Here is a 60038-nt window from a genome sequence, read left to right on the forward strand (position 1 = left end):
AAATATTTGGAAAGAGCTACAAAATTAAGAGGCAGCTGATGCCGTCTCAAATTTGACCAATCTGGTATCATAACACTCCGATGTATATATACTGCCAACTTTTCTTTTGACCTCAAGAACACATACTTTAACTCGCTACCAGGTGTTGAGATAACTTCTTGCTGCTGCTATTTTTTTTTCACATTAGAAAACAATTAAAATTGATCGAACTCTTTAAATGCGACGCAGATTCGGAGTTTGAAAGCTTAATTCTCACCTGGCAATCGGAAGGGCGCGTAAAGTGATGATAGCTCAGTTTTATTGTTGTCGTTGTTGGTACTTTTTTTTATGTAAAGTAGCGGTCGAGGGTGGAGGGACAAAGGCAAACGAAAGTTGAGATTCTAAAGCCCTGCCGCAAGGAGAGAATATATCAGAATTGGAAGTCACAAAAAGATACTAAAGCAAACGGCACATCCTAATGAAAAGCAGATCATGATCAAGCAGCTGGATCTACTTATATTTATTTGATTAGGTCATTGAATTCTCCCAACGTCATGATTGAGGTTAGATTCTCCCAAAACCAGTACCTCGTAATTCGTCCCTTTTACTGGAGAGATCTGTATAGCGATTGGGCTTACACTCTCCTGATAACGACACTTTTTTGCAGATAAGTTTCATGTTATAATCATTCCACTGGTTGTTGGAAAACTGAAAACTTAAAATAGCGAAGCGCTTCATAACTTGGTCGCACATGGCTAGCCGTTTGGCCAAAAAGCTTTGTTAGTTCTACAGTAATTGCACATGCATGGAGTTCAATTTTTTCGCAAGACGGTAGTTGAGAGGTACGGCAAAATATTTAAGCCGTATTATGAGAATGAATTGACGTGACCATCTCCTTTCTCTTTAGCCTCTCCTTCCCTATTTCATTTTATTTTTTTCTTTTTGACCAGCACCCTATTTCATTTTATATAAAACTAACTAATAACCAATATTCCCTCCATGATCGTTATTGCGTTCATGTACGTGTCAGATGTAACCCAGATTTATATAAAGATGTCCATGGCGGATGTGTTGGGGTGTGAAAAATGGTCGAGTCTTCCTCTTAATAAAAATATTGACGTTCTCTTCTCATATCTTCCTCAGAGTTTTGGGGTCTGTTGATATTGTCATTTGTTCACTGATAAAAACACGGTATTGGTGTCCAATGCATTTTGAATAATTTAGAACTCCATGCCTTTAACAGTTAACCTTGCGTTCGCTTTTTCAGATCTTATTTCGAGATTCCCCTGTATTGATCTTTCTTTCTTTCTTTTTCCAATCCTTGCAATCTTGTATTGATTTTTCACATATCTAAGTTCAGGTATAAACAAAACAAAAGTAATTACTAGTGACTCAAACGACACCTTGTATGAACGAATAATCTGAATGCAGCGTGGCAGCCCACTCAAAGACTTTATAGAATCACTTATAAACAGGTTTTATATATACTAAAACAAAATTATTTTTACATACTTATTTTATATCCAATAAATAATAATTAAAATTTTATTTATAAACTATTTAATGCTCCTGTGCCTCTAATATGTACACATCAGTCCAGCCTACTGTCGACAGCAACAGCTTTGCTGGACATAGGACTGGTGGGTTAACAAAATTTAACTGTCTCGTTGCAAGGTATAGACAACCAGCAAATGTTGGCCCCCAAAAGATAAAGGGAAAAAAAAAAGCAATTAACGACAATTTTTAAAATAGAGCAGGAACATTCTCTGACCTTTTTAATGAACGGGGAACTACGGCTACAAATATTCATAAGCGAGGATTACAGATGAATCGTAATTACGGTGTGAAAATTTATGCTGTTTTTTTTTTCACTTTTTTTTATTAAAAGCATGATAAATTCATATTCATATTTTTAGTGATAATAAGATCGGTATAACCGTGTAAGCCTTTCAGTTCATATATCTAATTATTAATTTTATTATATATTTAATGTATTATTTCCTTTTAAAAAAATATTTCCAAGTAAAAACATAGATTCCGTGTCTGAGTATTGCCAACCATCCAAGTCAGAAGCCGTGACAGCTGGAAGCAGCAGCGCAAGAAACTACGCGCAAGCCCCTCTTCTGGGACAAAGCGGAAACAATTTAATTGCAATTTTTTAATATATTTAAATTAATTAATTAACTATATTAAGAGTGGAAGGCAGTGATATTTTTCTTTTTGCCTGGAAAAGAGAATATATCAAGGAAGGCCTAATTCCATTGCTGCTCAGGCCAAAAAAAAAAAGGGGGAAAATTCCATTGCTGGCAAAGTCTTTTCACGAAACTACCCTTTAAAATGACGTTGTGGCGGTGCTGCTAATGGTTTGACAGATGGAACCCTGTTACTGTTCTGTTTCCATGGCCTGCATCACGACAACTAACGGGCTCCGTCTTTTCTTCGATAATGGTGAGATTGAGCCCTGACTGACTCCACCGGCTCTGCCGGTCACCTCTCCCCTTTCCGATCACTTCAGTTCTGCACTCGCCACTGTAGTGCGTGCTTCTCAGTCAGAGCCCCCGTTTATAGTTTTTTTAACAGTTACGACGCACTGACTTTTTCGGACCGCCTTGCCCTTTCCCTCTCATTTTTCTACAACCGGAAAAAGTCTTGTTCATTTTGTTTTTCTCATTCCGTGATCCTTCTTCTCTTCTCCGTGTCTAACTCTGCGGAATCACTCTGCGGAGGAAGAACACAGGGAAGGAAATAAAGAGACTCGCAATGGATTTCGGAGCTGTCACCGCTAAAAAGTTCTCTAACGGCTACGGCGTGCCGGGAAAATCTGCATATGACGGTGTTTTTGCCTCGCCTGTGAAGTTTAGAGCTCCTAGTTTGGCCTCCTCTTTTGAAGATTACTGTGAAATTTTTGGTGGTTCGGAAGCTACTATAGGATCATCGATTCCGGTTCTTGAAGTTCCTGAGCTCAATGAAACAAAAAATTTGCTCGACGTTCAGCGCTCCAAGCTCGATTATTCGAAGGTCTTCGGAGGGTTTGGGAATCCGGATACTGCTGTACCTTATGAGGAGCTGTTTGCCGAGCCTAAGAAGAAAGACAGTTTCCACAAGCGAGCACCGTAAGTTAGCTTGCATCTTTCTCATTAGGCTTTAGTTGGAAGGAACTTCATTCGCACGCCCGCCCTTGGTATTTACTTGAAATCAAGAATTTTTGGTCATTGCCAGAGCAATTTTCTATTACTTGTTTTGCGATTTCGTCATTTTTGTCGCTCATGCGGTTCTTTCACTGGAAAACTGCATCTTCTTCTGCTCTGGATTATTTGTTTTTTTCTTCCAGTTTGTTTAAGTGCGTGGGCAGTAGAACTCCTTAACTGCGTAGATTAGTAATTACATATATTATTTTACGAGAAAAATCCATTGCCCAGGGAGACAGTTCCGTGGAATTTCCTTATCCCGTCCTCCATTCCTTCTATTCTACGTCACTATTTAAGGAAGTCTTGTCTGTGAAGGTTTTAGCAGGATTGATGTCATTAGGCCTTCACTCTCTTCTTTCTTATTCTCTTCTAAGAAAGTTCCTTCTTCTTCTGTCATTCTATTTGTGGTGGCTTTGATCATTGTCAAATTTTGTTTTTATTTCTTCACTGGATGGTGTTTTGTGCTACATTAGTATTCAGTATTTCCTTCGCCAAGTGGAGTGCGAACAAACGCTGCATGTTTCTTGAAAATAATGCAGATGTGAACCTTAATGGTTTTCTTGACATTTGTTATTTTGTAGTAGCCAAGATAAAGGAGGAAACCTATCTAGCCAAGGAGATTCTTCTATTTGTTCAAACCAGGTCCCACGGGTGTCACAAGAAACATCATATGGTGCCAAAAAAATCAATATGTCATACCACAAAATTAACCAAGGAAGTGAGAACATAAACAATGGCACAACGCACATAGCTCAGCTCCATGCTGTCCCTGCTTATACTTGTTTAGTTGAAGAAGTCAATCCATTGAAGATAAACAAAGATGAGCAGTCTATACCTGAATTGCAGCATGCTTATCCTGGTAGTGATTACGCAGAGGGAATTAAAGAAAGGGAATATTGCACAAAATCAGTTAATGATCCCTCACCTGACAGTTCTACAAATGAGTTTTCCAAAGTTGGAGTCAGATTTCAAGATGGATCTGATTCGATTAATATGTTTTTCAATGCATCTGAGGTTAGCCGTGGAAGTGATAGTTCTAAGAAACTATCTTCCAACGGAGGGGTTAAAGTTCAAGAGAGCTCTGATTCAATTAGTATGTTTTTAAATGCATGTGAGGGTAATCATGGAAATGATGGAACGGATTACATTGAAGTGCCTAAATTTCAGACTGTAGGAGGTAACTTGGATGACCATGGCCATGCTGTGAGATCAGTGGCAGCCCAATGTCGACTATCAGCATCTGAAGCTGCTGCTAGTGCTGATTCACCAGGACACTTAGATGACATGATAGATTCAAGTTCAGAGGCAGCTGCCTCTGTGGCTGCTTTAAGGAAGGCAATAGAAGAAGCTCAACAAAGATTAAAAGTTGCCAAAGATTTGATGCAAAAAAAGAAAGAAGGTTTTCCTAATCACGTAAAACGAAGACTCAATAATGACTTGAAAGCTGAAGGAAAAAAGGAAGACGAATTCGTGAATAAAGCAATGAGACACGAAGGGACTAGTTTGGGTCAAACATGTGGAGAAATGGATGTTTTACAACGAAAGTCTTCTGTGACTGGAAAGCCAATGATGAGAAAAGAGCAAATAACCTTAGATCTCAGGGCTGAAGAAATGTTTGTGGCTAAAGACTTCGTGAGAGGACCAGAGAAACTTGAATCAACTCTAGCTGAACATATTAAAGGGGAAGAAGGTGGACATAAAGAGGCTGCTCACGAGGAAACACATTTTGATTCTAAAGATGCAGAAAATAACAAGGAAGTGTTATACACTGTAGATGACTATCACTTGTGTGAGAAGAATGCCGGTAAGAATGCCTTTGGGAAGCAAGAAGAACCTCATCAGCCAACAGAAGTGGTTGAGGGACCTTGTGAACCAGAGGCTAATGAAGAAAAAATCAATGTAGATGATGAAGCAGGCGATGATGAAGAACTTGTGGATAAAAAGATGTTTATGCATGAAGAACTTGTAGATGACACTAAGTTAGCTCAAGAAACACCTTCTGGAGCAAAAGACAAGAACTTGGAGTTAGAAGATGAGCCAGTAACTGATGATAAGGTTGCACCTTTCCTTGAACAGGAGGACTCTGAAAGAACGATAGGTGAGGAGGGGAAGTCAATGGTGGATGAGAAAAAAATCAAATGTAAATCAGAAGATGAGGAAAAGGTCGAAGGACCCTGTGAGCAGGAAGAATGTTCAAGAAAATTGAGGGATCATCAGGAATTCATTGAGCTCAAGAAGAATGATACTCAGGAGGAGATAGAAAGTGAGGAGAAGGTTGAATCTTTCAGTCGTCTAAAGGAATTTGAGTTGAGGGAGGATATGAAGTCCATCGAAAGTAGTAAACCATCCAATATTCATGACTCGTGTTTGATAATTATGGAAAGACAGATGGAGAATTGGAGCTTTGTAGAAGAACAAAAGAAAATGAAGAAAGCTGTTCTTTTGGCTCTAAATCATGAGACAGAACATCATTATCAGAGAGAAGGCAATGAGAATAGGTTTGGCAATATCCATATGCAGGAAATTCTGGAGGATATTCTGGGCCATACTGATGATGAGGAAGAATTTCATGAAGTAATGCTAAAAGATAGTGACTTTGATAGAGGTGACCAAGTTGAAGATGCCAAAGAGGATGAGATGGAAATCAAAGGAGCTACTTATCTGACTGAAGAAACTGAGAAACATAGCAGTGAGCCAGCAAAAATCTGTGAGGAGAAAAAAACTGAGGAAGCTGATAGAACCAGAGAAATCAGTCCTAACAATGAGCTCGATGGTGATAACTCAAGCAAAATTGAAGTAGCTGCTGATACAACAGTTGAATGTGGTAAAATTCCAGAAGTAACTCCAGAAGAGTATTCTCTTAGCGAGCAAGATGAAATACTGGTAGCAAGTAATGCTTCACCCCAGCATGAAGAGAAATGCAATGGACCAGAATCTCTTGAAGTGATTAACAATCTTAGGGAACTGGAGCTTACATCCACATTGGCTCAAGGTGCCCTTCAACACAATGAAGCAATGAACCAGATGCAGCATGCCAATGAAACAGTTTCCTTTGACAGCGCTGCCACAGATATTGGTGATCCTCATGAAAATGCGGAGCAAAATCCTAATGATTGCTGGGAAGAAGCTGAAGATAACTGTAATTTGGCAATGCCTGTTGAAGAACCATCTCCCGAATTGCGAGACGTCTTTAAATACATGGAGGAGGATGAAGATGGCTTGAAGGCCAAGATAGATGAAAATCGATGCAACTCCTCTTATGAGGAAATCTTGGTTGACAATGAAAGTAGCATGGAAGCATCCCAACCACCTCTTATGCCTGAATGGAAATCCAGCACCTTTGGTTGTCAAGAGATTGAACAAGCTCACAGCAATCTAAAGAAGAATTATGAAGCAGCCCTAACTATGGAAGAGAAGAAAGCAGATGAGACATCACAAAAGCTGAAGCCAGATGTGGACCACCTCAAGAAAAATGAAGGAGCAAAAGAAAAGCAAAGAGAAAGAGAAAGAGACAAAGAGAAAATAGCCGTAGAAAGAGCAATCCGAGAAGCACGTGAAAGGGCATTTGCAGAGGCCCGAGAAAGGGCTGCTCTGGAGAAAGCTGCTGCTGAAGCTCGTAGAAAAAATGTTTCTGATGGACGGGAAAGGCTAGTAAAGACCACAGGTCAGGCAAATGAAAAGACATCAACTGAGAGGGCGGCTATGGAAGCAAAACTCAAAGCTGAGCGTGCTGCTGTAGAGAGAGCAACTGCAGAGGCACGGGCCCGGGCCCTAGAAAGGGCACTGTCTGAGAAGGCTGCTTCTGAATGGAGAAACAAATCTGACAAGTTTTCCACAGAGAAGTCTTTTGGTGCTTCAAGAGATAATGGAATGAAGACAAACTTCCACTCCAAATCTTTCAGCTATGGCGGTACGTGATTTTGAACAGTTCTGCTGCAGCTGACCTATCTCACATCTTTTTACATTTCTTCATTTGCTGTTTTAGATTTTTATAGATCTTGTACAATTTTCATATTCTTGATGAACTTACTAAATCTTCAGATACATTTGATGGAGCTAATGGAGACTCTGCTCAGAGATGCAAAGCTAGGTCTGAGAGGCATCAAAGAATAGGAGAACGTGTGGTATGATTCCTGGTTCTGCAGAGATTCTCGTCTACAATGTCATTATCATCTCTTACGGTTTCTTTATTCATTCTTCTTGAATCCAGGCAAAAGCTCTGGCTGAAAAGAATGCCCGTGATCGTCTTGTGCAGAAGGAGCAAGAGGAGAGAAACGTAATCTATCGGTTTTGCATTCATGCCCCTGATTGACTTTTTGCCTTGTCTGTCTATAATCTTCTATTTTTATCTTCTGGCAGAGGGTCGCAGAAGCTCTCGATGGTGATGTTAAAAGATGGTCAGGTGGCAAGGAAGGAAACTTGCGGGCATTACTTTCGACATTACAATATGTATGTGTAACCATTTTAAAATTATATCAAATTTAATGTTCGCATATGCTGCTTGACATCATATCTTCCAGGATGGCATACTCAATGCATCGTAACTGCTATGTCATGTTACTAATATAATGATTTTAGTGCCTTTCTGTTAGTCTGGCCTTTCTCATTAGATTTATTTTGTTATGCCTCTTGATGTCTAATTCGCAGATACTTGGGCCCGATAGTGGTTGGCAGCCGACTCACTTGACAGATATAGTAAGCACCACAGCTGTAAAGAAAGCTTACCGTAAAGCCACTCTTTTTGTGCATCCAGACAAGTTGCAGCAGCGGGGAGCAAGCATTCAGCAAAAGTACATTTGTGAGAAGGTCTTTGATCTTCTAAAGGTGCGCCTTTCATCCCTCATTCAACAGTATGAAATATGATTACTCAATTATTGCTTAGCTTTATTGTCCTTGCGGCCAAAAGAGGGGGGAAAATGAGCATTCTTCCCCGAAACCAATTAATAATGATGCTTACTAACTTAATGATTATAATTCCACAATTTGTCTCTTACCTTTGGTGGATCTTCTTAAAAATCTTCAACTGACTGTAAGGTTGACTACATTTCCCCGTCATATATCTTTATAATAATCTCGATTATATAAGAATTTGTTCAAGTCGTATTTTTTGACGTTTTCATTTGACTAGTTTTCAATTTCCCATTGTAATTAACACAAGTTTAGTGCGAAGTAAGGAGGCGAACAAATCAATCATAATCATTGTTTGAAATGTAGTAAAGTGGATATTAACTTGTATTTATTTTTGAATAATCTCTCGATAAATATCTGAACTAAAACTATTTTTTTATTATTAAATCATGATAAAAATTGGGAAGTTGTTTTCCCGTGTTAATTAACTCCTAACTCATGATAGGACAATGTTTTTTTTTTCCTTTTTTTTTTTGAGACACCGATTTTCCCTCTGATGAATAATAATATAATAGAAGGTAGACTAGAACATCTTATACGTTAGGGGGTTATCATTATCACTTTATTATTTATCAACTATGGATTTAAAATCTTAAATCGGAAGCATACCGGTGATTCCGTTTCTAAAAATTTAAAATTAAAAATGCTTTAAATCATCAGTCGGAAGCTGCTTGGCATTTCATTTATTTATTCTATCGTTTATATCTCTGGTGAATAAAAGATGAAAACTTGTACATTTGTGGTGAAAACTTGGTTACTTGAAATCTTGTGATTTTATGTTATGGGAAACACATAGTTGTGGAGTTAAATTTTGATGCTGGGGTTAAATTTGATGCTTACTTTCATCTCCAGGAGGCCTGGAACAAGTTCAACATGGAAGAAAGGTAAACAATTCTGGAGGCTGCGCTTCACATGGTACGCAAGGGAAGTGACCATTCTTCAAAGCATTTTTGTTCATTGTAAAGTGTAATCAACGCGCCCAAAATATAAAGGTGTAATCCCCACGCTGGGCAACATTTAAAATCTGCAATGTAAAAGCAGTTCCAGTCCCGTCTACATGTAATGAAACTTTTATTATGCATTCGTCAACCACCTTTTTAACCCCCTCCCCCCAACGAAGTGAGGCTCAAAATGCAACGTACTTGAAACAAGGCTCAAAATCAAACATGTTGAAATGCACTACCATAGCATAGTTAACAATATCGTGCATAAACTGCCAAGGACTAAAACACTCATATTTAAACCCAACTCGGAATGCAAATTTTAAATTAAACTAACTCAGACCCCTGAAATTGAGCATTGAAACGCCTTTTTCCAAGGAGATCAATCAACATGGCCATTGACACTAATTCACCTTCCAAGTGCATGAAGCATTATTGCATTTTGTGCATGTAATCGGTTCTCTGCTTGTGGGAAGACAATTGAATACGGAGCTTCAATGACTTCATCTGTAACCTCCACCCCTCTTTCCGCTGGTAAGCAGTGCATGAAAAAAGCTTTCGGACCCGCCAAGTTCATAAGACTTTGGTCTATCTGTAAAATAAATTGCAATTTATAAGGTCGGATCGTCAGTTCAACAGTTTAAGCATTGCTTGCCACACCATTAATAAGCCAACGGCTTAATACTTAATACCGATCTATGACAACTGGGGGGAAGGGCCCTCAGGACCCCACCATTTTTGGGGGGCGTCACATGATATCTAATTCTTCTAAGACCTCGAGACATTGACAAGCCAACCCATCCTTCAAGAAATAGTAGCTACTTTATTGACCAATTTATGTCTTGCTTTGGGTTATGTTAGGAATTCACCACTTATAAAAATAATTAGTTATTTTTTATTGACCAATTTATAAATTTCGGTGTTATTCATAATCAGAACGCTGAGGCTTTCATTTAGTTCTGATTGGACCATATCAGGCCCAACAACTATGAAAATATGAAGGGTGTTTTGTGCGTCTCGCTTAAGGAGACAGGGTCGAAATCCAAGAGTAATCTAAATAGAAATGACATCCGCATAAGAACTTGAATAATTGCCTACCATAACTCAAAAGTAACATACTCGTGAAAAATAATGTCATCTACCTGGAAACCTTTGAACACTTGGCGACGGTAGGCAGCCTCTTCCTTTTGGCCCATGCTGGCCCAGACATCAGAATAAACAACATCAGCTCCTCTAACTGCTTCTTTAGGATCATTAGATATCTCAATTTTGCTGATTCCAGCCTTCCTTGCCTTCTCAACTGTTTTCTCATCAGGTTCAAAACCTTTTGGACACACACAAACGAAGTGAAAAGGGATGACAGATGCCAACAACAACCACGAATGAACAATATTATTTCCATCTCCAACATAGACAACCTGACATGTATTGCGCATTGCAGAACATAATCAGAGAATAAGTAGTTTAGAATGCTACGAAGTATTAGTAAAAAGAAAACTATCATGGACTAACAATATAACCAAACCTTGGTTCCTTCCAGCCGACCAATGTGTTCAATCATAGTAAGGGCATCAGCCATTATCTGACAGGGGTGGTTGTAGTCTGTCAAGCCATTGATGACTGGCACAGTTGCATACTTAGCTAGATCAAGTATGTCCTGGGGGCAAAAAACAAGAGGAGGTAAAGCAAAACTAATTAATATTAATTTCAATCTCTATTCTGGTTTATTCTGTCCACCTTTTTAGAATTAATGAGCTCTTAGAGCACTCAATTAAAACTGTGGGTTTTGTAGTGCTTTAGAAGTACGATAAACAGGACCAATCACCTACTATTTTGACACTCTAGGCTTGATGGCTATATTTACAATACAGAGCACAACAGTTAAAACCTAACAAGTGTAAGAAATCACAATTATAAGCAGACTACATACGAATATACTTCAATTCAAACTACCTACCCTAGCAAACCAAAGACCAGAGAATTGATATAATTTTTTCTAGATTTTCTTGTGCTTAAATTCATGCAACTGCAACAGAACGAACCAACTCTAATAAACAGAAGTAGTAAAAGAGGGACCCCTCCATCGCACTCTGATTCAACGTGACACGTGAAAAATAACTATCCAGATATAATGATTTTGAATTGAAAATATAATAAGTAAATTTACATGGATAAAAAGTGAACAAAAAACACTAGTCTTGCAAACCAAAAGTCACACAACATATAACAATACAAGTAACTCACCAGCATACCTGATGTGCAAAAACTCGGGCCATAATTATGTCATTATAGCGAGACAAAACACGTGCAATGTCACGAGTTTCCTCCCGCTTACCCATTTGGATATCATCAGGTCCTAAATATATAGCATGTCCACCCAACAATGTAAATCCAGTTTCAAATGAAACCCGTGTTCTCATGGATGGTTTAGTAAAGATCATTGACATTGTCTTCCCCTTGAATGGCAAGAAGCTCCTGTCACCTGACTTTAATAGAGCCTTCACCTCAATGGCTCGATCCAAGATCTTCAAAATAGTATCCTTATCAAAATCATTTATATGGAGAAAATCCTTCAGGTCAGCTTTTTCTGCAGAGCCAGGAGAACATTTAATTGGTTGCTATTTGATTGGAGAACATCCTTAAGGTCAGTTTTCGTTGAAATATCACAATAGCTGTTTAATTTCTAGAAAGAGTTGAAATGTGTTGCTAGAGCGGAACAAAATCGTATCCAAAAAGCTTAAAAATTGCTAATGCATGGATTTATGTAGGTAACGCGTCATTCATAAATTCCAAACCATAAAGAAGCTATCTGATTAACACTGAACTCAGTTCATCAGGTTAGCACTTCCACATTCCGGAAAAGGTCGCTTCTATCACGAGCTATATACTACATCTAATAAGGTTTTAAACTACTGATCAGCAATTTTAAGCTGACACAAACAGGAATAATAGACACGAAGAGTTCATGAATACTCATGTGGAGAGACAATCAAATATGAATTAGTTCTGTATTCATATCAAGCTTGTAACTCAGACTGAGAGTTCAGTTGAAGATGGTAACGTCAACAGCAACTAGAACCCTCCTCCACACACCGGTATAGAACTCTTAAAAACTTATCACACACATTTCCACGCGAGATGCAGCAATCCAAAATCTGTACACATAAATGAGAGTCCAGCACATCTAGCAGAGTTGTTTTAGCTATTGCGATTAGTATTGCACGGGTTCAAACAAAATAAAATAAGAGTTCCTAAAACCCTAGGACGATGGGATTTCCTCCTACATCATATTATAAAATAAGTGATAATCAAGCATTGCAACCGGGGAAGTTATTGAGATGGACATAAAGCAGTTGACGAAGAAAAGTACCTTTACCACTGACCGATGACTCAGCGGATACAGCAGAAGAGGTCCGGCTCTGGCATGATATTTTGAGGCGAAATGCCGGAGAACTCACTGGAGAAAAAATCGTAGTGCCAGAGAAATGAGCACCATGACGGAGCTTCTGACCGTAGAGAGGGGGAAATGCAGAGGATCGAGCGGTCTTATCAAATCGTACTGCACAGTGACATGAACCAGCAGCAGCCATTGTAGTGCGAGCGGGGTAGAGCGTAGAGTGTGGCAGTTTGGAGTAGCAGTGGTGGCTGTGTAGTCACTTGACTGGGGTTCGATATATATATGGGCAAGTACTTTAAACTGAAATGAAATAACCTCGCTTTTCCAAGTAATTTCACTTGCGTGCCACTACTTTTTATGTGTTGGCAATATGACACCTAAAGCACGGTCGCCACGTAAGCGCGTATTATGTAGTTAGTTGCTCGTTCTTCTTTTTTCAGGGACCAAGAAAAAAAAAAAACGTGCGTGAGTCAGCCGATCTCTTCACGAGCCAGCAGATTTCCCGTAGGAGGAGAAGGCGACGGACGTCGGTGACGGAGACCGAAGGTGAAGGCGTCGAGCCGGGCGTGAAGTTTTCTTTTCTTTTCTTTTCTTTTTATTTTTTTGAGGTCGCCGAAGAAGGTGAAGCCGTTGTGAATATGAATATGGAAGACGCGGGTGACAGAGAATTATAATTGTAGATTGAAGGTCAAATCATGTGTGCGAGCGCGCGGCAGGCCTCAGGCGTGGGATTAGGTTTTTTTCAAGGGTAAAATAGTAAAATGCTAACAGAAATGTAATTTTTTTGACATATAAAGTTTTTTTAAAAAATATATAAAAAACACTTTAATTGTAATATCAAGTGCGAGATGGAGATCAGTTAAAAATAAGGCTTTCTGGAAAAACTACTGGGCAATCTGGGATCCAGACCGTGACACAGGCCAGTCCATTTAGTGAGTACAAGGCTTTTCTTGGGCTTATCAAATAGAATCCAAAACTTAAATGGGCTTGCTTGAGAACAAGGGGGTGGCCCGGCCAAATATCCGCTAGTTTTACTGATGAATTTTCTTTTCTGTGAGAATATTGATAATTAATATTGACTCCATATATATTTTAGAAATATATATATATTTTTGAGTTTAAAGTTATAAATTTTACCAATTAAATGACTTCATATAGAATTATCACTGCTCAAATGGGCAAAAAATAAAATAAAACATAAAATTTGAAAAGGGGGGATTCATGATAACTTTAATTATTTGTGCATGAATTTCACAACAAAAAATTATAGTGAAAAAGTATAAAAGATTCTAAAACAAGTTTAGCTTTTAATTTGTTAAACTTTAAAAGAGTTGTCTATAGATCATTAATAGTCAAGGAGAATTTATAGCTTGGCCAAAGATAAAAATATAAGAAAGACTGGGACTTGTTTAGTTTCTTGTTTTAAAAATAATTTTGTGTTTTTAAAAACAGAAAAAAAATTTATTTAGTAATTTATTTTTAGTTGATAGTTTTGAAAAATAAAAAAACAGTAGCATGTTTTTAAAAACAAAAAAATCAAAATAACATTTACATGTTTTTTGTTTTTTATTTTAAAAAATTGAAGAAATATTTTTCTCTTTTTATCTATTACCCACTATCTATCACTTCTTGTAACAACTACCACCTACTAAATGTGATTTTTTTAATAATTTTTTCAAATATAATTTTTTAAAAAATTATTATCCAAACATTTTTTTTTCAAAACTCATTCTAAAAAATGATTTTGTAAAATTGTTTTCAGGAAAAAAAATATACAATAAAAATCAAACATGTCCTATTGTTTTGATTTATGTAGCTTTGATTTGATCATAATTCCTAAATTTTGAGTCAGGACAATTTAATTTCTATAATTTTGACTTAGTAGCAATACAATCATTAAACTTTGATTTTATGCAATTCAATATTTATATAGTTTTAACTACTTAAAATATTATTCCGGTAAAAAAAAACTACTTAAAATATTGGTTTTTTTAAAAAAGAATACTGGTTGTTATATTTTAGAAAACAAAGGGATTAAAGTTTCAAATAATTAAAATTGTAAAAATTAGATTGTAGTTAGTTTAAATTCAAGACTTGTATTCCAGTCAAAATTAAAGTCCTTTCTTGCACTGAATATCTGAATGATTTGTAAAATTAAAGGAGAAGATCATTAGAACGGAAGTCAATAATAAAAACCACACGAAGGCGATCACCGGATGGCATCCGCGGTCATCCCCCATTGGGTCCTCTCGCAGGTATCCTCGTTACGCAAAGTCGGTTGGATTACTAATCCAACCACGTGTCCATTTCCGCTTGCCGTCGTGTCGGTGTCAGACGTCAAAACACAAAAAATAAAATTAATCAATGAATTATTAATTTTTATCTAATTTAAAATTCCGTCAATCACATATGCGGTTCTTTCTCACAGTCACAGACCTGTCCTTGCGTGACAGTATTGGGAGTTGGGAGACATGAGGGCTAACAAAGGAGATCACGTGCCGTTCTATGACTGGCTAAAAACGACACGCCCACTCCAATTTTTCCATCCAATGTTGATTTCTTCATCTCAGCAAACTAAATAATGATGGGCCCACTCCCCCAATTAGTCTTTTCTGCCCTGCGGCTTCTGAAAGGAAATTGCCAGGAAATTAAACAATACCCCGGTCAGCCTCCTCCTTTAGTTCAGAGTACCAATAACCCATTCGTTCAGTGAGAATGAAACTGAATGGCAAATAAAATGATGCTGTGGACGTGAATAGTTTTTATTAATTAAATCAAAAAATTAGTAAAGAAGAAACAGCTATCGTGGAATAATAACAGCACGTGCATAATGCATGTTGTTCGTCTCAATTCACGTATGATGAAAGAAAATCATTTTGCAGATATATGAAAAATCCTTTTCTATCAAGAAAATAACGAGAGAAGCTGATTCATATATCTCCAAAACAAATCAATTCATAATATAATTAGAAGGACGGAGTGCATTCTTACCAAATATTATATATATATTATTTTTACATCCAATTAAAAATAAATAGTTAAATGTAAATGATGATATGACATAATGGATGGTTGCCCGGAAAAGAAAACATGGCACGAGCGGGTAGGAGATTGGGTTGGAAGTCACATGCAATGGCTCGAAATTTTTAATAAAGGGGTCAATCTCATCTTCTTTTCGTCTCCATCACACTAACACACCATCACGAGGCCCTGTCCTCTTCACTTCCAATGTCATGAAGCATCTTTCCACCTAATCGTCTCACAACTGGCTGTGAAATGTGTATCATGCTCGTATTGCTCTGTATCGGGATTCAATAAATGCCACGGCTATTTTCCACGGGATTGTTTTTCAGAACATCATGGGTCGGGCGACCAATAGAACAATAGGTGATTTTTATATAGAAAGCGACACCATATCTTCAATGAACAATGCATTGTTGCTCTGATTGCGCAGGGGGAGTCATTTTAGCATTCAGAGTTCAAACCGCATTTACTCCATTTGATTCTACTCCATTTCATTTCAGTCTTCTCTCTTAAAATTGGGGATGGAAAGTGACAAAAAAATAGCAGACACAGAGTATCAAGAGAGCAAAACCTTGTGAATGGTATTTAAATAGTGAAAGGCACCGAAATTGGAGATGAAATTATCCTGTCTTTTCATTTTTTTTTTCCCCCGGGGGGGTGGGTTTCTGAAAGTAATTATCTGTGATATGTTAGGTCAGGTATTGACTATTGACGCTTCCCCGTGAAATAAGGTCACTCGTGTCGGCCACTCTTCTTCTTCTTGTTTTTTTATTTTGATTTGGGGGGGGGGGGGGGTGTCTCCTTTATTCCATGCTTAGTCCTCAATTGCGCATATGAATCTTTGGCTTGTCCTCATTAGATAGCTGTATTAAGGGATCAGATTCACTAAGATGTTATTTAGACTGTGCCCGTCTTATTCTAGTTGACTCCCTATTCAAATGACCAAGGGCAGTGGATGAGATTTGTGTCGTACATAAAAGGCATTCTAACTCGGCAATTTCGCCGCGATTGAAGCTCTTCTCGAACACAGCTCGACGATTCTCTTCTTCATTAATACTTGGGTTGGCTGGTTACAGTTGAACCTTTTTTACGGGATGCGCCGCGCATGACTGCCCCTTTCAAACTTCGATATATGTTTTTGCTTGGTGTTCCTGGATATATCTTTTGAAAAAAAAAGTTATAAATTCTTTAAAAAGAAATACATGTGTTTCTTGAAAGGGCAGTTAGCATCTTTTATTTCTTATTGAAAAAAAAAGGACTAAAAAATATAGCCATCGATGATCAACTATTCTTTTTTTTTTTTGGCGTCACAATTTAAGAAGTTCAATTAAAAATTAATTTCTATATCCGTGTTATACGCTTGACGTACCAACTAATTTACTAATTTGCCACTCCTCAAACTACATTTTATTTTTTTGCTTCTCAAACTGCATGGTGGAAGGCATCGCTAATCAAACTGATAAGATATTTTGTGGGTTGAGAGACCGAGAACCTTTTACTACAAGACTAATTATAATCCGAGAATCCATCTCCAGGCTCCACCCAATCTTTTGATCCTTACCTACGACACTAACCCATCCAGAAGTCCATACCCCACAATTTTGAACATAACATTGTGCAACCTTTATTTTTTTTTTTTGAGCTGATTGTGCAACCTTTATTACTGATGATATTTTCTATGGAAATAGCAACTTGTTGCCACCACTCATTTACGCACGGTTCTGGTTTTAGTTGATCTCACCCAAAAAGTGGTGACAACTTCCAAGCTGTGGCCCCACGTTATAGTGAATGTGTGAAGGTTCTGGTTTCTACATTTGTACTTCTGTTCACCAGGCCCACCCTCCTTCGCTTTGGACGGAGCTACTCCTCTCCTCTTGCTAAATTCTAGTGCCCACGCTGTACTTTTTTCCCCATCTCGGTTGTTTATCCCTGTGAGAGAGATTCTGGTACCAGATGCATTTCCCCACCATATAAACAGTCACAGATTCTTTGTTTGATCAAGTTCCGAAGCATACTGCATCAGAGAGAAAGAGAAAGCGAGAGAAAACAGAGTGATGGAACGTTTCTTGTTTCTGGGTTTCATTGTTCTGTTCGCGATATTAGAACAGCGAGTCCTAGTGGGAGCAGACGATGGGTTTGTGAAAGCAAGTGGTGTTCAACTAATGTTGAATGGGAGCCCCTTCTATGGTAATGGCTTTAATGCCTACTGGTTGATGTACGTGGCCTCTGATCCGTCTCAGAGGAACAAAGTCTCATCTGCATTTCAAGAGGCTAAAAGTCACGGACTTAGCATAGCTAGGACTTGGGCTTTCAGTGATGGTGGTTATAAGCCACTCCAATACTCTCCGGGATCCTACAATGAGGATATGTTCCAGGTTTACCTTGATCTTGATCTTCTTTAAATATCTGATTCTTTAATTCGTTCGTTGCGCTTCGAGTGGTACAACAACAGGCTTTAGTTTTTTTAATTTAATTTGATATGTTGCTGATTTTGTTTTCTCTTCTTTAATGGACTGAAAATGAAAGGGATTAGACTTCGTGGTATCCGAAGCCAGAAGATATGGGATGAAGTTGGTGTTGAGTTTGGTGAATAACTACGACAACTTGGGAGGAAAGAAGCAGTACGTGGAGTGGGCAAGGAGTCAGGGCCAGTCCGTCAGTTCTGAAGATGATTTTTTCACTAACCCTGTTGTGAAGGGATACTACAAAAACCACATCAAGGTACATTTTTTATATTTCTTTTTTATTCATATAATCCCCCCACAATTTGGTCTTCTGGAATTCCATTCATGGTCTGTCAAAATTACAGTGGTTGGATAGAACAAATATAGTGAAAGGAGGATGTTGCATAAACTCGGTGCATACATCCTGAGTGGTTCATCGTATGATGAGAATTGATTTACTAGTTACGGAAGGAATTTCATATCATTGTAAGCTTAACGTTGCTCCTAACATTCGATTTTTTTCATGTTGCAGACTGTGCTTGCAAGACGTAACAGCATCACCGGAGTTGCTTACAAAGATGACCCAACTATAATGGCCTGGGAGCTCATGAATGAGATAAGGTGTCCTTCAGATCAGTCGGGAAAAGTTGTTCAGGTAGACACCATTCTTCCGCTGCTTCATTCCATTTTAATATTAAACGAACTTCACTTTGTTTTTCAAATGACACAGAAAAAGATAAACGAAGTTGAATCTTGTTGATTTCCTTCCTCCGAACAGGCTTGGATTACTGAGATGGCATCTTTTTTGAAATCCATTGATGGAAACCACTTGCTTGAAGCTGGTCTGGAGGGTTTCTATGGTCAATCAAAGCAGCAGTCTAATCCCAACTTCCTGGTAGGAACAGATTTCATCGCAAACAACCAGATCCCAGGCATTGACTTTGCAACAGTTCACTCGTACCCTGATCAATGGTGACCATAATAATGACATTGCAAATTATTGCTATTATTTTTCTGTAATGAGTTAATATCATTCATAGTGAGGATTTATTTTGCCTGAGCAGGCTCTCAGGTTCAGGTTATGAAGACCAACTCTCGTTTTTGAATGGTTGGCTTAGCGAGCACATCAAAGATGCTCAGAACACTCTTCATAAGCCACTCTTGTTCGCTGAGTTTGGAATATCAACTAAGAATTTGGGTTCAAACTCGAAGGCCAGAGACGAACTCTTCAACACTGTGTACTCTGCGATCTATTCATCAGCAAGTAGTGGTGGGGCTGCAGTTGGAGGCTTATTTTGGCAACTCCTAGCTGAAGGAATGGACTCTTTTCGAGATGGCTATGAAATAGTCTTGGGCGAGAGTCCCTCAACTGCCGGTTTGATTGCTCAAGAGTCTCAAAAGCTTAATCGAATTAGAAAAATGTTCGCGAGACTTGAAGACATCAAGAAGTGGAACGAAGCCAATAATGGCGGGAATTGAAATAGCCAGCCTAACAAAACTTGCCAGCATTGTGAGCTCAGTTATTTGTTAAAATGGAGGTATCCGCAGTATTTGCTTCCTCTCCTTAAGATGAGTTCGAATATAAGTGTGTTACCGGTATGTAAAATCTCGTAGAAAAAGAATTTATTATTCTAGTAAGAAACAAGCAAGTTCAATTTCATGTAACGTAAATCGTAATATACAAGCGAGCAAATGTGTTGTATGCTCTTGTTGCTTTTTCCTAGATTTATGTCTGCAAATTAAACGCAGAAGCTTCAGTCATCGGACCATTCAATGAAGACGCCTCTGAATGATTTATATGACTGTTCCGTCTTTTATTGTTGCGTTCTTCAGTACGACCGTAATGCCAGACCTAATGTAGAATCCTTCCTTAGTCCTGTCGGCTTCTTGAACTCCCTGAAAAGTCAATATATTTAAATAATCAGGGAAGGCTGGGCAACAAAACACTAATAATAACACTGCTTGGTAGTTTCACTAGGAAGATTTAAACTTACGTCCTTATTGGCAATAATCACATTTCTTCCAATCCGGGCGTTCTTGTCGATTATACAATTCCTTGAAGAAAGTCAACGCAAGAAATCAGCAGAAATTAGAAACGATGGCGATTCAACTAATTTTTAATTTGTGCGCATGTCTTAGACTGTTGAACAGAGAATCTAGACATGAATGGCGGACCTGATTTTAGTGTTCTCTCCAACACCAATTGGAACCTTCCCTTTTGCCAACTGAGATGTAATTTCAGACTCGGTTTGATAATAATCTGCACCCATCATCATGGTATCCTGGATAGCATGGCCGAATTCAAAAATCCATCAGAGTTGCTCAAAAAAACAATACATTGATGAAAATCTGTCAACTCAAGAAGATACTAGGGAAAGCCAGCCTATCGGTAAAGAAGGCCATTTAAATCTCAATGAATTTGCACAACAATTTGACCAAAAAGGCAGTCCAAAAACAGGGATGGGACAACAAGGATGTACTTGGCTTACCTGAAGTTCCACCGCAGATTCTAAACGTGAGCGCACGCCAACAACAGAATGTTGAACACTACAGTCCCTCAAGAAGCAGCCGTGAGAAATAATTGCATTCACAATCTGTGAAAACCAGTTGAGCAGTCACGAGCAGTAAAAACGCCAAATAAACAAACTGATTGAAGCTTGTCATCAACTTTGTGATACCTTGCAATTTTCAACTTTAGTGGGTGGTAGGAATCTTGGAGAAGTGAAGAAAGGCGTCTTTGGATCATAAAATTCAAACTTGGGAGGCTGCAAAGGATAACATTTGCAAACAGTAAATATGCTAAAATTTTCCCAGTGAAAGAAAACGTCCATGATAACATTATTATTCTCAAAACCATTATCAACTCCGTTATTATCAATGATATCCTCATCATCTTGGCTTCTAGCACCTATAAATCTTCTGAATTTTGACTGATTCCCAAGATCTGAAGCAACATAGGAAACCCTTCCTAGTCTGTGACAGGTTTTCATTCGTTTCAAAAATGAATTACAGCCAACTTATATTTTTTCACCATTAAAATATCCCCTCACTTGCAAGAAAGCAAAAAATGATCGAGTAGCAGCATAGTCAATTGAAACAAACATTCTGGTATGAACCGAGAGAAATAACAGTTCGCACAGTAGTTAAACCAACCTGTTCTGTCAGGGCCAGATTAGCATCAAAGAAGGACTTTATAGTTCCAATGTCTTCCCAGTAGTCATTAAACAAATATGCCTGAGAACGTCAATAACATCAGAAGGATCAAGTGTTACCAATTAATCTAAAGTGATCCATTTTCTAGATCATTCAACGATTTAAACTAAGAAAAGAAATATAGGCCACAAGTTCATGGTTGGAGTTTCTTCTCACTTGGACATTGTGGTCCTTCACAGCGGAAGGGATAATTTCAGATCCGAAGTCATTGCATGAAGGAAAGCTCCATCTCAATAGTTTCAATAAGGTCTCAGTTCTAAAGACATAAACACCCATTGATGCAATGTAAGGGTATTTTTCCGCTTCTTGTGCAGATAATCCAAGGACGGTGGTGTCAACTTGCTGCAGTTATTAGATGTGACAGTGCATCAGCTTCGTTGGACACAAAACCGATCAATTAACTGCAAATATGATTTCAATGGTAAAAACTATGTAGTAAATGCGAGGAGCAATATATTTACCATTGCCTTTAGATTTGAGCCCTTGGGTTTCTCCGCAAACTGAACAATTCTTCCTGTCGGATCAATTTTCATCAGCCCATAATCTGATGCACGGCTGTAAGAGAACTAACACTGATCAACTTGAAAAACAATATGGGGATCTATTATCAATGAAACTTTGGCCTCAGATTTTGTTTGTACCTATTATCCATAGGTACACAAGATACTGTGATATCAGCTTTTGTGTCTATATGTCTCTGCAAGTACAGTTTCAACAATCAGCATAAATAATAGAAAACTAAAACTGTTATTTGATCAAATCTTTGACAATAAATTATCTCACACTTACCTGCACAAAGTCCATATAGTTCATTCGGTAAAGATGATCGCCAGAAAGTATCAATATATGCTCAACATTCTTATTCTTGGCATCCTAAAAATAAGTCAAAATAAGTCACTGACACTAATTTACTATATACATGCAATATCTTCAAAATATACGCAAACATCGTTGATTCACTAGTTCTTACCTCAAAAACCCAAATAAATTGCCTCACGGCATCAGCTGTCCCTTGGAACCATTTCTTCCCTGCTTCTCCAGGTGTTTGAGTCGCAGCCAGGACCTGATATGATGTCAGGTAAATTATGCTCTTTAGGATTTAGCTAATTTATAATTCCCGCTAAGACATCCTTGCTTGAAGACAAATAGTCTCCCTTATTTTGCTATTCACTTCTATAAAATATTGTCAATCATTCCACATGGGAGGTAGAAGAAGCTTTCGTATGCCCAAATTAAATTACCTCCACAAAGCCATCTCCAAAGTTCACGCCATTACCGTAAGTGCGAGACAAGTGGCGATTAAGGGAGAAAGAGTTGAACTGCGTTAAAATGAATATCTTTTTTATGCCACTGTTGATGCAATTGCTCATCGGGATATCTATAAGTCTGTAACACCCTCCGATTGGAACCTGCAAGCAGGCAAAAATTATTCATAACTAAAAATTTAATTCAAATTCAAGCTTCGCATAAAATAACGCCGTTGCATCCATTTCTAATTAAAAAAATATAGGATCGAGTCAGTATCTAAAACATGCAATCATTTGATCAGTTTTAGTAAATTAAAACAAAACAAAACAGAAGATCATACCGCTGGCTTGGCTCTTCTGCCGGTAAGAGGAAAAAGGCGAGTTCCAGCACCTCCGCCTAATATGATGGAGGCTACCTTTTCTGGGTTTGCCTCTGAAGTCTCGACTTTGGGTGGCTCGTACACCTGAAACGGAAATCCAATATCCAATAGTGATACTAAAATTCTAACACAAATCTTTCAGCTTTGGCCCTGCCATCGCATTGAGAAAATAAAAACATGATCTCAATCATTTACCACGGCCGCCTCTTTGTTGATGTCTGGGGTAAGAACAGAGTACGTAACGCCAGGCTTCGACTTTGTACCAGTCATATCGGTTCTTGACCTCTTCTGGAATTGAAGAGATGAAAGTCTGCCATTCAGACTTCCCCTTGTAGTCTCACCCCAGAACCCAGTACGAGTGCCTGTTTTACAGTGGACTGCTTTGCTAGTTTTGACCAGACTGGCATTGGCATTTAGAATCGCGCAAGCGGAATCCATTGTTAAGTTAACCGCACAATCAAAATCCTACAGTGTGTATCTCTGCTTTACAACGGAGAGTTAGTGTATCTTTGATATTCGATAGCACCAGCGTGGAGTTTGGGCGAGAAGCTAAAACCCAGAAACTTTCGAGAGAAAGATCAGGCCAGAAAGTGAGGAAGCAAAATTAGATATATTCAGATTCAGACGAAGGGCGCCTAACGGCCAAAAATATGTTCCTAGTGCTCGGTTAAAGAGGAAGAAAGTAGCAAGAGAGAAATATACAAGCGAAGTGAGGCCGCTTGAAGGAAGGATGATAATGCATGTGGCGGTGAGATCTGTTGGCAAGCGAGCCGTCACGAGAAACCTGGCAAGTCTTGCGATCACTCTGTTTTCCAGAGTCAGCGGTGGCTACGCATTTCTATGACTTGCGGAGAGAAACCGAAATCTTCTCCCATAATAAGGCTATAATTTTTTTCATTTATAATAATATATTAATATATTGCTATATTCTTGGATACGTTCACGTACGCATCAAAGGTCACCAATGCCCTCATGCCCCTTTCTGTCAGCATTAATCCAAATCCTTCCATCATTTTGTTTTTATTTTGGCAGACTTCTTTGCGTTTATCATTCGTTGCATGGTTCCAGAGTAACAAAGGAATGACTAACAAAAGCAAAATTTTAGTAACTTTTATTATTTAATGTCTAAGTTATAATTTTGTATCAATTTTATTTTTATTTTTTAATTAATTTCTTATATTTTTTTATTGACTTTGAAAATATTAACATGTTTTATTCAGTAAATAATTTAGATGAAAAATAAAAAAAGTTTGTTAAGATTTGCAAAAACTAACTTATAATTTAAAATTAGAATAGGTCTCATGAAAGCCATGGAAGCCAAAAAGTTTGTTAAGATTTGCAAAAACTAACTTATAAGACTTATAAGCCATGGAAGCCAAAAAAAAAAAAAGCCATGATTTCTAATAAATTAGACTGTATGGCTGTGACTTTCTATTATTTTTATTTTTCTCTTTTTTATATCAACAAAAGCGTTGATTAAAATTTGTTTTCTGTTATTTTTTAAAACTTCTATTTCAAAGTTGTTTTTTACTAGAGCAGTGGCTGAATTTTGTGGAGGAATCCTATGATGGGTACAGTGCCTTGTTAGATATTTGGGGAGGTGATAGCCTAACAAGACGAAAGCTGTTGAGATTGAATGTGATGGGTTGACGACTCCAAGGTGCAGAGTCACGTGTTAAATAATGAAACCGGAGACGCAACACTTCTCAGGATGTGGCTGGCCAGAGGCTTTGCTGGTCCGCCTCAGTAAAGCAGCAGCAGCAACGACGACAACAATTTAGATAAAATTACTTATATCTTTTATGTTAAGTGATCTAATTACATATGGCTAAATATATATATATATATAATTAGAAAACTTGACGTAATAAATATAAAGACTTAATATAAATATTGTACTAATACTAAATTAGTATTGGCAAAATAAGATATAAAGAACTTAATGTAATATTGTACTAATACTAAATTAGTATTGGCAAAATAAGATTAATTTTAATAATATTTTTTATATGTCAGTATTAAATTTTTTTAAGAAATTATAATCAGCATTAACCTTTTTATAAGGTTTTTAATCATCTGTATTTCTTAATTATGACTTTATAATATTTGTCTTGTCGATATAATGCGGTGAATATCGTAGTCTGTATGCTAAAATATCATGAAATAAAATAGAACCCGCGGTTGTAAATCTTTGAAATATATATAATAAATTTCTATAGAAATGTCCACTTAACATTATTTTTTAATATAATCAATGCATATCTCTAATAATTGAAACCATTCACCAACCACTGGTCCCAAAAGAAAAAAGAAAAAGAAATCACTCACCAACCGAATCACCTCCGTAGCATCAGTTTCAATGATCTCCGTCCCTCTCTCTCTCTCTCTCTCTCTCTCTCTCTCTCTCTCTCTTGTTTTTTACCCCTTTGCCGCCATCAATAGCCAATTGACGAACTCCCCTCTCTCCAATGCCATCTTCAAACAGGTAATTAAAGCCCGTGCCTCCGTCACCAGTGGGTCGCCCTCCGGGCAGTGATACGTAAAACGAGCAAGAAACTCGCCATTGCCATTTCAATTCACTAATTACCTTTATTTTAGCTGTATAAATTGACATTTCAATTCAGATCTAAGTTTATTGCCAAAAAAACATAACATTGTTGCTGCAAAACAGTAAAGAAAAAAAAAAAATTTTATTGAGTATTAAAAATAATAATCAACAGAAAATGGTTTTTATTTTTATTTAAAAACGACGTAAAAAATAATACTCCTATAATGCATCTAATGCGCATTAAAAATTTATTTTTCAATTTAGGTACTTATAGAATATAAAGTATGAATTTTCATCTTCTAACACCTACGCCAAGGCACATTAGGTTTTGGACGATTATCTCCGTTTTTGATATCATCATTTGGTAATGAAGGAAATATAAGTCTAATGAATGTCGCTGAAAGAAGATAGATTAGCATGATTTCTACGCATGGCATCGCTGAATTAATAACTAAATAAAACTTTCGTGCGTATCGCAAATGACCCCTGGAACAGTTTAACCGATTTTCACAACAGAACTGTGAGAACACAAGTGCAAGTGGATTACCGCGCAATGTGGAACCTGTGGTTCATATCTCAAGGCTCATATATCACTTTCAGTCTTTCACCACATAAAATAATGAAAACGAACGAACAAAAAGACAACCAGATTAATCATTCAGACTATGTTCAATGACCCTCGAGTTGTCACCAAAATACAATGTTTGACGATTTCACTGGACGATGAACTTCAAGGCACATTCTCGAGCAGCTCCACTGTACACGTAGAATAGACACAAAATACCCATTGATTTGTACCGTCCTGTACATAATTCTCCTCACCAGCAAAACTTTCTCTGCTATGCAAACAAATTGGACAAGTGAGTTCCATGCATGGAGTTAAAGAGCAATTGAATTTTATTTCGTTTCAATGCATACGGGGCTTACTTTGGATTTGCTTTCTTCTTGACTGTCTATGTATGCCAGAAGTTCCTCTTGTTTTATCAACGCTTCGTATAAAGCCTATTTAGGAAGATGAAAAGACCAGTTTAATATACATAAATAATTCTACATCAGAAAGTGTTGAAGAGGCTGGCACACAGCCAATCATGGTGAGGGTTACAGTCGGAATTCGCAAGGTAAAGGGCCAGTTGTCCTGAGACTGTCAAAACAGTGGATTGCAATAGTTTAGAAAGCAGATAGGCGGCAGAGCAAATAATCGAGGTTGCTTTCTAATCTCCATGCACCAGAGAATTAAAACATGTAGCACAGAAGTACATGTGCACGAATTTGGATAGGCAAGGATCATAACATCCCCCCAAATGTGGTAGACATTTTATTTGCACCATAATACCTATAGTAATTGTGAGCAAGCGCGTGAACTAAAAGATTGATAATCAAATAGATAATATTACTTCCGGTTCTAATTATAAGACCTCGTTTGTAAACTATAAACGAGATCTTATAATTAGAATCGGAGGTAGTATATACTTGAAGTTTTACCAAGGATCTGTAAAGCTGAAAATGCAGGAGTTAAACTTCATTATTAACTACCTCAGAGATAATGAAGACTCGTTACTAACTCTAGAATTAGACGCATGCACAATACATAATGAATAAAACAACAGGCATTACCGAATTAGATAATTACTATGTTTCTAGCCTGAGGCAAAAAATATGACTTCAAAATCAAATAGGGTTACCTTCTTTGTGGCAATCAACTCTGCTTCCAGAGCATCCACACGATAAACTGCAGCATTCAGCAGTTCCTCTTTCTCATATGGCATTGCATTAGGTTTTGATTGTAGCATATCGACTTTCTCCTCAAGTTCACCCAGCCGTTTTAAGGCAGATGAGAGGACCTCAGCCTTCGAGAACCCAGGAACAGGGGAAGGAGGACGGGATTCCTCCTTGAATATGGGCTCAGGCACGTCAGCCATAGTCTGAACAGAATCAGATTCCGAGTGCTGGGTTCTCTTGGTGATATGAAATGCTAATGAAATCGCAAAAGTAAAGAGGGCAACAAAGAAGCCCTTAATAAGAGACCAGATATAAGCACAAATCCCCTCAGGAGACTTTTCAATACTTGATAGTGATGTCTCTGCAAAACAAATAATATTAAAATTACTTATCTTTTCTGCCCAGAACAGCGTAAACATACAAGTCTGAACTTATTCAACATAACCGCAAGATTACACATGAATTTCCTATCATCTGACAAAAAAGATTTAATCTTATATGTAGGCTTGAATAATAATATCCATATTCATTTAATAATTATGGCAAATCAACAACAACTAAAAAGGAAATAAATTCACGAAAGATGCATTATATTTTTACCAATAGAGTTCAAAGAATTTTGAGGTGTGGTTTGCTTCTCCTTCCACCCAACATCAACAGCCTTGTCAACTATGGGAACATACTCGTCATACTCAGAGAAGCCTCCAGCAAGACTAGTTCTATTGATCAATCTAGCCTGGACAAAAACAATATAGTTGAATAACTTATCACAATTCTCGCAACCTCAAGATCAACATAGTTCTGTCCCATAAAATGACATATGAAGTGGTTGCAAGAGACGACCTGGTAAGTGAAAATATAAATGAGACTGGCATGAACTATCGGGTTTGACATGGTGCAATAGCAAGATACCAAAATAAATTAGAATCAGAAGTTAGATCTTAATTCAATAGTTGGCAGCATCATATATGGCTGGCTTACACATATTTAAGTATATCAAAGAGAGAACATTCTGAGTCAGTGCAAGAGGGTTAATGCTGCTACTATAAATAGGATGCACAGAAATTTTCATAATGAAGTCATACGGAAGTAAGCAACATATAAAAACAAAATCTTTAACCGCCCTAGCTGGATGAACAAAAATGTCTTCATGAATGAAGAACTAAAACTCATGAATAAATCAACGTTTATCCCAACATCAAATAGATCTACGTGTTTATTGGACTACTCTGAGCAAATGATCATGATCCCTTACCTCTTCCTGGACAGGAGTCAGCCTAGGGTTTATGCAATTCCCACTTGCTTTGGGAGAAGTGATATCTTCAACTTCAGATCCTGATTCTGCTGTAGATGTATCACTGCTTTTTATCTGTTCTCAAACCAACAAATAAAGGAAGAGCAAATGAATTTTATGACTGTTCTCAAACTTGCAAATCTAAATGATCTCATTCATGCAGCGTCTGCTGGAAACCTGACCATTGGATAACAGGTCTTATCACATTCAATCATCCTGCCCTCATCATTAGAAACAGTTACTATTTGTCTGGAATTTTGCACTTCACCGCTAAGAATCATCTGCATGTGCAGCAGCCTTCATTGAGTCAGATGAAAGCAAAGAAAACCAGAGCACCTTGGGTAAGGAAAAGGCTAATGAGAAAAGCAGAAAACCTTTAAAATTTCTGGATCTTGCCACGGACCTTTATCGGACCTCATGCAACCACCCTGATCTATACAAGTACAGCTACCACCTAGAAATTCCGGCAGCTCACTGAAAATTCCAAGGACAACCAGAAATTTCAAATGATAAAATGATTTGACCAAACTATTACCCCTTTAACGGAAATAAATTTATAATTACCTTGCATCAATAATTTCAAGTAATTTACCTTGGAATTTGTTGCCAAGAACCTAGCAGAATATTCAAGTACAAATTAATCCCATACTAACATCATATATTTATGAACCGCTGAAAATTTTAACTTCAATGAAGTGCATCACAAAATTACTCTTCATTATTTAGAAAAATAACTCAAGCAATTCACACATTGACATACGTGAATCTTTGAAGTAGTTTTGGGATCAAGAAATGTCTTCACTGTGCTCCAGAGCAGCTTAAAACCAGAACCAGCATTGATGATAAACATCCGACTCAATGTCTGCACAGAGAATTGGTGAGATAAATAACAAGACGTAACTTCAGAAGCCCCAAAAATTTGGAAACTACTATAAATCTTATAATATAAACTATTTACTTCCGGATAGTAGTCACCATCAATCTTCTGCAGTTGCATGATGAGGTCTCGTGCAGATTTGGTTAGGTTCTTGAAACCCTAGAAAGCAAATAGAAGAATAGTATGGTTAATCAAAGTCTTAACTAACCCAATTTAAGATGGATCATAGGAGATATTCAATCATCACTTGGACAGACATCATACCACGCCTTGGACATCCAAAATTGTTGTACTTGAATCTATGTGTCTCTTTGCAGCAATAGAGCAAGCCGGAAACTTAAGAGCAAATGTTTTCTCAAAACCTTGAACATGGTATCTTAGGTATCTTTCCAAGGTAGTTACTTGCATCAGCTTGCCAGGATCAACTTTGCCTAGCCTCTCAATATAAACAGGTTTTCCTTCCCTATCCACACCATGGTAACCATGTGGATAGTACTGCAGAACCTCATTCAGCTCACTGAACTCGAAATCCTGGATCGAGAAAGAGATGAAGATATTCCTGTCATAAATGCGTAGTATAGTTGCACTAACCACCAGATTTAACAGTCTTGTATCCAAAGTTATATCAAACAAAACATGATTGTCTGAAAGAAGAAAACAAAACAAGTGGCTGGGTCAATTTGTCTATCCGATGACTCACCTCCATAATTGTATCTGTGCCATATTCTTTCCTCCATTGAATCATATTGGCCCACATGTGCTTTGCTTTCTCAATATCGAACTTTCTCGCTTTAAGGAATCTGCAATAACATTTGTTAATCACAATTTTGAGCCACAGAATAAGGCAAATCAGCAACCTGCCTATGAAGCACCTTAAAACTATGCAAAGAGACCATGTATGTAAAACATGAACTCTTGAGCAGAAGCCATTTGTTGTTTGAAACGCTACAGCCTGTCATTAGAACCAACCTATAACAATTATTAAATCATGATAGAGCTAAGCGTAATTATTGGTCACGCGACTGATATGACCGTCTTCAGAAAGTCAAAACTCAAAATAGAGAGGGCAGCTTTTATTATTACAAGCAATTTAAGAATTAACCATGTAATGCCTACTGAGTCAAGCAAAACAGGAAATGTAATTTCTATTCATATTATTACGAAATAATCCATCTTTTGCTCGTATATCTGATATAAATGGTAAGGAACAAGGGATAGTAACCTCAATAACATATGGTAATCATCATGTTTCGGAGGCAACAAGCTATCCGACAAAAGTGCCTGTCGAAATGCATCCACCGCCTTGAGCTCCCTAACATCTCGAACGTCCTCAATAGAAACAGAATTGCTACGACTGGCACTTTTTCTCCGGCCTTTCTTCTTGAGAGAATGTCTGAATCTGCTTGACGCATTTATTGCTTTCTTTTTCAGACTGCCAATTCTTGTTCGCCTATCATCCTCAGAGTTCTCAAAATCTGATTTTCGTTCTCTACGTTCATCTTGACCCGAGAACCCTTCAAAACCTGATAAATCAAACCAGATTTGACGTACTTTTACTTGTAATGCCATGTAAGTACTTGACTGAAAACCATCACCGAATTAGCTTTACATTGCATTTTCAGAATAAGTGTGGGCCAGAATTCAAGGCAAATGCATAATGAACACCAGATTGACAAAATTAACAAGGAATTTAGATTCTTTGTAATAAGTTCACCAGAATCGAAGTAGTAGATCCAGATTATTTCAATGATCGGTAAGAGTGAGCAAGACAGACATGAAAATAGAAAACTTTCAACACTCTATATACAACATGCATCACGGTTCTTGAGATCATATAAGCATGAGGATCAAGACTTGAATGATTTAATCCCAAAATAAATCCTGACAATTTCTTAAATAATCGGGGTATCAGTTTAGCTAAATTTAGCTCGTTTACCCCACAATCCTTCTTGATTCGTAGCAGGCGAATTAATTTACCGATCCAGATGCGGCACGCAGCATAATCAAATAGGAATTCCTTGATGCATATCACTAACTAACATACGAATTACGGTGAAGAAAACTTTAATTTCAAAACACCTACAATAAGCAACTCGGAAAGGCACAATTGAACCAAATGTAGTAAATGAGAATTGAATTTTTGAGGGGGGGGGGGGAAGCATCTCTGTGACAAGAGGAACTACTCACAAGGCCGAGCGAACCGATCAAGCGGCCCGGACATTTCGAGATTGTCAGGTGAAGATCAAAGTCGAGGGATATATGGAGCATCAAAACCCTCTCAATTCACGATGATTTGTCAAAGGGGAGATACCAAAGCCACAGCCAAAAATGAAACTCACAATGATGACGTTTTGCTTCCTTTTTTTATTTTCTAATAAAATAATTATAACAGTTTCGGTGTATTGCCCCTGCGTACATGTTTTGAAGGTATAATCAAACGGAGACAGAGACAGTGAAGAGAGAATAGGCGGTGTCGGCAGAAGAAAACTGAAAGAGAAGATGAGAAGTGAAAAAATGAAGAAAAACTTGAAGTCCGGAAAGGTTAAAAGTTAAAACTAGATGCTGCAGAAGCGGGGTAAGTAGCCGCGTTGTCTTTAAGCGAAGCCAGCGCTGTTACGTTATGTTTGAATTGGCGGGAAGTGGCCGTCCGTGGCGGCTGGTGACGGAGCTACAGCTGACTCTTTTACATTTGGGGGAAAAAACACTTAATTAATTAACTTTTTTTTTAAATATTAATAAATCTAAAATAGAAAAATTAGCCCAAGCTATGGTTATTATATAGAGTATAATGTAACTCATTAGTCACACACAAAGCATGAGAATGGATTATCATTTATCGCAGGCTAATTAGTTTCTACTAGGAAATGATCAATTTATAATTTTGATTAATTCTTCAATTAAAATCACATATATGCACACTAATTTTCGTATTAAATAATTATATAAATATTTTTATCACAATAAATATATATAAAAGATAAAGCCCCAGATAATGTGATATAATAGAAAAATTTATAAAAAATATTTTAAGACTATAAATATGGATAGTGTGGTTTATCTTAAAACCCTAGATAAGTGCGAGATACGTAACCGAATTAGTTTCTAAATAAAGGTGTTGTTCTGTTTTTTAACCTTGCGAAAACCATAAATGCTCGAGAGAAAGGACACGATCAGTTTGTGTTGTGCCTGCTTCTTGCAGGCTCTATGACTTTCAAAGAGTGCACTTGCGCAGCCAGTGAATGCATGAATTGGCTGGCTGAATGAGCTTATACTGTCTACTATCCCTAATACCACCTTCAGTATTTAATATAATATTTAAATATAAATATTTCAATTTATTTTATCTCTCATACTTACTCATTTTTTTCCAATATAGTCATTCTAATAATAGTAGTTTTAACCAATAAATTTGATTAACAAGTGTCTTTCCTAAAATATCACTGCTAATCAAATATATTAACTAAAACTATTATTATTATTATAAGAATTGTCTTAAAATAATAAATAAATATAAAAGATAAAATAGATTGAATTTTTATATTTATATCTAAAATAAAAATCAAATAAGTTCTTATACAAATAAGAAGACGAGGTAGAAATGTATGTGATGCCATCAATACTTTTTATAGTTTGGTACTTTACTTATGTCCCTTAAATGGTAAGATGGATTTGAATAAAGAAATAACATAACTTTCCGTATTTGTCAAGTTCACCTAGAGCCTCAAAACGGGGGATGGAATTAAAGAATCCAAATTAATTTTTACCAAGCCACAGACCCAGTCGCCACCCTTCGAAACCAAATATTGTATAGTCATTAATCGCGCGCAATGAGAGTAACGAACCGATTTACTATTTAATTATGAAAATAATGAACCAATTTACTCCTATTTAATTACTGGCAAGTTCAGCTGAGGGGCGCGCCAGTGACGCATTTACGGTTTGACTCCCGACTGGCGGGAACATATGATTTTGAGATCTTTTTACAATCCTTCCGCAGGGCTAGCCGAGTCAACTCCACCACACATGCACACATAGGATGTGCTAAGGAGAACTTGGGTTAAACTTAATCACCAGATAGTACTTCGAAATTCCTAATACCGAAATAAAAAAATCATTCCAAACCACATATTTGGGGAAAAACTTAGCTTTCCAAGGGGCAAGTAGGCTAAACACAAAACATACGAACCAAATAATTGACTAACAGCCCGTAAATTTACACGGCATTGAAACAATCAAAAGCAGAAAGCTGCGCCCCACGGACAGCTCACATTACATGCATATTTAACAGCCCGTAAGGATTGAAGCAAGCAACGAGAATACATAATTGAGTTTACATTGGCATTAATGTCAGTATATATACAAATATTCACAGGCGTAAGTGGAGGTAAGTAAAAATATGACTGCTGTCTGCTGGACCGAATCCCATCCACTTTGTAGTATAGGAATATGTACAAATCAAAGCCAGTATCTGCAACAATTAAGAGTTGTCAACATGGTTTAATGTAATACTGGGGGAAGGGGATGGGAAGAGAGTTCAAGGCTGAAGCAAAACAACTAGACTTCATACGTTTTTTTCACGTTTTTTGCCGCCCTGAATTGATTGAGTTTGTCCCTCCACAAAGCTGCAGTAAGCATCAGCAATACTAAGCGTTCAAAGTTGTAGCCACAGGAGTACTGCTATAATCCTTCAAGACTTGGATACTAATTAAATGCGTGTACTAACGAAGAATCACTTCCACTTGATTAATGGATTCCCACAATAAGACGTCCAAGTTTCAGTACATCACATATATAAGAACAGAACATAATGAAAACAAAATCCATCAAGACACGGCGAAAACATTTTCTGATGGTTATGAAATGTGCAACTTTAATGAGCACAAGTTTGACATCCAAATACTGATACCAAATGGTTATAAATTATATTAAGGTTAAGAAAAATGGAATATCTACATGCTGATACAGCTTGAACTTGTAAGGTTGGCAAGAACAAACTAATGCTGTCCACTAGAGCGAAGACACTCCAGCTTGCAGGTAGAAATTTGGTCATAAATCACACATGTTAAAGATAAAAGAAAGGAAAAAAGTAAAGTTCAAAAAGAATTGAAAACAAGAGATTAAACAAAGAGTAAGACAGAAATGAAATTACCAGCATCTTTGTAGCGCTCTTCAACAACAGCCTTCATCATATTGTGCAAAAGACCAAACTCCTCAGTTTCGGTGCAAGGCTGACCACTTGGCCTGAAACAATGTCACTTCCAGTTAAAACTTGCTTTCTACCAGGAAAAGGGTGATATCATAAGATATTCAAGATTTCCTTAGATCAAGATTACAGAGAAAACTTATTGCCTTCTAAGGCATCTTTCTTACCGGTCCAATTCAGTAAATAAAAGGCCGTCTGAACCAGGGGACGGGGTTGAGAGTTTGCCAGATTCAATTACTCTCATCCCATCACTGTATGCTAAGTATTTGTTGACTTGTATAGGCACCTACGACATTAGTGGAAAATTTCGAATTAAAAAGATAAGTCTTGTTTAACAAGTAAAAACCATAAATTTAACATTTGGTAAAAATCATTGCAATAGTCCAAGAACAAGATATCTCAGGGTTCAACAACGGGTGACATGTTCCAAAACAAGTCAATAGTCCACCCAGGATACAGGAAAGTTGCCTCCATAACAAAGATTTGATGAAAAAAAGAAAGAAATATGCCAAATAGTTTTTTTTTTTTTTTTGCCTGGTAGTACCCACTTTTTTTAAGCTTCAGCCAAGGCACAAATGAAAAACCATAAATAAATGGACAACCATTAAGCAGAGCAATGGGATAGTTAAATATGCCGCAGGTGATTGAGTATTTCCTGTGCATAGACCACAAAGTTTACCTTGCATCTTACTGCAATATTGATAGCATCTGAAGGTCGAAGGTCGAAGCTCATACATTCTTCCTCATTTCCAGCCTACACCGAGTGTAAGATAATTAGATAAGCCACAAAAAATTTTGTTCCCTTGCACTTTGTTTTAGGTAGGTTTTTTTTTTGAGGGGGAGGGGGGGGAGGGGCGGGCAAGAGTGCAAAGTCAGTACGTGCCTTGGTAAGATATAACTGAGCAAAATAAGCCTCATGAACTCTTTTTGTCACTCTGACGAGTCTAACCTGCAGAGGCAGAAACCAACATTATTTGATAATGCATATCACCACAAAATGTGTGTGTGGGTGTGTGTGTGTTGGAGAGAATAAAAAAATCAGAAACAGCTGTAAGCGCGATAAATCATACTTCATAACCCATCTTGTCGATCATCTCCTTCACTATTTGATATAAAGTAGGTCTAGCCTGATAAAACAACGAAATAGTAAATATCCAAAGAGTTAAATTACATAAAAGAATTTGATAGATTCAGTGAAGAAGACGTACTATTGGAACATTGCGTACTGCTGCCATCAGTAACACACTGGGCATTTCCACTACAGTTAAAGATCCCCCACAAATTTAGAATGGCAGAAATATATAAAATATAAACCACCATCACAATCAGATCAAAGATCCAAGAACAATTTTTCTTCAATACATAATACAGAGGGATTAGGGAGAACACGAGACATACAAACAATTATTGGGAGAAGTAGATCAGTCCCATCTTCCATCTTTAATACAATGGCAGGATGAGGTGCATAATCTGGTAGATGTCCCCCATGAGGATTGTTATGGACACATCTCAAGTGTCTGCCATCCCTCATTTTGATCATGAAGCCATCAATTCCGCTCTTCACCTCAACTGAAAAGTATAATCACAGAACAAGTCTACTTAATAAGAGGTATTTCATTGGGGGGAGAGGGGTGTAATTAGAGTCTAATAATCAACAGTCGCAAATTAATTATACAATCATAGAGGTAATCGAGATTTTTTTTTTTTTTTTGCCCCATGAGCCTGAGAAAAAGAAACCTATTCAAGACCCCATATTTTATTTTTGACACACTCTAACTGAGCATGAAAGCATGACCGCAAATAATACAGAATGCTTTAACTGATGAGGAGCCTTCAGAGAAAAATTATTACTCTGATAAAAGATAAGCCCAATGCATACATCCTATGAAGACAAAAGGCAATACGTAAAATCAAATTTATATCAGTACATTGAGCAAACTTCAGAGTTAACATACCAGCTTCAATCACGCTAGAATTAACGTAGTCTTCATCATTTTCATTAAAATTTTCTGCCGTGCTTCCATTGCCATTGGAAGATGAGCCGAAACTACAATGCACTGTCTTGCACTTCCGCACATTTATTTGGCAAGAGAGAATTCCTGCCTTCGCTTTGCCGCCACCGAGTGCCTTGAGTCCCCAGAAGTCACTTCTAAGACATCTATGGTTTATTGGTCCGATCATAGGCAGACTGCAAAATCCTGCTAATTTGGCGCGAACAGAGGGGCATAAAACTGGTCCTTGTAGAGAACCCATACTGCCTTCTCTAAATCGACAAGAAGAATAATGTGATCAGAACTGTGTTGCTGCCTCGGAACTAATGAACATTATAGCGGACAATAGCTTTACATAATTTATTGATGAGCAGAAATTTCGTTTTAGGTCCTGTGGGAATAAACATTCACAAATTGCTGCATTGCAGATGACTTGGCTGGCAACTTACAAAAATTCACAATACAAGCGGTACCTAGAAAACAAATGGACGAAAGGATTTTGAATACTATAAATTTTTGTAACGATTTATACCTTACCCCATCCATACGGTCCCACTCAAGGAGCACAGTCGAGAGTTGAGAAAGAACAGAGAAACGAAAGATATAAATATGAAAAAGTATATATTCGAAAATTCCATGCCCCTCTGTTCTCGCAATTATCGATAACATTCACAAATCATAAATCTGTCCAATAAAAATACGAAGAGGCAGAAGTTCTGTTATGAAGTAAGAGAAGCTTGATTACATAATCAATCGATTGATTTAAAACCTAAGTCGCGCCGATAAGAGATCAGAACTCACCACGTTTAATCACGGTCAACAATCAACGAGTAATTTAGTCCTCGATCACCTCGAGAAGACGAGAAGCAATTCCCGTTACCTCCCAGAGCTTTCGCTATTAGTTTAATTGTAATTGTAATTTAACAGACAACGTCCAGAATCCAACTAAGCGGGAACGCGATGGCGGGAGAATTGGTCGAATAATTAAATTGATTTGGATAGAAAATCATGCACAAACATGACAAGATATTTCAACATGGACAAAGGAATGGAATAGAAATCAGAAGGAATTGGGAATCGAAGGTACAGCTAAACTTAACGACATAGAGATCTGTGGAAGAAAGACCAGATAAAGGGAATGAGATAATTGCGAGGAGATAAGAGACTCTTCGCGGTGTCAGAAAGATCCCAGAGGCCGGACTAAAAGTCTAAAGCGACTGCTTTCATGAGCGCAAGAAGTGGAATCACTTTTATGCCCTCCAAATTTCCCACTTGCTATTTGAAGGCACCGCTTGCCTGCCGCCGTGTGATATGCTGGAGAAAAGAAGATAATTATGTGAGGTGATAATCTTGTAACTGAATATTCATAATTTTCCACATAATAATAAATATTTAAATAACAAAAAAACTTATGGTGCAGTTTTAACTTCAATCTTATTTTTCATGTGCAATCTTGCCTCTAATCTTTTTAATGGTGTGATTTTGACCCTGATTTTTTTCTTTTGATGTAATTTTGTCCCTCAAGATCAAAATTACACTCAAAGATCAAAGACAAAATTGCACCCAAGAAAAAAATATTAGGGATAAAATTGCACCTGAGAAATAAGATCAAGAGTAAAATTACACTTCTAAAGGATTAAGGATAAAATTGTGTCGGAAAAATAAGATGAGGGTCAAATTTGCATCTTAATCCAACAAAAAATAATACTACTGCTTAAATATCCCTCCTTCGTCCTTTAAATTCACCAACCTGATTGACAAAAAATTGGTTGGCTATTGCGTAGTTTCCCTCTTTAAACTTCTTAAACTTGATTTCACTTGGCCTATATTTCAAGAGATAATAATATAAGCTGTATTTTTTCAAACCATCTAATGATACAAACTTAGCTGAAACTTTGACATCGAAAGGGAAAAAACAGCATAGACATACGCATCTTCTGTGGTCTGTATGATTATAAGAGGAATAATTTTAAATCTGGAGCTATTCAGCTTGTCTCAGAGTTTGGATCTTGATTTGAAGTTTTGAAACAGTCCTTGAATTATTTAATTATGGATGATTATTGATATTATATTTGAAGACCACGTGATGGTTAAATTTAAGGGCATATACAATAATTAGTCCTGAAGACAAAGGAGGATAAACAAGAATACGTGTCGATGTGGAAAACAAGGAACCTTGGCAAATATAAATGTTGTAATAATAAAAGAAAAAGGCGCAGCGATTTAACTCGAGTTGTATGAAATTGAGTATGTTTATAGACTCCCTTACATTGGAAACCTAATCAAACCCTCGTTTATTCACTTATGGCGCAAGTATCATTTACTGGCGTACTTCTTATATAACTTCCTACAATTAACAACTAAATATCTAATCATACCATTTTTAGATGGCTAAACACGTAATGATTTTCATATCAGGAAAAATAATCATGTGAGAAGGACAATGAACTCAGCTGAAACAAATCCAATGAAATTTTACTTCCGCACACCAACTTTAATTTGCGCTCTTAATTTAACTTCGCACACTAACTTTAAGGGATGTTTGGAACACTTTATAATCATTTTTAGAAGTATTTTTTTTACAAATCGAGATAAACTCCTTCACATATTTACTTCGTATATCATAAAAGCACTTCTAAAACCATAATTTTGTTCTTATCCAAATATCCTATTAATTTGTTCTCTAAACTCTAAAGTCAGTGTGCTTGAGTTTAACTTGCTACAGCTCACTCTCACCTTGTGCCGGGGCATTATATTTGACATTTTTAAACCAACCAAAGGTCATTGCTTAATTTAAATGGAAGCAATTGTCAGTTGGCATTTTTTTTTTAAAGAAAATTTTAATTTATTTCATTTCGAAGAACCAGCGGGCAGCCAATTAGGGGCGGCGGAGGGTATTTATGACTTTTCCCGAGAACGCAAGGGTGATAACGGCGTGGCCCTGAAGCCAAATCCTTAGAAAACGACGTCAAGTTACGCAGAGAGCGCCACGTGCACAAGCACCTCTTCAGTCAGTATTGATACGAATAAGGATAAGGTCATGCCCCTTGAAATATCTGATTTCTCTGCGCTAATCAGAATATCTCTAGTTCTCTCGCCCCTTTGGGCGCATCCGTTTCTTCTCCAACCATATTCTTACCTTCTTCCCCTTATTTATTTAAACAATTTAATTTATTCTAAATATAGAATTTAATTTATTTTGTTTTGGTGAATAGAAAAAAATCTATTTTGTTTTATATATTTATAAATTTTTAAAATAATTTTTATAATGATTGCACGTATTAAAAATTTAATAATAAAATGATTTCACAGAGCACTTAATAATATCTCTTCATAGATCAAGAACTATGAGATTATCCCTTTCATTTTGGGGTGGCGGTGAGATCATACCATTCTAGCCTTTTTTTCATACTTTCCTCGAGGGTCTGGAGAAAATTGCCAAAATATTTTTTTTTTAAAAACAATATGTTTTAATTATAAATAATTAACTAATTTTTCAATATTTATAAATTAGTTATTTAGCTTTTATAAGGTAACATTTCCAAAACATTGTATTCGCTCAAAGAAGATCATGAATTTGAAAAAAAAAATCTCACACTAAAACTTATTTCAAGCGTCTAAAGATAAAAATTTTATTGCTCTTTAATTTGCTTGTTTGGTGAAATGCAAAGAATAGTTCCCTGCTCTATTTCTATCGCAAAGAATAATTTCTAGACATTGGCGAATAATGAAAGAAAAATCTATTAATTTTTCCATCATTTAAACTTGGATTAATATAACTTCTTCTGTAGCTTTTTTTCCCTAAAAAAACAAAAGGAAAACTTTTACCAAGTCCTGTCTCCTATGGTGCACGGGGCATTTTTTTTTTTAATTTTACTGTAAAAGAATTTCAGTCTCTTAATTGAAAAAAGTTTGCTACTTCAATCAGTTTATTTAGTCTCGAGCTTAAAAGTCCTTTTCGATCTCTCAAAGTAAATTAGGGGATATTTGGATAGAAACCAAACCATGGTTTCAGATGTACTTTTACAGTTTACAAAGTAAATATATGGAGAAATTTGTCTCATTTTGCAAAAAAATGCTTCTGAAATTATAGTTTGGAGATTGTCAAACACCCTATAAGATTAGTTACAATAAAACAATTCTCAACTGATCAAACCACAACAAGACAGGCAGAAATGAGAAAGGAAAAGCGCAAAGGTATGAAGTAAATTAAAAACTAAAAATGACTTTGATGAAAACGAAGCTACAAGGAAAGTAGTGGTACATGCATATGACGCGTTGATGGATCAAATTTGGTCCCTCCCCGACTTCTTGCACAGGAAGACCAAATTTGCTCCGCCAAACCAAACATGTTATAAAATCAGAATTTTGAACTGCTCCTAAGCCAGCCTAACCAGTGTGGGCTTAGTGTTCAATTAATCCCAGCCCAGATTTACATCTTTCATATATCCCCCCTTTTTTTTTTCTGGACGTCAGGTCTGAACACCTGGATTAATAATAATAATGTCTTTATAAAATTTAAATGGAAACATTTTGAGTAATCATAGCGTTGGGCCACCAAAATCAGGCTGTTGCCACACCCCGCCACCGGCACTGTCAGCAGCTAAATAGGACATACATGACAATGGCACCAGACATAGGCCTCGGCTCCTTAGATCCATTTTTTGTTCTTCTTTCGCCTCACATAACCCTGAAACCTGCCATCGTCATGCGTCCCAGTTTTATTATCAATATCACTTCCACAATATGTAAGCTAATACTGTGATACACACACACACACATATCTACTGTAATTCTTTCCAATTATACAGATGGCACCTTTAGGCTTTAGAGAATATAATATCCCCGTTAATTACTGATTAATTACCATGCATAGTTTCTTAATCATATAGCGGAATACTAACTCCAGTCCTTAATTACTAATAAGATCTAGTTAGGGATTTAATTTGATCCAACATATAATACCTCAGTTCACTCTATCTCTAATATTTATCTATTTTCCCCCAGGTAATCCATATGATGAATACAAGTTCCTATTAAAGTGTAATTTCAATGCACATGATTAATAAGTGATTTCAAGAAATACAACATTTATTTATTACAAATACCGATCTCACCTAATTTTCTTAATATCTGCAAATAGTTATCTAACTCTTTTATCAAGGACTAGAGATAACATATAATTAACTTCCCTACGTGCATGCGCGCATGTTGATAAAAAATTAGTGTTGTTAATAGGGACACTTACCCCTTGCATCCCTCTGTTGCTTTGGGTCCGTGATGACTTCATGTATGGAACGCTTAGTGTCTGAAAATTTCATAAAATCTATATTGTCACGTGCATGTACACACATATATGTTTTGAATATATATAGCACAAATCAATTGAGTCGGGTGGAATAAATCAGTAATATATATTGCAGGCCGGTGGTGCATATATAATACTGGATGCCAAACAGTAAAGGTTCTATCGCGTTCGTGTCTTTGCAGACTAATATAGGAGTATTCATAATGAAGAAGTTTAATAAAGAGGGCGTTGACAAAACAAAAATAGCAAACAGCGGAATTTATTTAGATCCGTACCTCGACTTGGCTTTGAAGGAATTTGATGTATCCAATAGCCTCCATGAGTACGGATGCTGTGTCTGTCTGCAGACACCCGCGTACAATCATGTTAAGGAACATAACATAAGATCTGATCAAACATTAATTGTCGAGCATTTTTAATCTAGACATTTACGATATCGTCAGTTCCTGTTCATGAGCATATAAGATCACTACTCGCTATTGTACGCTTTCTTAAACAAGCTTACGGGTCCTTTTTTTTATCTTTATATGATACAGAAGTTCTCGAAAATAAATACGATCGATATATACTTTGAAAGGACGTAAGGTTGAAGGGTTTGTTGTGTTACTTCATGAAGTATCCTGATGGATCGGATGTGAGAGTTAAGTACCTTGCCAAAAGGAGCCACCAACTGTTGAAGAGCCGCAATCCTATCTCCTAGTTTCTCTTTCCTAACCTGAACGTTTAATCACGAAGCATACAAAACAAAAGCAAATAATATCTTCAGCCAAAGTAAATGTAACCTGAGACCTATGTAAATAAAAATTAAAGTTGATAAAGTTAAAGGACAATGTGATATTGTTTTGGTGGGAAGCTTGAAGATCTTTAAATAATAATGGTGAAAAGCTAAGGTAATTGATTAGTTTTGTGGCTTCAAGATAAATCCATCATTAGGTTCATTATCTTGTTCTATAAGATAAGAAAAGGGCACCTTAAAGGGTGGGCATGATGAGCGCGATTCCAATCGTGATTTTTTTGGCACATTTTGAGATTGAGAAGCCTTTGACTCCACCAAAGTTGTGTTGGGCCTCTTCGTTTCTGCCATGCCATTAGTGAAGTGTGATGGCTATCAAAGTAGAAAAGAGTAAAGATTAGTTGAATAATAATTAAAGTTGCCCTTTTTTCAAGAGCGAAAAAGCCAAAAGAAATGAAAAAGTAAAGAAATTCTGATTAAAGACATGTGTACTGCCATGTTTAAAGCTGTAGATACCTCTCTAATATAAAAAAAAGTTTTTTTGATTTTTTTTTTTACAGTAAAGGAATCCGTCTTTTCCTATCATCGAAAACTTACCTCGTCAACTATCAATAATAAGCATATTCATAATTAGATCATCCACGGTTCTTATTTGTTATTTGTTCTTCTTTGACATACCTTGATACATTAAAGTATTCTTTATTAACTCTTTCCATTATATAGAAATACGTATCACTTGCGATTTAAAGTTAATTATAAATATGAACTCAGCGGGATAAATTCTCTCTAGTCAATTAGTAATACATACGACTGAGGTAAATATAACTAAACTTTTAATTACTTTAATTTAGAAATTATAAGAGACTCACAATATTACTGGAGTTGCATGAAGACCTGTCGATTTGGTGCTGATGCATATGATCAAGACGAAAAGAAACGTTGTCGAATCTGGCTAAACCGTCTTGGGTATGTTGGCTCAAACCGCCATTAAATCTTGCAGAGTTCAATAGATCTGAGCTCTGCATGTTCATATCCAAAGAGCTTGAAATAGCTGGGGAAGAATGGTTTAAGTTCGAAATATTAATGCTTGGGTAAATCTGACTAAAGCTCCTTCTACTAGGCGCTACTCCCATACCCATACCACCACCAAAATTATTAGCAAAATTTTCAGAAGTGGAATAGAAGTCTCCGGAAGAGAGGGTCTTGAGCAAAAGCTTCTCACTAAGAGCATTGAAATCTTTGTGCTCCATACTAGAACCAGTACTGTTTAGCATTTCAGTGAATTTACAGGGAAAAACATCTGAGATCTCTTCCTTTATGTTTGAATACTGAAGGCCCAAGTCGTGATCCGACTGAGTACTGCTCACTTCCCTTTCTTCCGCACTTGCCCACTGATAACCTAATCCTGAATCGTTCAGAAGACGATAGGTTCCAATGTCTTTCTTGTGCGCGAAAGCTCTTGATCTGGGATTTGACTCTTGGAAATTTGGGTTCAAGTTACCAGCATTCCTGTGCGAAAGGGAAAACGGAACTGATTAAACTTTAACTTGAATATACTATATAGCTTTAATGCTCAAATTGAATTAGAGACCAAGCCCTAAGCACCCATATATCTATATATATATATGTATGTATAATACCGGGAAAAAACAGAAGAGATAGGAGAAGTTGTCAATTACAATCACGCGAACTGCTTTGTTAATTCAAATTGAAGAAAATACAGATTCGCGATGACTGTGTGCTCTCGTACATACACATATCTATATACTCGTAAATGAACACGAACCTAATTAATGAGGCAGAAGCATGGTGTGAATGAGAAGGAACTTACAGAGCGACATTTGGTGTCCAGGAATGGGAGGTTGGGAGGCCAAAGAGAGAAGGGGCGGATAAAGAAGAAGAAGAAGAAGAAGTCTGAGGAGGATGAGAATGGTCTTGATGAAGGTGATGGAGATTGGTAGATTCCATAATGATAGATTTATAATAAGGTTTTAAAAGAGAATAAGAAGGGCTCTTGAAAATCCCAAGATGATTAAATGTTGTGAGAAGCAATTGTGGCTTTGAGGAAGGAAGGGAATCTGCGGGTGACAGTACTCTCTCTATTCAAAGTAGAACACAGTTCCCAGGTGACACCCACATACCTCGCTGCTTTTCGCCCACTTTTTTCTGAGCTCTCTCTCTCTCTCTCTACTGTTTCAAGTTCTCCATGTTACTATATTAGCCTTCAAAAGAAAGGAAGACAGCATGCGTATTTCATCTCCATGCCCCCCTCTCTCTCTGACTTTAATTATTTATTTTCCTTTTAGGCCGACTAGTTCGCTTTTTATATTTTTCCTCCTCACTCCGGAATGCTCAAGCGTACATTAAAAATAAAATAAAATTTTAGCCTCTCTACCCACCTTCTTTTTCGCTGCTTCGTCTCTCTCTCTCTCTCTCTCCCCCTCCCCCAACTATATTTGCCTTTTATATGTACGCTGTCTCTGCAATTACAGGGAGATGATTATAGCCCCCTCTTTATATCTCTCCATCTTATAAAATACCTTCCCTTCAATCCCAAGGCTTTCAATAAAGCTCTGCTACTGGAAATGATAGCAGCCACGCTCTCTCCTTCCACCACCCAAACCCCCCCCCCCCACAAAAAAAAGGGGGGAAGTGGCATACTATACGTGTACGTTATTGTGCTTCGCTTTGTTCATTTGTTCGGCAGCTATTAAAACTCAAAAATTAACATTATAAACAATTACAATTGTACATATTATACACCCAAAAAAATGAATTCATGGCTTACATTTCACAATCAGAATGTATCACTAAACTGAAAAATGGCTGAATGCATTTCCCATATGTAACGTAGTAATTAAGAGCATATGGTGGGGAAAGAATTATTTAACCAAAAAACAAAAAAAAGGGAGAAGGAATGTTGAATTAATGAACCAGTTTCTTAATCGAGATTTCTGACTTTTCATGAATTATAGATCCGGATCAAACACAGTGATTATAAATAGGTCACATCAGGAAATTGGAAGGTGTTTGGCAATCTCCAAACCATAGTTTCAGAAGCACTTTTCTGTAAAACAAGGCAAATTCCTCCACATATTTACTTCGTAAACCGTAAAAGCACTTTTAAAACCATGATTTGGTTTCTATCCAAACACCCTCTTGATATGTCCTTGGGAAAATAGATCCTCTCCTGTCACTGGGAATTTAATTAGAGAGAGAGAATCTTCTCATCCTCATCCCTAGCAGTTTATAATTTTTCTTTAATATATTATTTCATCAGCGTTTTTTATTGACTAACCTACTTGTTAATTAGTTTAATAGTTAAAAAACATTCAGTACTCATATATAATTGTAATCGTAATTATTTATATGCTTGATGCTGACAAATTAATCAATAAAAAAATCTATTGTGGGAGGAATAGAATATTCTCTCCTATTCCCAGGAAGAAACGACCGAGAATAAGAGATCAGTGGCCGTGGCATTGAGTTGACCCTATTTTTGACCAGGTAGGACCAGACCAATAACCATGAGGCGATTAAAACGCTTGCGTTTTTGCCAAAGATCATCAGCCGCGTCTACAATAGCTTTTTGCCTTTTCTTTTTCATCAGCATCGCAATTCGTTGTCAGAATCCTGATAATCAGGTTGGATGCTCCCCTCCCATGTTTTTGACAGTATCTCCACTACTACTTGGTTTTAGTCATGTTTATATAATATATTATACCACATAATTGGTTTTGAAATTTGAAAACTACAATAAAAACCACTCTCCTTTTTATCTCAAGTTGAGGATAATCGGGACACTTGTCCACAATTATGTTTCTCTATCGCTTAGACAACTTAAAATCATGATCCGTTTGTAATTTGATGCAAACTAGCTAGTGTTATTATAACAGAAAAGGGGGTTAATATAACAGTTATATCAAGACTTAAGAGTGATGTTGATGGGTGATAATTAAGTTTGCACACTGTGGATAAAGGTTCGAAACTACCCCAGAAGGAGAAAGGAGGACCAAAAAAAAAAATCAATAGAGATACTGGGTTCAACGCGGGAACAGCAGAATCAGTCAAACACAGCTTTATACTTTTGGGGGTTTGATTTAGTTCCCAAAAGCAAGAGTCCCGTCGAATCCACACAAAACTCATGAGCTTCAAAGGAATCGAGCCATAAGGAAAAGATAAAGATAAATCACTTCCATACATTTTGTTTTGGACGCGTCAAATCATTGTACTACATGGAAGTCTGATTAAGAATTCATTACAATAGTAATCAAAACACAATTGACCGCTATGCCTACTGCTTAATATAGATAATCCATTGCTATTATCTCACAATTATCCCTATGTTCTCTCTCTCCTTTTTTTTTTGCATAGTGTACTCGATATCCTGGGCCAACCCTTATGTTACGAAAAACTCAATGGGTCCAAACCAATCCAGATTCAAAGTATGACAGGAATCATTAAAGTTGGTGTCTTTACCCTTAGATGCTACATTTCCAGGTTTCGAATTTGAAATTAAGTTGGAACAACTTCGGCTAGTTGATCCAACCCGTCAAGGTTTATGTTCTCTCTTTTTTCATCAGGATAATAATCATGTATGCCCTATCGGCCGGTCCCTTAAATTTTAGTGAGCATATTCCTACTAGACTCGAATATATATGTTTCAGAAAGAAATGAAACAACTGTTCCCATAGCGTATATTTCATATTGGTTTTCCTTAATTGTATATATACACATAGCATAGCCTCCAACCCAATTGGATTCAACTTCAGTGATAATGGCAGTGGCTGGCCTCCGGGTGAAACGTCATCCCCACTCGTACCAGCCAATTCTCCACCAAGCCATTTGTTTCCATTTTGTTCACTCAAGTAATAAAAAAAACCTCATTAATTTTATTCTTACACTTGCAAAGGCTATATCCTAGCTAGCCACATAGCTGGCCCACGTACGTATACAATGACAATTATGTATACATAAAAATAATATATCCAGCTAATTTGTTGTTAATTTTACTCTTCTAAATCTCTCTTAGCCCGCACTCATCACAACGTGCATAGAATTGAAGAATCACATATAAATATTAAAATAAGGGTACGACGGAGCACTCCCTGATAGTTTATATGAACACACATGCACAGTTAAACGATGCTGCATAATGCATGTAATATATTATACTATACCGACCCAGACCTAGCCACAAACATAACCTATAGGAAAAAAATCAGATGTTTTGTAAGGTTACGTGTAAAATTACAAGCCCACAGAAACATACTGTGCATAGTGTACTAGCAGGCCGATTCTTTTGTGTTCTTCCTCTCCACACGAACACGACTCGTCAGTATGAGAGATACCAGAGCCAGCTAGAGCCAGCAAGAGGCGAATAAAAAAAGCTAAAAATGATTAAACAAGAGAAATAGTCCAGAAAAGATAGGCATATTAATATTTAAGGAAGTTCTGAATAGTTCGCGTCAGACAAAAAGATGATGGAGGAAGCAGATCGGTATGGGCGAGCTTCGCTTTGCTTTTAGCACTTTTCTGCCTTTACCCTTCTGGCGCCATCTCCATCCTCATTCACCTTATATCCCAAAAAAATTTCCATATACATATTCTTAATCATGTTCGTATACTCAACAAGCATTTTCCACAGTCTCCTTTAATCTTTTATTTCTTTTTTCCCCTTACCAGTAAACATCCCTTGTCCCCTTCATCTCATTTCATCCCTTCGCCAAGTTTCGAGATCCATTTCTTGTTAATCCAAGTTTTAACATCTGAACCTTTTTACAAGTCGTGAACAGATTTTCCTATAGCCCTCAGGAGAGGAAATTAATTTCCATAACACATCAAAAACTGTTTTGTTATTTTATGTAGTTATGGATTGGGTGGTGTGAAGTAAGAGAATAGAATAACAGATCGGTGTTGCATAAATAAGATTATAAAACAACGTATAAAGCTGCTGCTAATTCTCCCACATCTCGTCCGTCAGACAAGGGTATGGGTTTGTCCTTAATTAAATGCGAGGCAGTTTTCCATTAATGTGCTGAAATCGATGAACTGATCAGTCGACCAAGTAGAACAGTACGTCCTTGAGGGTTGAGATCGATGCTTTCTTCAGCAAAGCCAAAAGGTGAGGTCGTCAAAATGCATACTTTTCAATGCACATTCAAAAGAAGTCGCTTTGTTAATTATTTGGACTTGGCCTCTCTCCCTCCCTCCCTCCCTCCCTTCCTGCCCCTCTCTCTCTCTCTCTCTCTGAGCATCCCAGAGGCAGATCGATTAAGATACTGCCAGATTCCTTTCGGCCTTGCCTTTCTCAATATCGCCCAATTCTTTAGCATGACTACGAGAGGCCTTTATTCAAAGTGGTTCAAGATATAGTTTGGGATAGGCCACATAACCTTTCTTTTCATAAAATTTTGTTGACCAAATAACTTTTGATCTTTAAATTATAGCATATCAAATCAATCTAATGGCCAAAAATAGCTTGTCCCAGCGAGCAATGAAAATTTATATATCTAATAATAATATAGATTTAAGTCTACTGTAACTCCGTAAAAAGAACGTTATAAATGATCGTTGCTCGCTTTAAGAGTTCATTAGCACTCCATCATTATATATTATAAGACCCATTTAACTAATTTGATTAGATTAAATAAGTTAGGAAAACTAGTTAATTATAAGAAAAATGACATATTTTTCTTAAAACACCATAATCATCTTTCTTAATACCTCATCTCCCTCTTCTACTTGATTGTGGTTGAAGGAGTATCCATAGAGGTAATTTAGAGAAAATTAATAAATATGATAAACGAATCTTATATTTAGGACCAAAACCAACTCAAGAATTGAGTCCTATATTAAAAACCGGAGGAGTATTAAAGAACGCCTTTTCTCCTTGCCTTTAAATAATCAACCCAATTGGGTTGAGTCTCTTATCAGGGAACTCTACTTTATGATAAAGTTCTTCCAAGTTGCAGATATAACGTATCCCAGTCATTTACTTTCACTAACGCGGACGTACTTAAGGGTTTAATTCACACTTTTCTCTGGTAACGACGTGATTAAAAGATTCCTAGCTAGTGTTCCTTCTGGTCACTGATTGATGACATTAATTAACAGAACTATTACGCCCCAAGGCCTTTTGCGATTCATCGCATCCCCTCTTTTTTTTGCCTTTAATTTCTTTCTGTAGGTTCTTGCCACCAGCCAGAGATTGGTATTCCAAGGCCGCCTTTCTTTCGTCTTCAAGGGTCGACTTTAGTGATGCTTCTTCCAATGGCATTATTCATCCAACAATATCTAATTAACCTTTCTCCCTTTTCCCTTCGTCTTTTTTGAATTAAGAGTTCATGTCGAGAGATTGTCCTCGAGCAATATAATTAGAATCATGCATAAGGACTCGCAATAATTGCCACTTTCACGGAACAAACTTTTGCTTATGGTATAAAGGCATCGTCACTGAATAATTGTGGTCGGGGCTATTATTAGCGAGTCTCTGTCCATGCATATTCCCTATATACTTGTACAAAATATATATTACAGAACCCTCAAGTCATAGTAACTGGATACTTTAAATTTTCTTCTTTCATATTTCGAAAGAAGAGGGGAAAATATCTCCTCGTTTAAGTGAATAATTTAGGCAGTTATAGACCCACAATTTCCTTTTACTTCAATTATTAGTTCCGAGTGTATGGCTATCCATTTGCCGCATGAAAGAAAAAGGAAAAAGGAAATCGTAATAATGATGACTATTCTAATAATGAATCGATCGAAGTGTATTGCGAGCGAGGAAGTGTTAGTTTTGGCAAAACCCTGAAAAGCAGGTGAAAAAGCATGGTGTGGACTGAAAAGTGGAGTGATGAGAGAAGAAGACAAGGCATTGGAACAGGAGAATATATGCTTTCTCTAACTGATGGGCATGAAATCCAGCACTGAGGGACCTGCTCCACTATTATATCAATATATTACCATTTTCCTACATATTGTAATTCTAGTTTGTGCTCTCGATCTCTTCATTTGTCCTTAATTAGGGTTCTTATTGCTCATCCTCTGCCATCTACCACACACACTCCACCACCACCATTTCTGCCTCAGCTTCTTGTTTTCATAACTTTCTCTTACGTACTTTAATTACATTAATTAATTACCTTTAGGGGGGGGGATGTCAGTTTATATGGTGATCGTTACATATGTACTGTGCTCTTTAAAATTCGACCTGCTAAGTGGTTCTCGTTCTGTGATACGAGAACAGTATCACTGGTTCGTTTCAATTTCTGTTTTTGAAGAGACTCACGTCGGTGGGGATAAGGGTCCCAGATTTACAAGCAAAACCTCAGTGGTGGCTTAATTATTTGGGTCATGTTGAAAGGGGCATTATATGTTTGTGCGATGTCTGGTTTTGTAGGGGTCAAGGACTCCACCCTAGTACAATGCAACAAGTCCCACAGATAAACGAGAACGAAGACTATATACGTATGTGTGACCTACAACATATAATATAAAAGCAACAAACTAACAATACACCAAGATAAAAACCAGAAAGCAATCCCTAGAACACAAGAATAAGCACCAGCATCCAGCATGCAGACAATTAAAACAGAAGCAACAAGCAGCACAGTTAAAATACCATATATAAAGCCAACAAATCCTCCCTAGCACAGAAGTAGAAGATCAACCCACTCCTTCCTTGTCTGTATGATATATATAATTCCAAAGCTCAATGTAGTTGGGTAAAATATCTCTAAAAGAGAGTATATATGGTAGTTCAATGACCCACCCTTGTAGGCCCATCGTCTTTTAAGTCATGATTGCCAACAGATCTAATAACTTGCTGCGTTCCATTGGAAGCCAAGAAAATTCACAATTCATATGGCACTGATTAAGCTTGACAATACTATATACTCCTCCGACCCTAAATATAAGACCTGTTTTGTAGTGTAATTTACACTACAAAATGGATTTTATATTTAGGACTAAAGAAATATTATGCACCACACCATCATTATTCCAATCACATCCTCCGTATATGTCCATCTCTGTACACACAATCCTCCAGTTCTCCCAGCAAGAGACTTTGTGTCAGAACTGTCATCTTGTTGTTGAAGTCTTAATCATCATATATAGCCCTCTGAGTCGCTTGAGCCTACCGGAACTCTGCAAGGATACCTCGCTCATCACATTAGCGATGAGTACCCGAAGACATTTAATTTAATTAAATTAGACGCTAACTAAAGGGGTCTAGAGCACGTTTCCTCCTAAAGGGTAGTGCTTTCTTTAGTATAGCCATAGCACTTGATGACAAGTAATTCATAATTAGTTACATATAGCATCCGATGACAATAATTTATTAGCACGTTTCCTCTTATAGAGTGCATCTTTATTACCTGTGTTACTAATTAAACTGTCTTCCTTTTCGGTGTATAATATTCACTAAAGATGATGAGTAATTCCTTCTTCTTCTTTTTTTGTCTGCTATTATGGTTTGTGGCCCTAACGACACTAGAGGGACTTGTATGTATTCCGTTTTCCTCTATTAACAGTTTCCTGAAGATATGCCATAAGTGAATTATGAGGTTTAACGACTGAAGAGAGAATTCTCTCCGCTACTTTTCCTATCCTTTTCCTTTTTCTAATCATAGGATCAACATTTTAATAATGATTCAAATTTGATCTTTTAAAATTTTTTTGTCTTTTTATTTTAAATAGTCCAGAAAGGTTTACATTTGACTATTTATCTTTTACAGATTAACATTTTATCAACATTTTTCTATAAAAGATGAAAAACTGAACCATTTAAATGTTAATTTAATAATTAGAAAAAGAAATAGGAGAGAATCCTCGCCCCGAATGAACCAGTCCCGTTGGTTGGATGGAACAAAATCTTACTACTAATTATTATATTTAGTCTATTTAGTATAGTTTCGGAAGTAACATTCCCATTTAATCTCGTGTCCAGTTTACTGGTGTTAAACTGAGAATTAAAAACAGTAACTAAATGACTGTGCAGGGATATAATTAAATGATTTGATTTTGATAAAAGAAAATAATTATAAATGCTTATTGTCGTTTACTTGCACAGGCATCAGTTTAAGTGATTTTTACTGCCATTACGAGAAATTGGCCTAATTCCATGGAACCAAATATACGCAATAGAGAACAAAATACGGGGCTATAAAAAGAATGATTTTTTTTTGTAAGTATATGCATTTTCTTATTAGAAACAGTTTAGTTCGAGATACTGTCGGGTACTAAATATAAAGACACCTCTCATAACAAGAATTTGAATATTAGTTCACCATACTGTGGGGGAACTATCTCTTTCTGCTAAATCCAATATAAAAAAAATGATTTTACTCATTTGCTCATTGCATTGGCTTGTTGAACTCCATCAAAATTGAGGCTGAATATAAATTCAGTTGATTCGGTATGGTGGGCAAAAAAAAAAAACAGAGACAAAGAAGGTATAAACCTTTGTTTTAAAAGGAATCGAACAGCGGAAGTTTTTCTAGAACAGATGACCAAATCAAATCACCAGATACGACAATATTGAGAGCATAATTAATTACTGTTGAGAAGCGTGGGCTAAAAAGTCATGTGACTCCAGGCCCGTGAAAGAGGTATATGAGGCAAGATGTCAGCGTGCACGAGATGGCCCAAATGGTCTAAGCATGATGAGGGGAAGCTGCTTAATTTACGATGAGTGGCACTACAAATGGGAGACAGGCTGATCTCAAAATCGGCAAGCCAAATCCATATCTTCTTGACATTAGCCATCAGAATTATGAGTAGCTTTTTGAAAATATTTCAAAAATACTAGTATGTAAGAAATAATTACAAAATTATTGTCAAACATTTAGCACTTACTACTTCTAGTTCTTGAAAAAAAACTAGTTGATTAATTTAGATAAATTAAAAATTAGTTGATTTAGTTTTTTTAATAATAAATAGATATTGTTTTCTCTAGAATATCCTTGCTAGTCATGAGTATTAGTTAAAACGACCATTTAATGAAACATTTAACACGTGTAACTGCTATAAAGACTATATTGAAAAAATAGATAAATATAAGAGATAAAGTGAATTGGGGTCTTATGTTTATGATTAAATTAAAATGTCAAAGTAATCCATACGTTAAGAAGCAGAAGTAGTGGTGGTATTAAATAATACTCCTCCGGTCCTTAATATAAGACATATTTAACTAATTTAATTAGATTAAGAAAGTTAAGTAAGTTAGTTAATTATAAGAAATATGACATATTTTTCCTAAAACATCATAATCATCTTTTTTAATATCATTCTTTCCCCACTTACTTGATTATGGTTGAAGGAATGTCCATAGGGATAATTTAAGAAAAATTAATAAATATAAGATATATGTTTTATATTTGAAACTAAAATTAACTTTATAATTAGGTCATGTATTAAGAACAGGAGGAATTCTCTCTCCTCATCCATACGCTATTCTTATTTGTTTAATTATATGGTTGGTCTTAATTTGATCGGTGCTTTAGCATTGGCCACAAGAAATGCTATTCTATTATTATATATATGTGACTGTTACTTTTATGATTGCATATATCACGCTCATTATTATTTATCAGTTTGACTTATCTTCGGTTTACACTGTACGCATTCACCAACTGTATGTGAAGAAGCATGCTCATTCTGGGTTTTAGTTTATTTTTAAACACTCCCTCCGGTTCATTAAAAAAATAAAAAAATAAACTCCTTTATAAACTACTTTCGGTATTTAATATGAAAGGTAATTTAATATTTATTATTATTATAAATATAAGACTCAAATTCACTTTATTTCTCATATTTATTTTTTTTTTAAAGACAGTTTTTGTAATAGTTATATATGTTAAATATTTCATCAAATGGTAGTTATAGCCAATATACTTAATTAATAAAAATATTTTAAAAAAACAACATATTTATTAAAAATAATTAATTTAACTAATTTTATTAATATAGCTGTTTGACTTTCTTCATTTTTAGTTTAATACTTTCCCACAAATCAGCGATAAATCCCAAACGCGCGCGCATGTATGCAGCTGAATTTGAAAGGGAAGACGAATGATGAAGATGAACGGACCAAGCCAACAGAAGGTGCCAGACAAACTGGAATGATCATGATGTCTTTTTCATGTCGCAAATAATTAACGCCAGTGGGGCGGCATCAGCTTCGGATTTACTATTTTCAATAGTTAATATAAAAGTTAATTAATTAATTTAAATAAATTTAAAAAATTAATTAAATTAGTTATTTACAATGAATCAGTGTTTTTTAACAAATATTTTTAATAATCAAGTATATCAATTAAAACTACTATTACAAAAATTATGTTAAAAAAATAAATATAAGAGATAACATCAATTAAAATTTTATATTTAAAATAAAAATAAAAATCAAATCAATTTTTATATTAAAATTTGAATACAGTATTACATAGAAATGTGATCAAACCTCAAACGTTATTTCCTTTTGGTGACAGAAATACGTGTACCAATGGCATTTTAAAATGGGAGACTGACATTTAAGTTTTGAAAGATCGAATTAATTACAGTTCAATCCATCGTGCTAATATCGATTCTGACTGTCGTACGCTGGAATTTCACTTGCAACTTGCAAGCTGATATTAAATTAGAAGGTTGGTACAAATTTTAATTCTTTAAATTTTTTTTATTTTAATTTTGGTAAGTTTCATTTCTTTTATAATATTAGTCTTTATAATTTAATAAAATTTAAATTATTTTGTTTCTTGAATGATCAAAACTTATAGTTTAGAATATGAGAGACCAAAACTAAAATGCAAAACAAATTTAAAAGACCAAATATTATATTAACCTTTAAATTATGCAAGTTAACCCACGTAACAGAGATTAAAAAAAACTAGCTAGCTAGGCTCATAAACTCATAATCAACTATATTTAATATAAGAGTTAGTTAACTAATATGAGTAAATCAATAAAATTTGTTAGGTTAGTTATTTATAATACATAAGTATTATTTTTTTAAATACCCTTGTTAATTATGTCCATTAGTTAGAACAATTATTTTATTAAATCTTTAACGTGTGTAACTACTACAAAATTTACTTTAAAAAATAAAAAAATACGATAGATAGAGTGAATTAGGGTCGTATACTACTTCCTGCCTTTAATATAAGAGTTAGTTTCACTTGTATTTAGTCATAAATATAAAATTTTAATCAACTTTGTCTTTCATATTTATTCATTTTTTCTCCAGCTAATTCTTGTAGTAATAATAGTTCTAAACTTCTAACTAATACACTTAATTAACAAAAATATCTTAAGAAAAATAATATCTATTTATTACAAATAACTCAAATTAATCAATTAGCTCTTATATTAAAGACCGGAGGTAGTATTTAGAATTAAATTGAATATTAAACAGGCCCTTATATTAAAGACATAAGGAAATATATAAGTAAACCTATATTTTAAATAATTAAGTATGAGTCATGCCAATCTCCACGAAGAATCGAACACAAAGTGTTAAGAAAAAAAGCTCATTTTATAATTCATGCACAATTGCGCACACAACACACAGATATCATATTTTAAAGAGTCAATAACAATATTACCGAAATAGAAACTCTTGTATGGACTTATTTGGTTATGATCGCTTTTTTTTGCCCCCCAAAAAAAAGATGTTGCTATCACGTCTTTGCATTGTGTCATCTTTTGGCTAGGTCTGCAAGGCAGTCGTAAAATTTCAAACTGTCAAGTATTACGAGCAATACTAAAAAATCAGGAAAGTTTGTTCTTTTTCAGGATGATCTTGTTTAATCCATAAAGCATTGAATTAGAAAATAAAGACCTTAAATATTACTTTAATTTTGTTTTTTTTTAATGAAAGCAGAACAAAGAAGAATCAAGTGCTAATCGAAGACGATGCCTTTAAGTTTTTGTTTTTAAAAGAAAAAGGCGCACTATATGACACAGAGAAATCAATATTAATAATAAACAAGATATTGCACATAACAAGAAAGATGTGGTTATTTTTTGTGGGGAGGAAAAAGAAAAGGAAAGATGTGGCCGCGAAGCAAAGAAAGTGAGATCCTAAGATGAAGGTGGATGACGCCTTATTTAATTTGTTTCATGTGGGTCTATAAAGTACCCTACCCTCCCCTTGCTACTTTTATGCTTATCAAATTTTGGATATTACACTTCATTTTATTTTGTAAAGTTCCTCTCTCGATTCTGTTCTTATCGATTTTTGGATATTTCGAATCAATTCAGTTTGCCATGTAAATTTTTCCTGCTTTTCTTCTTAGCATTTACAAAGGAAATGTTGCTTCGGGCTTTGAGTAAACAAGTTATAAATTTCATATTACTCTTTCAGTTTTTAATATATGACTTGATTATTGTGTCAATTTTAGTTTTAAATATATATAAAACCTATTTATCTATTTATCAGTTTTTTAAATTATCTTTATTGATTAGCCCTTGACCATAATTAAACAGGAGAGAGATGAAGGATATTAAGAAAGATAATTATAATATTTAAAAAAAAACATATCATATTTTTTATAATTAACTAACTTACATAATTTTCTTAATCTAATCAATTTAGTTGAATATGTTTTATATTAATGACTAGAGAAGTATTGTTTTTGAGAATTCATTCTTCGTAAATCTCATGAGCAAATGAGATTGTATTGTTCTCCTTCTTCAAAATATATATACTCAAGTGCCAGAATTGAAATTTGGATGTTTCAAATCAATCATTAATTGTTGTTGAAAAATCAACCATTAATATCCAGTATTATTAATCAGATTCAAGCATTCTCGAATTTAAATGGGATCTTTTCTCAGGGAATTTTTTATATGCTCACGTGCTTGAATTTAAAACTTTATAAGTAAGAAGCCATAATCATTATCGATGGTTAATTCTTTTAGATATTAACATATAAATGTTTATGTATAATGTATGTATTAATGTATAAGCATTATACGACATATTCTTTCAATTTAAAAGATAAACCATACGATATGGATTCTGCACATGTGGGGGCAAAAAAAAAAAAACCAATCGCAATCATTGATACAGAGACACAAAGAGAAGGTCAGTATTATTATTTATTACTATCATTATGCGTGCGCGTACCCACTAAATCTAAATCTCCCAAACGATGCTTTCAACAAATAGTACGCAGGGAGTTTTTGGATATTCTTAGAAGCATTTTTTAAAGGTATTTTTTTTTATATAAATTGAGATAAATTTCTTTGTATATTTATTTTGTATATCATAAAACCACTTCTAAAATCGTGATTTGAGTTTCATCTAAACAACTTGTAATGACATTTGTTTTCTTGCCTATTAAAACAAATTTAAAAAGTTCCTTGAGCCTAGCGAAGGATATTTGACTTAATTTTTTTTTGTTAGTGAACTTGAATTTTTTATCCCGCATTCTTTCATCCATATCTCACAATTAATTTGAGAACAAATTGATGAAGATGAACTACTGATGACTCGATTTATAAAATATTTTTTAAAAATTTTTCTTGTGAATTTATCTTTATGTTATTTTATTGAATCATTCGCCATTAATAAGTATTTAGATTAAAATACTCCCGGATTTAATTATAATAACTTTCTTAATATATTTCTTCTCATTAATTCACAAACTGAAACATTTGATGTTAGCTGAGAGAAATATTGTCTTTTAACACAATTACATTAAATTGAGTTTGGTAAAATTAGACCGAGGCTCTATTTAGAATGACTCATAAGTAGTTTTTTAATTATTATTTATGGAGTATGAAGCAAGTCTACAAAAAAAGTTTTATTTTAACTTACATAAAATGTGCTAATAAGTGTTCTTAATCTTGATTCCAAGTGTAACCTATGATCAAAGTGTGATGAGAATTAATTGGTGTGTAAAATATATATATTCGCCAGTGAAAGATCAATTTCAGAAGAGGAATTAAGATCGTCAAACCCAGTCGCGACACAATCTTTTTGATGAAGTCTTAACAATTCACTCAGTCACTGAGTCTGCTTCCTGGGAAACCCAATGAAATTGGCAATTTCTTCCAAAATTTCTTAACAAATCACAGGTTAGTTATAAGTAGTATCCGAGAGTCGAGATGTTAACAACGTATTCCCACCATTCATAAACATTTTTTTATAAATAAAAAATTTGGATAAATTTTTATAAATTAGTATTTATCTAGTTTTTGTATTTAAAACCAAAGTGAATTATATTAAAAAAAAATGTTGATTGGAGGCGAAAGCAGGACGATAAATGCGGGAGTAATAGGCGGAGTGGCGCCATGTCGGCATCCGACTTTTGGCGGACCTTAGCAAAAGTTGGTAGGCATCAGATGAACGAACAGACCTCATTATTTATTTCTTAAATTAAATAAAGAATCGGTGGCTTAGAGTTGATCAAAGAAAAACACACAGCATATATAAACAAAAAGATTAAAAAGAGGAAAAGAGAATCATATCAAAACGCATATCGATATGCAGCAGCGGACGATAATAAGTGGAGATTTTGGTGGGCGCTCAATCTTTTGGATCACGAAAAAGGCCATATCCCCCTCCCCAAAAAACTATTATTTCAAATCTTTATATGTCGTTAGAGGTTAAGTACAGTGAAAGAGACTGGTAATGACGTGACGAATTAATATTTAAATCTTTTATAGAAAAAATACATTTAATATCTGATAGTATTTTAAATAGAATTATCTTTAATAAAAGGATATTTATACATAACCAAAAAAAGTCTTCATGTGCCATCTCCAATCATTTATTATTTCCATATTTTGCTTCTCAACCTTACTATTATTGCTATCAAATGCCAATCTTTTGCTCCCAACATCTATCATTCATTCCCCAACATATTTACTATCTCTCTCGCATTACCATCCTTTGGAATAAAGTCCTCTTTAAAGCCTAAACACAGTTCTTGATTCCCCCCTATACCCACTCCATCTCTTATACTTCCTGTCTCCCCTAAATCCCAGTTCCACTGTTCCCAGAATATTAATATTCACTCACACATGCCATTTTCAATTCATTGTTCCTTTGCTGTTTTTTTTTGACCCATATATATCTTTATGACTAGCTCATTAATATTTCCAAGGCTGCCTGAGTTGACGTATAAAATATAATATAGGCACATAGTTGATGCCATCCACGATTCCACTCACACTCGGTGCAAAACGTGCAATCTAGATGCGATGTACCCAATATGCCGATTTTCTACTTATTTTTTTTGGGCATCTTAACTATTTTTATGGCTGTGCCTTTTCTCCCCTTTCCCTGGGTGAGAAACGGCGGGCGGCTATTTGATAGTCCATTGATGGGGTGTAAATAAATACAAGTTGTTTGCCTATGTTAACAGCTCTACCATACAATGAATGAACAGCCAGCAATACACAAGTTTACCAAGAATGATATCTATGTCCATGTATGTGTGTATCGTAAATATAAAATAAATTGTACTACAAACTAGTTTCTATATTTTATTTAGGATCGAAAGATATATATAAATTTCTTCCTGGACCATGGGATGTAGGAAGCACGTTGCGGCTTCCTTCTCTTTGGGCTCACCCAGGCTTTGCTTTGACATCATGAATTGATAACACAACAGTAAAGCTGGTACGGTAA

At 35.9% G+C, this 60038-nt stretch overlaps 7 protein-coding genes across 13 annotated transcripts; 2 read left to right on the forward strand and 5 right to left on the reverse strand.

The window, feature by feature from the left end:
• Positions 1-2437: 2437 nt before the first annotated feature.
• On the forward strand, positions 2438-9164 carry LOC114758192 (auxilin-like protein 1). The gene is made up of 7 exons (XM_028947221.1): positions 2438-3092; positions 3749-7077; positions 7209-7291; positions 7378-7443; positions 7527-7616; positions 7815-7991; positions 8928-9164. The coding sequence occupies exons 1-7, from the start codon at positions 2740-2742 to the stop codon at positions 8961-8963; spliced, it is 4134 nt and encodes a 1377-aa protein (XP_028803054.1). The 5' UTR covers positions 2438-2739; the 3' UTR covers positions 8964-9164.
• A 53-nt stretch (positions 9165-9217) lies between these two features.
• On the reverse strand, positions 9218-12628 carry LOC114758195 (ornithine carbamoyltransferase, chloroplastic). Its single transcript, XM_028947224.1, has 5 exons — positions 12387-12628; positions 11269-11603; positions 10542-10673; positions 10159-10434; positions 9218-9608 (listed from the first exon to the last, which is right to left on the reverse strand). Exons 1-5 carry the CDS (start codon positions 12604-12606, stop codon positions 9426-9428), a joined length of 1146 nt encoding a protein of 381 aa, XP_028803057.1. The 5' UTR covers positions 12607-12628; the 3' UTR covers positions 9218-9425.
• A 4666-nt stretch (positions 12629-17294) lies between these two features.
• LOC114758194 (mannan endo-1,4-beta-mannosidase 7) lies at positions 17295-19678 on the forward strand. Its single transcript, XM_028947223.1, has 5 exons — positions 17295-17812; positions 17964-18158; positions 18414-18536; positions 18660-18853; positions 18946-19678. The coding sequence occupies exons 1-5, from the start codon at positions 17492-17494 to the stop codon at positions 19358-19360; spliced, it is 1248 nt and encodes a 415-aa protein (XP_028803056.1). The 5' UTR covers positions 17295-17491; the 3' UTR covers positions 19361-19678.
• Positions 19490-23550, reverse strand: LOC114758193 (glucose-1-phosphate adenylyltransferase large subunit 1). The gene is made up of 14 exons (XM_028947222.1): positions 22917-23550; positions 22683-22805; positions 22336-22503; positions 22065-22157; positions 21884-21967; positions 21736-21791; positions 21556-21649; positions 21251-21436; positions 21035-21115; positions 20560-20646; positions 20371-20475; positions 20057-20163; positions 19876-19936; positions 19490-19777 (listed from the first exon to the last, which is right to left on the reverse strand). The coding sequence occupies exons 1-14, from the start codon at positions 23157-23159 to the stop codon at positions 19676-19678; spliced, it is 1590 nt and encodes a 529-aa protein (XP_028803055.1). The 5' UTR covers positions 23160-23550; the 3' UTR covers positions 19490-19675.
• Positions 23551-25690: 2140 nt separating this feature from the next.
• On the reverse strand, positions 25691-31625 carry LOC114758172 (phosphatidylinositol/phosphatidylcholine transfer protein SFH8). 5 transcript variants are annotated; one of them, XM_028947191.1, is made up of 14 exons: positions 31347-31623; positions 30382-30682; positions 29860-29959; positions 29424-29690; positions 29241-29318; positions 29043-29144; positions 28847-28896; positions 28657-28756; positions 28465-28563; positions 28244-28357; positions 27589-27724; positions 26952-27349; positions 26197-26271; positions 25691-26108 (listed from the first exon to the last, which is right to left on the reverse strand). In XM_028947191.1, the coding sequence occupies exons 1-14, from the start codon at positions 31378-31380 to the stop codon at positions 26088-26090; spliced, it is 1875 nt and encodes a 624-aa protein (XP_028803024.1). In that variant the 5' UTR covers positions 31381-31623; the 3' UTR covers positions 25691-26087. The 5 variants fall into 5 exon arrangements, with proteins under 5 accessions (XP_028803024.1, XP_028803025.1, XP_028803027.1 ...); XM_028947192.1 differs by having other exon boundaries at positions 25691-26105; positions 31347-31621; XM_028947194.1 differs by lacking the exon at positions 31347-31623 and adding an exon at positions 31096-31227.
• Positions 31626-33337: 1712 nt separating this feature from the next.
• On the reverse strand, positions 33338-37534 carry LOC114758182 (bifunctional nuclease 1). 2 transcript variants are annotated; one of them, XM_028947208.1, is made up of 11 exons: positions 37155-37534; positions 36318-36620; positions 35761-35931; positions 35571-35620; positions 35433-35489; positions 35246-35311; positions 35042-35116; positions 34530-34648; positions 34309-34400; positions 33727-33781; positions 33338-33627 (listed from the first exon to the last, which is right to left on the reverse strand). In XM_028947208.1, the coding sequence occupies exons 2-11, from the start codon at positions 36613-36615 to the stop codon at positions 33615-33617; spliced, it is 996 nt and encodes a 331-aa protein (XP_028803041.1). In that variant the 5' UTR covers positions 36616-36620; positions 37155-37534; the 3' UTR covers positions 33338-33614. The 2 variants fall into 2 exon arrangements, with proteins under 2 accessions (XP_028803041.1, XP_028803040.1); XM_028947207.1 differs by having other exon boundaries at positions 36318-36625; positions 37155-37533.
• Positions 37535-40563: 3029 nt separating this feature from the next.
• Positions 40564-44595, reverse strand: LOC114758181 (transcription factor bHLH110). Of its 2 annotated transcripts, XM_028947205.1 has the most exons (7): positions 44226-44594; positions 43264-43903; positions 42632-42766; positions 42311-42376; positions 41937-42002; positions 41602-41661; positions 40564-41050 (listed from the first exon to the last, which is right to left on the reverse strand). In XM_028947205.1, exons 1-7 carry the CDS (start codon positions 44360-44362, stop codon positions 40895-40897), a joined length of 1260 nt encoding a protein of 419 aa, XP_028803038.1. In that variant the 5' UTR covers positions 44363-44594; the 3' UTR covers positions 40564-40894. The 2 variants fall into 2 exon arrangements, with proteins under 2 accessions (XP_028803038.1, XP_028803039.1); XM_028947206.1 differs by lacking the exon at positions 41602-41661 and having other exon boundaries at positions 44226-44595.
• Between the last annotated feature and the right edge of the window lie 15443 nt (positions 44596-60038).

This window comes from Neltuma alba, unplaced genomic scaffold, assembly GCF_004799145.2.
Source record: "Neltuma alba isolate B1F8T4 unplaced genomic scaffold, ASM479914v2 tig00010672_pilon, whole genome shotgun sequence".
Classification (NCBI taxonomy): domain Eukaryota; kingdom Viridiplantae; phylum Streptophyta; class Magnoliopsida; order Fabales; family Fabaceae; genus Neltuma; species Neltuma alba.

What these genes read in the sequence shown, in the direction of transcription:
- LOC114758192 (XM_028947221.1), top strand. Translation starts at nt 2,740, where the DNA reads ATGGATTTCGGAGCTGTCACCGCTAAAAAGTTCTCTAACGGCTACGGC. An exon ending in CAAATCTTTCAGCTATGGCG is followed by an intron (nt 7,078 to 7,208) that starts GTACGTGATTTT and finishes CTAAATCTTCAG; the next exon opens with ATACATTTGATGGAGCTAAT. An exon ending in AGGAGCAAGAGGAGAGAAAC is followed by an intron (nt 7,444 to 7,526) that starts GTAATCTATCGG and finishes ATCTTCTGGCAG; the next exon opens with AGGGTCGCAGAAGCTCTCGA.
- LOC114758195 (XM_028947224.1), bottom strand. Translation starts at nt 12,606, where the DNA reads ATGGCTGCTGCTGGTTCATGTCACTGTGCAGTACGATTTGATAAGACC. An exon ending in GTCGGCTGGAAGGAACCAAG is followed by an intron (nt 10,435 to 10,541) that starts GTTTGGTTATAT and finishes AATACATGTCAG; the next exon opens with GTTGTCTATGTTGGAGATGG. An exon ending in AAGTGTTCAAAGGTTTCCAG is followed by an intron (nt 9,609 to 10,158) that starts GTAGATGACATT and finishes TTTATTTTACAG; the next exon opens with ATAGACCAAAGTCTTATGAA.
- LOC114758194 (XM_028947223.1), top strand. Translation starts at nt 17,492, where the DNA reads ATGGAACGTTTCTTGTTTCTGGGTTTCATTGTTCTGTTCGCGATATTA. An exon ending in AGTCGGGAAAAGTTGTTCAG is followed by an intron (nt 18,537 to 18,659) that starts GTAGACACCATT and finishes TCCTCCGAACAG; the next exon opens with GCTTGGATTACTGAGATGGC. An exon ending in CACTCGTACCCTGATCAATG is followed by an intron (nt 18,854 to 18,945) that starts GTGACCATAATA and finishes TTGCCTGAGCAG; the next exon opens with GCTCTCAGGTTCAGGTTATG.
- LOC114758193 (XM_028947222.1), bottom strand. Translation starts at nt 23,159, where the DNA reads ATGGATTCCGCTTGCGCGATTCTAAATGCCAATGCCAGTCTGGTCAAA. An exon ending in TGTGTACCTATGGATAATAG is followed by an intron (nt 21,650 to 21,735) that starts GTACAAACAAAA and finishes GTTCTCTTACAG; the next exon opens with CCGTGCATCAGATTATGGGC. An exon ending in TGAAGGACCACAATGTCCAA is followed by an intron (nt 21,116 to 21,250) that starts GTGAGAAGAAAC and finishes TGACGTTCTCAG; the next exon opens with GCATATTTGTTTAATGACTA.
- LOC114758172 (XM_028947191.1), bottom strand. Translation starts at nt 31,380, where the DNA reads ATGTCCGGGCCGCTTGATCGGTTCGCTCGGCCTT. An exon ending in TTTTGGATGTCCAAGGCGTG is followed by an intron (nt 29,319 to 29,423) that starts GTATGATGTCTG and finishes TTTGCTTTCTAG; the next exon opens with GGTTTCAAGAACCTAACCAA. An exon ending in AAATTCTTTGAACTCTATTG is followed by an intron (nt 27,350 to 27,588) that starts GTAAAAATATAA and finishes TTTGTTTTGCAG; the next exon opens with AGACATCACTATCAAGTATT.
- LOC114758182 (XM_028947208.1), bottom strand. Translation starts at nt 36,615, where the DNA reads ATGGGTTCTCTACAAGGACCAGTTTTATGCCCCTCTGTTCGCGCCAAA. An exon ending in TTCTAGCGTGATTGAAGCTG is followed by an intron (nt 35,932 to 36,317) that starts GTATGTTAACTC and finishes TATACTTTTCAG; the next exon opens with TTGAGGTGAAGAGCGGAATT. An exon ending in ATATTGCAGTAAGATGCAAG is followed by an intron (nt 34,649 to 35,041) that starts GTAAACTTTGTG and finishes CTAATGTCGTAG; the next exon opens with GTGCCTATACAAGTCAACAA.
- LOC114758181 (XM_028947205.1), bottom strand. Translation starts at nt 44,362, where the DNA reads ATGGAATCTACCAATCTCCATCACCTTCATCAAGACCATTCTCATCCT. An exon ending in TGGACACCAAATGTCGCTCT is followed by an intron (nt 43,904 to 44,225) that starts GTAAGTTCCTTC and finishes CCTTTCGCACAG; the next exon opens with GAATGCTGGTAACTTGAACC. An exon ending in CATCATGCCCACCCTTTAAG is followed by an intron (nt 42,377 to 42,631) that starts GTGCCCTTTTCT and finishes TTAAACGTTCAG; the next exon opens with GTTAGGAAAGAGAAACTAGG.